Source organism: Capsicum annuum, chromosome 2 (genome assembly GCF_002878395.1).
Source record: "Capsicum annuum cultivar UCD-10X-F1 chromosome 2, UCD10Xv1.1, whole genome shotgun sequence".
Taxonomy (NCBI): domain Eukaryota; kingdom Viridiplantae; phylum Streptophyta; class Magnoliopsida; order Solanales; family Solanaceae; genus Capsicum; species Capsicum annuum.
Window position 1 is genome coordinate 147,177,983 of NC_061112.1, and position 58,106 is coordinate 147,236,088.

Here is a 58,106-nt window from a genome sequence, read left to right on the forward strand (position 1 = left end):
TCTCCATTATTATAATTAAAGATGCACTAATGAATTCTTATTTGGCGCAAAAGAAAAGAACAACTACGAAATACATAGATAACTATTAAATTTAAAAACTCACCATTCTTTGCTTTTTTGCACAAATAAACAAATAGATACCGTATCTACAAATCATGATTTTGTATTAACATAATTAATGCATTCATTCATAGTTTAAAATTGATTTAGAGGACATCTACTTTTAGATAAGTCTTTTGCAAGGGATAACATGGGTTGTGGTGCACTAGTTGAACTGCTTTGCTTTTAATTAGAAATCTCGGGTTCGAGCCTTGGATATGGAGAAAATTCTGTTGGGAGCGCTACCCTTTTAATGGCCCCTGCAACGTGCGATCCGGATTAGTCGGGGCTCAAATGTAGATACCAAACACCGGATGGAAAACAAAAAAAAAAAAGTCTTTTGCAAGAGGGAGAAGCAAATCCTTTCTCAAAGCAAATATATACTCCATTTCAAATGACACATTAATTTGTGACAAATATTTATAGATATCAAGTCAAGTAATTTGAAGACGAATACACTATAGCTGGGCCGAGTGCGGAGCTATGATCATTTTTTGGTGTTACGATATCCGTTAAATTTGAGTAGATTAGATATAATTATATAAAAATTAGTATAAGATTTAGAAAAACACCTAGTAAATCAAGAAGATTGTTAGGCGCTTTAATTTTCAAGCAGAAATTTAAAGCTTCGGACATCAATTTACATGTTCTAACTTTCAAAGCGCCCATGTCCTCTAAATCCTGGGTCTACCACTAGCTGGGCCAATGAGAATAATGGAGAAGATTCATTATAGTATATAATATTCAAACTTAAATTCTCTACATTATTAAATTGTCTGCATTATTCTCATAACTTGAGAAGAAATCATAAATATAGAATGGGCTGTCATTAAGGCCCACTCAAAATTAATCATCTCAAACAAGTACTGCTAATTCAATGGATAAGTTAATAATACAGAAAGTGTAATTTTGCCGGTTGCTGCCTTCTTTCTCCCTTTTCAGTTGGTGAATGCCAGCTTTTATTAATCTAAATTTAAATTATATACTCTCTAACAAAGGCATATACACATATATCGTTATTATTGTAGTGGAAACGCAACAACAATAACATATATTGTTATACAAGATAATCTCACTGGCGAAATCAGGAATATTGATAAAGTTGTTCAAGGATATTTTCGAAGTTTAGTATATATGTATGAAAGGTAACATTTGACTTGTCCACATAGTATAATTTTTCATCGAAAGGGTATTCGATTTACCATCCTTTGACATACCATATAAGTTAAGCCCTTGGATTCCCATGAATGAAGTCGGTGGTTAGATGCAAACCTTACTTCTATCAGATCTAGAGACGTTACGTTATTTCTCATATACTCTCAGCTTTAAATCCATAGTTGTACTATATTTCTTACTACTAAATTTGTGTTGTCAAATACTAGTAGATTCGAAGACATGCAGCTTCATCAAATCTAAAGACAAATTTAATAGACAACTCGATGAGGATCCACGTGCATTGCATCATTCAGTACTTGTCACCCAAAAAATAAAATTATATCGGCTCCGGCAAATTAAAATAATACAAGCATCACATTGACATGCAAATGATATATACTATACAGGTTGAATGTCTATGAACCAATTATACTGAGTTGATTTGGTGTCATGTTCTTAGATTTCAATCTTTAGTCTCCCTTGACAAGCTGTGTACTGTGCATGGTTTCTTTCTCAGTGGGCATCACAGTTAGGAAATAGTCCACTTGCTATCTATAAGTTGTCACTTTTTTTTAAACTCAATTAGAATTATTTTCAAGTTAGAATTGGATTAGATCAACTCAATATTTTATACTTAAAATCTGTACGAGCTCGAAAAGTACTTACCTTCCTCTATGTGCGGGGTTCGAGGAAGGGTTAAACCACGAGGATCTATTGTACTTGCAAGAGGTTGTCTTCATCACAGCTCGAACCAGTGACCTCCTAATCACGTCGCAACAATTTTACCAGTTACGTCAAGGTTTTCCTTGTACGGAAGTACCATTTTATCAACATACACAGAATGCACTGACGTGAGCATTTCACTTTCCAACGGATATATAGCTTTAACTAGAGATGATAAAATTAGTCCATAAAAATATGATCTGTCTAACCCACTCAAGTTAACACTGATTATTAACCCGGCCCGCTTATTTATTAGCTCAGGCGATTCAAAAAATGAATAACCCTTTCCTCAATAATATCTAGCCTCAACCATTACCAAAAAACAAACACTCAACTAATAATCGATCCTCAACCAGCCACTTTCCAATTGTTCCTAGTATTTGTTTTACATATTTATTTTCTTGTTGGTGACGGTGGGTTTGTGGGGGCTAGAGTTGGTGGGAGAAGAGGATTAAAAGTCTAAATATCAAAGAGGCAAAACCATGTGGAATTTGTCACTTCTACGAAATGGGGACCTAAAAAAGTGAATAGGTATTGGACTAATTATGCATAGTGTAGATGATTTTCTTCTGTATCTATGAACTGTTTTGGTGGCTGAGGTATGTGGATGGAAACTACATAGCCTTAACTTACTCTATGACACTAATTATTAGGAAATCACATTTTCAATCTTTGGGATCTCTTTGATTCAATTTTCTTTTGAGTTTATGGGGCCAAAAGAGAAATTCTCGAATCTATATTGCAATAAATTAATTAAACGTACAAAGTTAGGAAAGATGTGAATATTAATAAGTAAAGAGAAGAAGCTAAAAGCTACAAATGAAGTGTCTTTGGTCCTAATTATATGATATATTTCCTTTTATAGTTTTTTTTTTATAGTACATTGTCTAGTTTTTTTATTGTATTCTTAATGAAGCGATTTATCTACATCTACATCTATATTGTACTTAAAAAAGTGATTTAAGCTTTTATCCTTCATTAAAACAATCCGCAATAGATAAAATAATAAATTAGTTTTTTTCCTCAAATTTTTAATTATTATAATAATATTTAAGAACTTAAAATTAATAAGGACTACGAAACTAGGAAAAATACTATTAATTCCACATCAAATACTATTTATGGAAGGTACATGGAGTCCAAATCAAAGTTTGATATATTTTTTTTCGTATAAACTACAAATTTTTATGTTACTTTCTTCAAATTTTTATTAAAAATGTTGTGTAGTTCCAAAAAAATAGTAATACTTAACTGTTTGTGTGAAGTTTTTACTTTCACGTAAATTTTATTTATACATATATAAAAATAAATTAATTAACACTTCTAAATTAATTAAATTTTTATCTTATGTGAAAAAAGAATTTCTACAATCCCGTTTAAGTAATATATTGATCAAACATTACAACAAAAATATGTTTCTCTCCTTCTATTTCTGCTTTTCTTCTTCTTTTAATTTTGATTCAAGTCTCTTTTTGTATTCATTGTCTTTTTTTTTTTAAATCTTTTATTATTCTTTTTAGTTAATAAATTTAAAGATTATAATTAACGTGATGCATACGTGCAAAGTACGTGCACTAAATTAATTTTTATAAATATCTAAAGAATATTTTAAATTTACTGAAACACCGTAAAATTGTGCGACATATAAATTAAAATATAAAAAGTATTTTCGTTATCTCAATTCCTTCAATCTGTACTTTTCTTAGTCCGTCCAAGAATATTTTAGCACTTTTTTCATACCATATAACACACAAATGTTCATTTTCACTTTAACAAAATATTCTTATAAGAGTTGGCATGATCTTTCTTACCTAAATTTGATGTTAACCTTAATCCAAATGAGGCCAACCAACTTTAAAGGAGAAAAGTATTTCTTAAGCATGAAGAGGAAAGGAAAAAAGACAAACGAATCTCTTTTTAAATGTGCACTAGGAATGTGTTTCTTAAACATGAAGGACAAAGATGAAAAGTGACCCTTTTCTTTTTTATAATATTCTTGAACTTGAACAATACTACTACATGGTATTTTGGTTTTTAAATTGACCCAAGTCAACCCAAATGAAATTAGTACTGGCTTTTATTTTGTGTAAGTTTATTTTCGTCTTTACTAGCATTGGGAAAACCAATATATGAGTTCAGTTTCAGCTTGTTGTTTCCTATGTGTATATAACACATATATATGTACATATTTGTGTTTTTTAGTTGTGATAGTTTATTTTTTAATAGTAAAATATTTATAAACTTTGGCCACTATTTTAAAATTTAATTTTTTATTATATTAATATAAGAAAAATTATAATTTATAATTTTTTTATATAATTTATAAATATCTAAATTTTAATTTTAAAATATTAAATTAATCTAATTTAATTTAACATTAAAGATTAGAAAAATTAACTCTAAGAAAAATACAACTAAAAATAAGGGGAGGAAATATATATTGTAAAGTTTGGTTTTAATCAGAATTGACTGATACTCTATTTGTTCTATTTTATATGACAAAATTCAAAATACGTACGAAAGTTGATTATATATTGTCTATTAATAGATGCTGATAGCAATATACATGTTTGTAATGACTCAACCAAACTCAATATCAATATAGAAAAAATATATGTTTTTATGTAAAACTAATAGCATTTGCACTTTAAGTCCGTAAGTTCGATAATTCTATAAAAAGGTTCTATAATGTTTATGCATCCGCCTTTGGTGACCAATAGGATTTTAGATCAAATCTTCTTCCAGTGACATGCATGCCAAGTCAAGTCATAAGAACACAATAATTGGAACATAAAAAAAGAGAGAAGAAAACAGAAACTACGAGACAGAAAATTAAAATAATTAAGAAGGGTATAATATATTATATATATATATATTTCCAAGGTGCAAGGAAATAGAAGTGAAATTAAAAAAAGGGGAAGAAAACAAAGAAGAGAAATAAAGGTGATGGGAGAGTGATATTATTTTGTTTTTGTTGGAAGAAGTATTCAAACACAACAAAAGAACAGATCATTAGACGTAAGTTGTTGTCGGGTTGTTGGTTGTATTCTATATATCAAAGCCTCTCCACTCTCCAATCTTGCTTCATTTCCACGTGTATTTTTCTTCCTCCCTCTCTGTGTCTTCTTCGTCTTGCCACGTCCCCTCTTTTTTTTCTTCTTCCCTGTATTACCCTTCTCATTCTCGCGTAATTTCATCTCTGCCCCTAAGTATTTTCACGATTGAAATAAAGGGTACGGAGTGTTTGGCATGATGGAAATGTTTTTGTAACAGAAGATATTTATTTTTTACCATTTGATAAGTAAGTAAAAAAATATACTATATGCGCTGGATGGGGTTGGGAGGAAGTGGGGGGTAGGATGGTCAATAAATGGCAATTGGGGATGTTGAGTAGGTGGGAAGGAGATAATGAACTTGAATTGTCACTTATAAACTTGTTTTTTCCTACTTTTATTTGGATGGTAACTAGCCTTTTTTTTTGGTAACTTGTTTTCTTAAAGAATATATTTTTTAAATTATTTTTGACACCAAATATGAAAAGAATTAAAACTCGTACCAAACACATTCAAAGTATACATATTTTTCCTTGAGAACTTATCCGGTTAAATAAATAAATATATATATATATATATATATATATATAGTTCAAAACTTCGCGTAAAAATTGTCACCACACGGGTCATTGCTGATCATCATTCCACTTATTAATGTAGTTGAACACAATATCCAATTAAGAATAATTAATAGTAATTTACTATGAGTACGTATAGAACAAAATTATGCTGCATATATATTATTGAATAATAAAATGATAGAAATACATACCATGCATTTATTGTAGCGATGAGGATGTGAAATACATCGACTAATTAACAACGCGTATATGATAATCAGTTCAAAGATACTTTATATCGTTGTATTCTTCATTCATGGTAATCAGGATAAGCTATAGCTATCGCTATCGCGATAACCTTTAGGTGTTGGTAGTGAAAAAATTCGTTGCAAGTAACATGCATGTAGGAGTAATATAAAGTATGGCCAATTTGCCAAAAAAGTAATTAAAACGGTAAGGAAAAGGGAAAAGCGTCATGATGTGGTGTGTTTGAAATATTGCATTACAGTCCAAATATCACTATCAAGAGGCACAGGTTCCTCGTCCATTGATCGGTTTGTAATCATCCCAGTAAGAACTAAGAACCTTCCCTTGCTACTTTCTTTTTTTCTAAAAAAAATAATAATAATAATCATGATGTTCAGGTCAGCTTGCATGCATCTCAACTAATTTCACAAGGTATAAACTACTTTTCACCGGTAATAGATAGCAAGATTAGGACAAATAGAAAGAAATTACCTAGTACTTTTGTTTCTAATATTGAAATTTAAACCTGATATCTTATGATTCTCACTTATTTCATTGAAGATTTAGGCCACACTATTGATGGACCTTGCTATTTTCCATCAGCAATAGATATCAAGACTATGAAAAACAGAAAGAAATTATCTCATACTTCTATTTATTAGTACTGAAATTTAAATCTGAGACTTCATGATTCTCGCTTATTTCATTGGTGACTAGGCCACAACACTACTTCTACAGATAAGGTTTAATTTGCCTTATCAAAGCACCTGCAGATATATTATTCAATAAATTGGTGGTTGTTAGATGTTACCGTCCTGTTTTTAATTCTACTCTCTTTCGTCGTCCAAATCTTACGAAAAGTTTCTTCTCGATCCCTTTATTAATCTCTCGTGATTCCTCTCCCTAGTGTACGTATTGACCGTACCCCGTTTACTTTTCTTTTTCAATTTCTTATTTGATATTCGATATTTGAATTAATATCTGATTAGTTTAAAATTTATGTTGAAAATTTTCATATAAGAGGTGAAACATAAGTGATTTTACACTCACATTTCAAATTCTAACTCAATGTTAATTAAAATTGAAAAAATACTTCTCGCTATATGACAATTCTTTTAACTTTATCTTACTACTAGCTAGTTTGATTACTACGTCTATGCCACTTGAATCAATGTGGATAGAATACTAACACTCCAATCATGTGAATTTAGGTTTGTTTGATTGCCCAAATAAGGCAGTAAGAGAATTTCAATGCTTTTTTTTAATGTAAAATAAAATGTACAATGAAAACAAATAATGGTATCTAAAAACTTTTATTTACGGCCAAACTAATTTAAATTTGTATAATGCATATTAGTAGTATCTAGAAGAAAAGACTTTTTTTTTTGTATAACCTTCGATTAATATCTAAAACACATTAACCTAACTAATTTAAATCTATGTCACGTAAAACCGTTAATAAGGAAGTGCTCTTTATTGAAAATCATTTCATTCCAATGGCTTAATTTGAAACATCCGTCTTATCCATCTTACAAGTATAAATTTTTAAATATAAAAACAAAAGTTAAATCTGGTCTTGGAGTATAGTAAAACTAGTTTCTAAATATTTCATTTAACAGTATGATAAATGATAATACCTGCTGAAATGAGCAAGGAAAATGACACGAGGTCAAAAATAGAGAGTCCCTAATTATGTAATTTCAATGAGAGAATAGGGGTAGAATTAAAAAGGAGAAATACTCTCCCTTATACAACCTGTCAACCATAAGTTTACAGGTTGGCAATGCAGTGCCCTATGCTCCTTGCTATCATGCCAAATAACAAACTCCTAAAATATCAAAAATTCAAACTCACCTCTTTATTTTTTTTTTATTTCTCAAGCTATTTTTTAGGCCGACAACCATGAGATTAATCCTCTATTTCTATTTTCAGCGCACTAAACAACAGAAAATTGACCACAAATTTTTTTTTCATTCACCAAAGATGGAGATCGAACCTCCAACCTCTTACTTAAAGGTGAGGTGCTGAACCATCACACAACTGTTGTGATTAACTCACCTCTTTATTACTCTCTCCCTCTTAATTTGATACTCCCACAATTAACTTTTACGTTTTACTAATTTTTTAATTAAATTTTTATTTTTACTTATTATTTTTAACATATAAAAAAAAATTATTTTATTTTATTTGTTACATTAATTATTTTTTCTCTTAATTAATTTCAAGACATAATATAAACCTCATTTATAAAAGTACTATGATAAGATAGTTATATTATTAATTATTTTTTTAATAAGTGTGTCAATTCAAATAACGACAAGTAAAAGCAAATTGAAAAAAGTATGTTTTTAAAGAAAATTTTAATTTAAACTGTATTTTACTAAATCAATCTTATTAATGACATTTAAAATTCTAAATAATTTTTAATGTATATAGCTACTTAATACTAAGAGTACTAGGGATAAAAGTAATAAAACTCTCTTAAATTTTTTAAAAATTGCAATTTATTTTTGATATAAGGAAAATGTAAAATAAAAAAATTATTTTAATATAAAAATCAAGTAAATAAAATGTATTATTTTTAATATAAAGCCAATTAAAGTAAATATTTTTATTTTAAGGCAAGTAAATCTAAATATTTATTTTTGGTTAGTTACCAATTTCCTTTTTCAATAGTACTAAAAATGCTGAGGTGGCTTGGTGGTTCATTACTCGAGAGAGAGAAAGAGTGCAATTTCATTATCACCCCTTATTTATACCTTCCATTCTCCCTATTTTCTCTCCATTAAGTCTTCTCTAACAAGTTTTCTTCCCTCTCTACTCACCAACCGAGTCACAACTCACTGAGTCTAAATCCGATCTAGCAAAAAATGGGAATTTGCAGTTCATGTGAATCAACATCAATCGCTACAGCGAAATTGATTCTACAAGACGGAAGATTACAGGAGTTTCCATATCCAGTAAAAGCATCATACCTTTTACAAAAAGATCCGTCAATATTCATATGTAATTCCGACGAAATGGATTTCGGAAACGTCGTTTCCGCTATCAGTGCTGATGAAGAGCTTCAACCTGGTCAACTCTACTTTGCTTTACCATTGAGCAATTTGAAACGTAGACTTAAAGCTGAGGAAATGGCAGCATTAGCTGTTAAAGCTAGTTCTGCATTGAACAATTGTGGTACTGAGAAATACGGTTGTCGTCGTAAAACCTCTGAATTTTTGGTGGAAAAGGTGAAAGGTGGAGATGATAATAATAATAATAATGGTTCAACGGCGGCGGAGTTGAGAAGAGCAAGGAGTAGTAGTGGTGGTGGTAGTGGTAGGAGAGGGGGAAAGTTTACGGCGAGGTTAAGTTCAATACCGGAATAGAGTTAAGTTTTTTTTTTTTTTTTTTTTTCATTTGTGGGGAAAGTTGAACAGACTGTTCATTTTATTTTTTTCTATTTTTGTGAATATGGTAGAAAGTTAGTTGAGGTTAATATTCAAGATCTGCTCTATGATTAGTGGGTGGTTCAAAATTCGGCATCTATTTTTTCCCTTTTTAGAATATGGTAGGGTCTATATCGGCCATATGATCAAGTACTTTAATTCACAATTTTACCTCTAGCTCCATGAGTTTGATAAAGGAATGTTGGATTCAAATCATGATTTATCATTAATTCCTACAACTTTAACATTTTTTCTCTCAAGTAATGCTTATTAGTATAATGTTTATATTAAGACATTATTTAGATCTAAAGGTGATGAAGACAAAGGGTGGCGTCTTCAAAAATTTCTTACTTACGCCACTTATCATAGTGACGACGACGAGCATAGATTAAAATGAATAAATAACAAGTTATTGGAGTGTTTAAAATTTGCACTAACTATAGATGTTTGGAGGTGTGATTTGAGATAATGATTTTAAATCAATGTTAGGACATGCAATTTAAGACTATATTCAAATCAAAATCTCCGAAACAGATGCATGGAATTTCAAATAGTGATTTTAATTTTATTTAAATACAACACTTGGCTTGTGAGTTTATATTTGATGAAAAAAATCATCACTTTAAATTTTGAAAAAAAAAAGTCTTATGTTCGGAGTGAAGAAATTATCCATATCATATGAAATGATTAAATTAAACATCAACTAGTTACTGTTAATATTGATCAGTGAATTTTTATATAATTATGTATATCTTGTATTCGCAAACATTTATTTATAAAACAAACATGAAGATGTGTGATTATTTGATTAAGAAATTTTTGTATCTTATTTCTGAACTATAATTTGCTTATTTGGTTGGATTATATAAGACTATAAGAAATTTTGATCGTTTTCATAATATATGAAATTTTTATGCCTATGAAAAAATACTATTTAAAATATTAAAATTATATGTCCAAACAAAACTTCAGCTTCAAATCATTTTCAAATGGGACCAATGATAATAGAATTTAAATTCTTCTTATATCATCGTTTTGTAGAAAAATAACTCTATATATCTGCAATAATGAGTAGAACAAGCTAAAGTTATTTGTCAAATAAAAACAATCATAGTTTAGGGTCTGTTTTCGAAACCACAATGCAATTACTAAATTGTATATAATACTTCAATATCATATTCAGTTTCACAAATATAATTAAAGTTTGAACTTTTAAAATTTTAAGTAATTATTATTAAAATTTACATAAACTTCTTCAGATGAATATATAAGTAAGTTTTAATGTGGGGTTAATATATGTATAAGATTAAAAATGAAAAGGAACAAATTTAAAAATCATTTGATAATTATCAAACACATATATCAAATTATGTAACTAATTTAATTATATTTCATTAATTATGTAGCCTTTCAAACAGATCCTATTGTTTCTAGGCAAACCTCTTGACTGGTTTTATACGTATTTCTTATCGATGATCGATTATTCAGATACCTCGACATTATTAGCGCATATGAATTAAAAAATTTAAAATGAAAATAATAGGAGAAAAAGATCTTATTGCCAAGGACAAACCAACATTGCTAAGGTCAGATTTCGTTGTTTTGACTTCTTCAGTTCGTAGCACATGAATTCTAGACATAACAGATATTACAAGGATTATATTATAAAAATATATTACATAATTAGCTAACAAAGTAAAAATTTGAATGTTTTGAACCATGTTAAACTAATCTATATATTGTGAAGGAATAGTTGAATGTTTAAAAAAAGAAACTCCGATTAACGATTTGAATGGCAAGTCGATCAGGAACTAGCTAGCTCACTCCAGTCCTCTTGTTCTTAAATTATGTTTAATTGTTCCCTGTTCTTAAGTCTTAGCTATTGATGAGGGAATTAAAAAAAACTTAATCTAAATTAGTGGGATGAATTATTGCAACAATTTGTGGGGTCAAATAAAGAAAAATATTGTATGAAATGTGTATTTGCAAAAATTCTTGTGGGAAAAATAATACTTTACTTTCTCCATACCACTATAATTATTGTGCTTTCTCTTTTTTCATTGATTTCAACATGACTTCGTATTTTCTTAATATACTTATTAATTTTTCGATATATTTTACTTGATCAGAAATTTATGAAAAACAATCTCTATCTTTAAAACATAAAGGATCATACACACCCCTCTCCCTCCTCTTAAGACTTCATTTATGTGATTACAGTTCTATGGTATGGTTACAATTATTATGCCAAAATAATAGGTGAGAATAAATTGACATGCACTTGGTGTTTAATTAGCCTTTAGCAAGCTAGCTAATCTTAACTTTCTTACAGCTGGAACATGTCAAAGTCATTATCTACATTTAATATTTGTTTTGTTCCTTTGATCATCATGTGGAAATTTACCTCTAATTAAAAAAGACTTGTCATAAACATTATAGTAATTTCAACTTTCAAGTGAGGGACCAACAAACAATGCGACAATACACGTCTTTTTACCCATACTAGTTGGCAACTTTTTATTTTTTTTTGACTTGTATGTACTCAACGAATGGATTGTTCATATATATGCTATATATTAGACATATGTTAAAAATGAAACAAAGTGGGAAACTTTTCCCATAATAAGTAAAGCAGCTTGCAAAATGGTAGATTGGTAGTGAGGCTAATTAATATATAGGTAGGAAATTTAAATAAGCAAATGTGATTGGTTAAGACTGGACCAATTTCTGTTGATATGCTTCAACTCTATTATAATTACATCACCATCAAATCTTTGGTTAAAAGCCAGCTTGGAGAATCCGATGCTTTCACATAATTCAAGCAGATGGGGTTTCTAAAATGGGGTTGTTGAGTAAAAGTTGGGTTTTTGTTTTCACCTTGCAATTTTACTTAAGGTTTGCTCAAATTAGATTGATTTGAAGTTGTATTTGAATTTTGTATTTTGTATTTTTTTTTACATAAATATGAAAATCTCGTGAAAACTATCAAAATTTTCCTAATTCTTATACAATCTTATCAAATAAGCAAATCATAATTCAAAAATAAGATATTATTATATCCTAAGACGCCACATTAATAAATTGCATATTCATATTTCTTTTGTAAATAAATGATTGAGATTATAAACTTTCAAATAAACAATTTTAAGTAATTCATTTCACGTTGATACTGCCTACTCTTCACAGCAAGCATAGGATTTTTTTTTATTTTTTATTTTTTGTAAAATGTAAAATAATGGATCTTTTTTTTTTTATATAGTATTTTAAAAAAGAATTGAAATCACATTTTGGAATCTCAAATCCTTCTTTTTGAAAAATTTGAGATTTGGAATCGAGATTTCAAATATCGAAACAGTGATTTAAATTTATGATATCATGAAATTGCATGTTCAAACCCCTGTTAAATCTAGAGCATAGCACTTTGTATAATTTCATGGCAAGTTTTTGTTTCCATATATACAATAGGTCCATACCAATGCAGGTCTGAGCACTTCAATCCATTACAAGTGGTGCAAGTGCAACAGTGAACTTTTGAACGAACACAACATGTGAATTTCCAGTTTTCCACCATACATAACATTTTATTAGATCTCAGATTTAGTTGCTATGAATCTTACCGTCTAAACTAAATGCTTATATAATTGATCTTATAAATAGTACATAGTTTATTTTAGATGGTTCTAGAACCCATGTATAGATTATTATTTGAGTGGAAGACAAGACAGTGAATCCCTTCTGCACATGTTATTGAAGTTATGCATGCATAGTGCCATTTTGGCTTTCAGTACGTAACGCAGGTTTGTGAATTTTGATGTTTTAATTAATTTATTCTATTTGTAATACATATCGTATTGAGAACTAACTGTAAGAATGCTTTTTCTTAAAAAAAAAATTGGGGTAGGCAGTAGAAAAACTGAAAAGAGAATTACAAAGTGAAAACTGAACCTTCACCAAATAAGATGGATGTTCAAATAGTCAGACAATTAAGCTATTTACATTCTCAAAATATGAATTTCTTATGTCTTCTAAGTAATATTTTCGATTATGTACCACATGAAATTAATAAAGTAAAATCAAAGAACAACGATAAAATTACGGAGTCCGATAGTGCATTATTCGATCTATTTAATCGAAAAGCATTGATTGCGCAAAAAATGTGTGGACCGTCACAAAGTGAGGAATTCTTTAATTTCATGAAAATAGTAGTAAAGCAAGCACTTATCTTATATGTTTGACAAAAATGCCAAACTACTTTTGAACCTTTGATGGGATCGATGAATAATAAATACTAATAATGTTCCTAACGCTTATCGTGAATATATCTACTTTTATTAAATAGAGATATATATAACATCCATTCGAAAGTGGTAACCATAGAACCTGATCATAATCTCATTGACATCTTAAAATCTTTTCAAAATAATATAGTCGATCAATAATAATTAATAAGGGCCTTTTGCTATCTACCACTTAAAATAGGAGTATTAATTTGAAATGGAGATAACGGCGACAGGCAATATTATATTCTTTGGTTGGGTCCCAACTCCCAAGATTAATGCGTGCGTCTAAAGGATCAAACATCCTTTTCATTTGCCACATTTAATTATTTCACCCTTGTTTCTTCCTAAGTTGTAAGTAATTGTAATACTTTTCATGTCTTGTCGTACCCTTTGGTTTTTCTTTTTAAGGTAAATTAGTTCAATGGTTACTAACTTACTATTAATGAATTAATGAAATGACCATGTGAAGATTTGTATCAGAGTATGTTTGCTGAATTGTTGAGAAACTTATAAATTGCCATGATGTGCCTGTTAGCTTCAATAATACAAGGTGGTCCTTCCTTATCCCCACACCTAAAAAGTCCCATTTATTCAACCAATTTAATTTCTTGTTATATTAGTTGGCCATGTTTGTAAATTGTGAATAACACCAGATATGTGCAGATCCACTTTAGGTTAAGTTGTACCTACATAAAAGATTAATCAGTATGTTTTCTTCTAGTCAGGAGGTGAAGTTTATAAGCTCAGAATTGTAATTTTTTTAGAGTTACTAGGTGCTAAATTATTAATTTTACATATTCAATGGTTTTTTTAAGACATTTAGACTAAACCTATTAAATCTGATCAAACCCGTATATAAACTCTATTCTAGGTCCACTCCCGCCTCCACATAAAAATTTAAAATCTATAGTCATATAAATTTGCATCATTGTCATGAATTATAATCACTAAACATCCACTAGTGTACTGTTGTGAATCCTCCTTTATATTTAAAAATAATAGTACTGTGACTGAGCAAGGGGACCATGGGGCTTTGGTTGGACCACTGAGCAATGAACAATTTGCTAAAACCAAAACACGTACCCAGAAATGATCAATTGCAATAATATCATAACAAATCATCACAAATCCTATTGCTTGTAATAATATTATAACAAACCACCATGTCATGCATCTGTAATCCTCGACAGGACGACTGTGTGCTGGACATTACTAGCCTCGGGCAAACACTGCCGTACCGCATTACCATCCAAGGCATGGAGGGCTCGAAGGGAAGTATGTGGCTCTGATACCCTTGATACAACCTTAAGAGCAGTGGCGGAGCCACCTTTGCTTCAGGGTTCATCTAAGCCTCCTTCGATGGAAAATTATACTGTTTTTATACTATTTTTAAATGGTTAAAAATATTTTTTATGCATATATAATAGATGTTGAACCCCCTTCAACTAGTTCGTATACATATTTTTGAACCCCTTCAACGAAAATCCTGGCTCCGCCACTACTTGGGAGAACTGCACCCCTAAAACTAGCTTTTAAGATGAGAGAGCCTAAGGATATATATAAGCCCTCTATCAATTCCACAATTAACTGATATGGGATTCAAGTCTCATTCCTTGCAATAGTATCGTAACAAACAGCAAGCTGGTCTTGTCCAAGTTCAAATGTATCGTTATTTGTCTACGCCTCCCATCCCCTCACAACAACACCTCCCTTGTCATTTTCCCCTTTCTCGAGTCACCAACTTTATATTGCAACATAAAAACTGTCTTCATGATTACATTTTTAGCGTCGCCTGTTTCACTGATTAAATATTTATAAGTCATTTGTGATTTCTTCCTTGTCCAATGACGGGTTAATCTTCAGGACCATCTGAGTTTTACTCAAAGTATACAAGGATTAGCAAGGTTCTATTCTAATACTTATAATGCACTCGTACAACTAGGGCCCGTTTGGTTTCAACTTTCATACATGAAATATGATTATACCGGCATAAAGTCTAGCAATAATAATACAGTGTTTTGATTGCCAATTTGATATGTCATACATAAAATCCAACATTAGCAACGGAATTTTTGGCTGTCATTTTTCTAGCTTGCATAAATAACATCTGCATAAATTGTGCATGAACCTATATATGCATTAATTATGTAGGACATAATGCAGAATAAGAACGCGAATAGTAATACATGTATTACAATAACTAAAATAACCTAATGAGTTAAGACAGTTTTTAAAAGGAAAAAGCATAAAAAACACCCCCTCTACTTTCGTCTATTAGCTAAGTTTGTCCCAAGTAATATCATAGGATCAAATATGCCCCTATCGCTGCCAAAGAGATTTGCCTGCTGAACTTAATTAAGATGGTGCAGTTAATGGCAGCAAGGATGTTGAGCCTTTGTATGGTGCAGTTTTGCAGGTGACAGAGCAGAGCAAAGCAACCAAATTAACTAGGTACATTTCAGCCGCTGAACATGAAGGCCCCTGGATTTTGATATGCATCACTTTAAAGCTGATACGGAATTAATAAGCAGCTGAGAATTAAGTTTGGCTTGATATTTCTATGAGAGCATAATAATGATGTTAGTCGAATTTTATTTCAATTCTTTGAGAAATCAAATTAAGGACAGAGTAGTAAAGAAAGTATCACAAATCATCATCACCTTTTTTGGGAAGTCAAATTATGCCTCGACTACATAAAGGATTGAGAAAGTTACCCGACGTAGCCGTTTGGTTCGTTCCTCTTATTGCTCCTACTTTTTATAGTGGTATTTTTACAGATTTATAAACAAAGCAATATTATATATGATTTTAGCATATATACAAGATATATGTATTTGTATATCTAAAACCTCTACCACTTCTCAATAGGCACCTGAAATACACATATGACATACGCAGTGGCGGAGCCAAGATTTTCATTAAGGGGTTTGAAAGTTCACACGCGAACTAGTCGGAGGAGGTTTAACATATACTGTATATATACATAAAAAATAATTTTAACCAACTATAAATAGTGCAATTTTTTACCGAAGGAGATTCGGATGAACCCTGGGTATATGATAACTCCGCCCCTGGACATACATATAACCAGAGGCGAACCCAGGATTTGAAAAGCACGGGTGCACTATTATCTTGACATAACCGATCAAGAATCTTTCAATGACGACTCATCTTGATATAAAGGGTCAAGAATCTTCAAATGACGACTGAGGAATAGTGTCGTATATGACTGACTAGTTGGTAGAGACGTAAGTAATGACGAAAATATAAATATATAAGCTAAATATGTCTTATAGGTTCGATTCCCAGCTACCACACTTTTGTTGTTGAAATTAAAAACAAAAAAGTAGCAAAAGAATATGGTAAAGGGTGCAGTTTCTAAACAAGACATCACAGGTTCGATTCCCAGCTACCACGCTTTTGTAGTTAAAATTAAAAACAAAAAAATAGCAAAAGAATAAAGTCCATAGGACTCGATCCAGGGTTGCACATAATATATGCAATAATTTTTTAAGGTATATACATGTACAATACCTTTTTCCGAACTTAACGGGTGCACGTGCACCCCCACCTTAACACGTAGGTCTGCCCCTGCGTATAACGTATATTTTTTAGGTATTGATTTTTTCATACACTACACGTACGTTGAATCTAATTTACCACACAGTCACATACAATTGATTTCTTCACATACATCCAGTTTCTGCATTGAAACACATGCATATAGTTAAAATTGTATTGGCCCAATTGTATTTGTGCGATTTCAATAAGATTAAGATATTCTATGTACACAAATACAGTGTAATTTGCTACGTTTTAAACCTAAAATTGTGCTCTCTTTTTTTTTTTTTTTCTGAAAATAAAATCTCGCTATATATGGCAAAACCAAGCGCAAATGACGCTACTTATTAAATTGGGCCAGAAAGGGTTCTTTGCCTATTGGGCTTCAAAGGTAAATTGTCCAACGTAAGAGAAGGCCTGGGTCTGATTAAAGGGTAAGTGCATAAACATCTGATTTCCTGAGTCCAAAGGCGGATGTACCATATTAATGCACGCCTCATACGAATTCAATATTTTTTATGCACGACATAATTAAAAATAAAATAAAATCATAAAGACTGTAATAAACAATAAATATTACTCCTTCCATTCAAAATTATTTATCATTTTTTAACTTGCACCCCCATTATATATCCCTCCTATTAATTGATGTTTAGTACATGTATTGGAAAATACTCCCTCCATTTCGTATTAGTTGACCCCTATAAACTTGGCACACCATTAAGAAAAATATTTATTAGTGGTGTATTTTACCAAATTAGCTCTATTAATTATGCTTTCAGAAAATATAAATTTTACTTTATACAACTTGTTTAGTCATTTAATGATAAGGGTATTATTGAAAGAACATATTAAAATCCTCTTGATTTCATCAATGAGACTAGGGCTGTTCAAAATCGAACCGTAACCGTTAACCCAACCGCAAAATTAGTTTATTGGTTAATTGGTAATGGGTTATCGGATTAATGATTGGAGAATGGATAAAAAATTTATAATTAATGGCTTATTGGTGCAGAGACGGATTACTCAATTTTCTTATCGGGTAAAACATTAACCCATTAAGAATTATTATAATTATATTTTTATCCCTAGATATATAAGTATCTTTTTTTTCAATTCAACATATAAATCTCCTTTTATTATTCTATCCGCTTCTTACTTTAGAAAGTAACATGCCACTTTTGGTGACATCTAACCATAAAGTGCAGTTAGACTCCCTAAAATGTAAAGAAAATATGAAATTATTCTTGACAACACAAAAGACAGCAATAAAAATGAAACAACCCAAATGTGTCCTCCACAAAGTTTGATATAAAACATAAAAATTCAAATAATATTAAAGTTTTAATTTTTTTTGTCAATCCAGTAATTAAAAATGTTTCTACATACATTTTAGGTCTAGAAGAAAATTCTTATTTGATTCGATGTTTTAACCTATTAAATAACTACACGAACAAAACTCAAGAAGCCTAAAAGATTGATAAATAGATCAATCATAGTATACAAACAACTTAGTTGGTGAAGAAATGGAGGAACTACCAATAATCGTTCGATATTTCATTCTCTCTTAAATTTATCCATTACACTATCCGATAACCGTCCGTTAATTGCTAATCCGATACCGAACCAGCGGTTATCTCATTGGGTGGATAGCGGATTGGTATATTTAAAAACCGATAACCAATTGCTTACTGCTTGGTTGCTATGCCATAGTAGTATCTTTACACTGTACAACAACAATTGTTTGGTAATAAAAAGTTTCTTTTAATTGCCAAAAAAATAAAAATCGACAACCAATAAGTCGAACCGCTAAGCATAATTATCCAACCGATAAGCAGCCCTAAATGAGACACTAAATTGAAACAAATATTTTTAGAAAGAAGGTAACTAAAATAAAACGGAGGGAGTAATGATTTGGAGAATAAGTAATTAATACAAAGATAACAACAACAACAACAACAAACCCAGTGTATTCCCACTTAGTGGGGTCTGGGGGGTAAGATGTACGCAGTCCATACCTCTACCTCTGATGAAGTAGAAAGGTTGTTTCCGAAAGACCCCCGGCTCAACTCACGAGATATCACACAAACACATAGTACAGCACAGAAGCAGATGACATAACATAGATACGGCACCCATAAGGAATATAAAACAGAGTAAAGCAGGAATGCAGGAATGTAAAGCAGAGGAAAGCACACAGATTCGTAATAAAAAATTGTATTTTTTTAATATGTCAAAAGTGGCGAGTAAAAATGAAAATTTATTTACAATGTGTCTATCTATGAATTTTGCACTTCTGTATAAGTAATGAATGTTGTATTTTAAGTATTCCTCTGTGGGACTAATAGATGAAGCTGCAAATCGAAGATTTGGAGAGTGAATAGGCTGCTGCATAGGCATTAGAAAAAGGAGGGGACAACTTCTCTTCGCAATCAAATGATTTCAGGGGTGTTGTCTGGTTTAGTGTACTGAACTAGTAGTTAGTAGGAGAAGCATGTCACATGACTAAATTGATTTCACCTATCCATTAAAAGTCGAAATAGAAGCATGTCATTTCTCTTTTTGTTTGCTATTCGCAGCTCCCATAACTAGTTACTAGCACAAATGATCAGTCAACTTTATGGGCAATCCGGTGCCGGGGAAGGGCCCCTCCACAAGGATGTATTGTACGAAGCCTTACTGTATTGTTACTATTTCCAAGGCTAGAACTCGTGACAAGTGTGTCCCGGATTGGTTGAGGACATGAGTTTATCGCGTCATGAGCTAAATTTTGAGACCAATTTAGACCGTGAGACCCTTTTCACAAGGTATCCTCCCGGAAATGTAATCGGAGAGAAACCTTTGGTAGTCTAGTCTCCACTTTTATGATTTACAACTTTCTGCAAAATGTAAAACTATTGCTTTTTATTTTAACATATGCTTACTTTGTCCTTTTGACCCTAGAGGTTACATAATCACTTTAAAATGCAAAGATAGCTGAGGAATGAATATGAATTAGATTTATGTACGCGATTGAAACGCAGAATTTGCTTGTTCTAGCACACAACTAGGCTTTGCACTAGTGGAAATAGCCAAAGAATGGAGGGCACTTCCACAAAGACACAAAATTACAAGAACTTTGATCATCATCCATTCTAACCCAAACTATCATTCATTTATACAGAAGGGATGGGAAAAAAATCGAGACCCCTTTCAAAGAGAAATGACATAAACAACCAGATTTTTTAAAAAGCTTAAACATATCCTGAAAGCAATCATTTCACCAGGTCCTTCATTATAAGATACCGGAAAGCAAAATTATGTGGAACCCATTCAATGTTCTTGCGGCCCTTCCCCTGTGGAATCTTCTTTATACTCCTTCTAAGAGAATCCGGTAAAGATTGCTGGACCATCTCCATCACACCGGCAGGACAAAGGCCAGAATCTTTAGCAAAGGACTCCACCACTTTTGGCAAGACTATTTTCTGATCCTTCTTCACACCAAAGGTAGCCCTGATATAATCTTCTTTTGCGGCTTCCAGGTCCTGAAATACTCTCTTGGGCGTATAGGCTCGAACCTGAAACAAACATTTGACCCCGTTAGGCAAGCAACTTTAATCATCGATCATCAGGTGCTATCATTTAGTTCAAAAGAAAAGAATAAAACTAGTCTCCAGAGATATTTTAGTGTAGAGCTGATTCTATATATTATGCCAAGGCTGGCATCAGAACAATGACAAGATCCAAAACTTAGCCAAGACTTAATTACGGAAATTGGCCTCCACATCATAACTATTTTCAATTCTCTTTAAAATGTGGGACGCATTTGCATAGCAAGAGTAACTATCTTCACCACCAATGAGTAGATGTCGAGCATATCTTCACGAATTTTTAGATGGAATTCATGTATATTTCTAGCTTTTTGATAAACCAAAAGCAGTAGTTTAATGACTTGCTCATGGAGAAGATAGTGAGGAGAATATTATGGCCAATACCACGGGATCTGAGTGGTTGCCTGAGCTGAGTGCAAAATGCAGAAGGGGCTCTGGGTGATCAATAGCGTATGTTTGTCTGTCATCACCCGTCTTGAATTTTCCTTTAGAAGAAAGTAACAGCCGAAGCCACTGCATCCAGAATGAACTTTATCAGCATTTCTATTATCAAATCCTCAAAGACCAGTAAAACTAGAGATGTGCCAAGAACTAAAAGCACTAGGCTGAAGTACGGACATTTTGACTACAGAAGTAAATAAAGATGCTAAAGCTCTTGGCACATACTACTTCAAGGAGAAAATATGTTTTAAGGTGTAGTTGAATGATTAATTCATTGAGTTGTTGCTTAGGCAATAACGGTTGCATGTGTACGTAACCTAAAATAGACATCCAACAAGAAAATAGTTCATGAGGTATACCTGTCCTGGTCTGGACATTCGACATCCCAGGATGGAGTTCTGTATCGTATCTGCACTTACTACATGACCTCCAACATTATAGGCAGCCTGAAGTAAGCAATATGGTAAGACAACGTCTCCACCAAGTATCTGTTAGCCTAATAAAAAGGTTTTGTTTACTAACCTTCAAGAGTAGAAATATTCTCTTCACATTGTTTTGGGGGATACCATAAGCTAAATATGCCTGCACAGAAATAATAGAACTCCCCATTAGCTATAGCCGATAAGTAGATACTGACTTCATAGACTCTAAAACTACAACACCGATGCTCCAATTAACGAGGAACCTTACATGCATCACCAATGCATTATGTATGTTAATCCAGAATGCTATCTTCTCTTCATGAGTCAACTTTCGTGGATCTATTTGTTCTAGGCGAGAAATAAGTGACCTGCAATAGACATCTCAATGAGCACTGTACATTAAGAAAAGGTAAACTCATGCCACAAGTCATGAGGTGCCTGAATCTCAAATGTGCTCACCTGAAGTTCTGTAACATCGGTTCAATATCACCCAATTTCTGGGTATCTCTATATACGCACTGTACTTCAACCATAGTGCTGTAAGGTCCGCTAAAGTCCTTCAACCCTTCCACATGAAAAGGATTGTCCAACCGAACATCAAAAGATGAATCATTCCTAAATCCTGGACTCCATATGTCTTTTGGAGAAAATGCACTTATGGAAGACAAGGATGAGGTTGGCGATGAAAGACCGGGATTTGTCAGTGGAGGATCAGCAAGCTTGCAATATATGGTGCACATGCACTTTATCATATCCTCAGACAGCTTATTTGGTGTATCTGGAATGTGATCCGAGATACGGGTGCCCAGATGCTCTGCCAAACTGATTACATTTGAAGAAGCATTTTGCGCAAACTGCATAGAAGCCATAAAAGAGAGACTCGTTTTTTTAAGCTGTTAATTGCTCTATGGAGTTAACAAACCATACACACTTAAGACATTTTATATCTAGAAGCAAATATAAAATACTTGTTCCCTAAATTAGAAGGAAGTGCAGAATTCATCTTCTGATGAAAATTACCTCCATCATAGATAACGGTTGAGAATGACAAGCACGCAATGTTTTTCCTAGTGTCTCTTCTGGTGGGGAAGCTCTGCTCGATAGAGCTGAACGTTGAGATAATGATGAATGGCTTCGATGAACCCCAGATTCATTAATTTTGTCTTCTTCCATGCTATTGTTTTCTTTCCGTGGATTTAACTCTGCTTGACTATCAACTCTAGAAGACGATTTTTCCCTTTTCAACATCACATCAGAATTGGAGAAATCAAGACGCCTTCTTGGGGTACTTATAGGAGATTTTAGCTTATCATCTTTTGTGGGAGGAGACAAGGATGAGATTTGTTGGTCAAATGCTTTCCTGTATAGTGAGAGAAGATACTGTTCCAAATGCCCAACTTCCAACTCTAGTACTGCAATATCTCTAATCAGTTCTGTGGCTGGCTGGAATCAATGGACAAGTGCATAATCAACATATGACAGAGAAGGTTTGCGAGTCAATTAAGAAATAAGAAAGAACCCAACATAAGCCTAGCAGAAACTAGCGACGACAATAAACTATTTGAGCCTTGCACTATAATCAGCTTCACAAAGAGTTTTAAATGTGCGAAGTTCCCAAATTTACACACACCCAGAGAGTATATGTAAATCTAATAATATGTACATATTACATATCTAAAATCAACTTCTTCAAACTGGAAGTAACTCGAATATATAATATATCAACTAAAGTGAGGAACTTCGTTATTTGAATCAAGAGGATGCTACAGATACAAATAGTATAGTTCATTTTAAGACAACACAGAGCAAAAGGAGGTACCTTAGGCATTGAGGTCACTTCATTGAAGTCTTGAGAAGAAGATTTATAACCTAATGCCTTCTCAAGAGCACATCGAACTGCAACTTGATCATGTAATCTTCTCTCCAGCTGCATTATCTGTAGAAAGATATAGTTTTACCCATTAAAGACATTATCAATCTATCCAATCCACCAGCATGAACAGATATGTCATCTATGGTAGGCTACCTCTTGCCTCAGAGAACTTTGAATTTCGGCCGAGGATGATTGTTTCTTCTCGCTCACGTTACAGTCATTACCGTGCCTCGTATCCTAATGTAAATAAAAATTATTGTCAGATAGTTGCAAAAGCTTGGTAAGGCCTTTGTAGCAAATCGGATCACAGAGATATCAGAAAACAAGACTATAGCGAAAGCAAGCTTTGGAGATACTGCAGATAAGGAAAAGGAACATAAGAGGCTACGTAGAAGATCACCCATTCTGTTTAAATTTTTATTTTACTTTTCCAACATTTTGGTATTGCAAAATGTCAGTCACATTATAGCTTTAGAGCTACTTTTAACATCAGAAGATGGAAGCTTCCTTACCAACTTCAGTCGATTAGCGGCCTCTACAGAATGGTCCAGGATATTCTCCTCAGGTCCTGCTTTAACTGGGAAGCTGCCATTGCAGAAACCACATAACAAGCCAAGATTGAATGAAACAGAAGACAACAGTCGAGAAAATCATAAATAGGAAAGACTTAGCCACCGGATAAATTCCGGACTACACCAAAGACTTCACAAATAAACAACTTGCTTTATGCATAGGAACTAAAGAAGTAGGATTTAAGAAAAAGAAGAAAATGGCAAGAACGTTTTGTAAACTGGATGGTAGATTCAATAGTTCATGTCATACAAAAAAGCCCTTTTCCCCTTTCACCCTCTTGCTACAAAGAGTTCCCAATTTGGCAGTAATGCTGAGCTCACATTGGTACCAAGAAAATTGCCAGTTTGTCAAGCAAACACACAGTTGCGCAGATGTGATTTAGAGGTTTTTTTTTTTTTGTACCCAATAATTTCCAGTTAAGCAGAACCCCAAAAGCAATGAAGGAAAAAAGAGAGATTACAAGACAAGAAAGGCTACCTCTTAGAACGAGTGTGTTTAGAAGATGTCACTTTTTTATCAGGCAATTTACTGGTGCTAAACCCTTCAAAATCCATATCTGCAGCTCACTCAATGAGAATGAAAAGCCTACCCATTAGCCATCAAGAAGCTAATTTTCTTGGCCAATGCAGCAAAAATTGGATCAGAGGACACTTACCATTGCATACTTCAAACAGCAAACTCTCAAAGATGAGATTTTTGGAAGGTTGAAACAGACCCACTGGTCCTAAAGTCCCCAAACCGGTGTCAAAAAACTCAGCTTGAAACAACAAAAAAAAAAAACAACTTCTCCCCTTGCTTTTGCAGAGACTCAACTCAGTCCACACTCTCAAGAAGTAGCAAATGGCCAACAAAAAAGACAGCCCCTTTTGACCAAGAATTGAAAGTATAAGTAGCAGATGCTCACTTTTGCTCCAAAGTTCTGTTATTCCAACATTCCCAATATAGCTTTAGTGCAATGGAGGGGAAAGTGAAGGTGAAGGTAGCTTTTGCAACTGAAAAAAAAAGAGTGAAAGAGTGACAACAGTCTACCTACAAAGGCTCAAAAATGTCAAAGGTATCGAAAAGTAGGTATATTTACTTGACTATGAAAGAAGAGTTCACAAAAGGTCAATGTTTTCCAAGGAATAATAAAAATGGTGGCTCAAAGAGGATCAAAACGTTTAATTAAAACAAAAAAAAGATTAGTACAAACAAACTAGGATGGATTAATTTTACAAGTATTGACAACCCATTTTTCCACATTTGTTTCACTTGTTGGTGAGCTAGTGGGAGTTGTTGACCGGCCCTTTTTAACCCCTTTGTCCTACACCTTGTGTACTTAAGTATGTATACCTCTAAGCCCCAACTTCTTAAAACATAATAATAATAATAATAATAATAATCATCTCGTAGCTAGTTTCAGTTAAGTATAATAACTCGCAAACTATTCAAATAGCAGTTATTCTTAGGATGGGCATTCAAAGTGAATCTTTCACATATCATCCATGCGGAAAACTACGCAGCCAAACTTGCAAATAAAGCCTCTAGTTCAATCACTGAATTGAATTTATTGTTAAACTACTGAAATTAAACTCAAAACTCTCAACAGGTGAATAGTGACAAAAAAAACAAAAGTTTCTATTTGTGTGTGGGGGAGGGGGTTTAGCTAATTTACAAATCCAGAGATCATAATAGGTAGTACTGATTTCACACATATTCGTCATCTCAATTCAAGTTATTACCATTAAGGAAATTAATGTATACATGAATTAATATGATTAAATTATACTAGTAATACATATTCAAACATATGTCAATTGTCATTCATCAACTGATTTGGTATAAGCAATTAATGCGGACGAATTTTACTTGTATGAATATTTTGTGTGGTAGAGGGGGGATCCATAGGTCATAACATAGTATTTTCTAAGCAAGCCTTTTAATGGAAAATTGAACCTTTCATAGGTTGTTTTGAGGTCAACAAAAAAGTTGGATACTTAGACCCCATGGCACACTTAATTAGGTATTTCGTGTGAATTCAACTGCTCATGTATAATTAAAACTATATGCGCACATGTATATGCATGTACTTATTATATTGTCATTATTATTTATTTTCATTAGTATATGATTCATACCCCAGAACAACCAAATCCTTGTACATTAGGAATGAAATCTTCACTAGCTAACTAATTAAGATCATTTTAATTACTTAAGATATCCAATTTCATGAGGACATACAGAAATAAAATCAAAAAAAAAATCTACCATTATGGAATCTTTTTGGAAATTAAGCTTTTCTAAAGAAATTTAAAATTTACTTTTGCTTTTTTACTGCTCTTGTGGAAATCATAAATCTTTTCTTTTCATTTTCAACAGTGCTTTTTCTTGATGTACCAAATGCATTAACTTTTCTTGCCTTTACATGAGGAAAATCTTTAAATGTGGCCAATTAAGTTTTTTATTTTCACATATAAGGCTAAAAGAAAGAAGAAAAAAAGAAAGTAACCACACCTAAAAAGAGATGAAAGGTGAAGGGGGGGTTAAAGGGGACATTGGATACTTAAAAGGAAATGAAGTTTTGTGGGGTTCCTTTTGTCTAAATCTTCTTTTGATTAAAGGGCTACTAGTAAGAGATACCTAAATTGTCCTTGAGTAGCAAAGAACTAATTGTTTGTCAATAGAATCCTCAAAATTAAAATATGCTCAAAGGGACATGAAGGGACCTTGACACTTGAACTTTTCCAAGATGGAGACAAAACCAAAAAAAAAAAAAAAAGAAAAAAGGAGTTATACTAGTAGTCATCAGTCAGGCCTTTGGTTTTTGTCCTGATGTTCAACTACTCATTAGAAAAGCTTCTTTCTTAATAGCTACTTGTGATAGCAAGATAGGAACAGTTCTCCATAAATAAAATTGTATGGTAATGACTATGGTTCTTTACTTATTGCAGAAAGAAACCAAAAAAGTTTAAAATGGAAGCAATGAATAATGCAGTGAATTGTTACTGTTGAACTTCTTGATTTTTAGTGATCTTAAAGAAATAATTAGTGAATTGGGTTTGTCTGTGTAGATCAAAGCTTTGACTAAGATGCATAAAATATTTTTCAATTGTCCCGTATTTGATTAATCAAAACTTTTGTGAGGCATATTTTTTAGAAAAATAAGTTCGTGGCAAATTTTAGTATCCCAATTGGAGGCTACCTGAATTTTCATATTGTTGGTGAGGGTTCAGATTTTTACCTTGTAATTCCCTCTTCCCATACCCCCTAATCCTATGTAATATTAAAAAACGAATCGTTAAAACTAAAAATAAAAATAAAAATGATTTTTCTTTATAAAAAAGAAAATTCATAAATGGCATTTCACTTTTTCATATTGTCCAACCGTCTCGTCTCACCCACAACTCCCACCTCCACATAGTTTTCACTTAGAGCATCTATAAATATTTGGGATAATATGTATATATATTTTTGGGATTCACATTTTCTGTTTGCTTATTAGATATCAAAAAATACATAAGAAAATAACGTAGTTTTCATTTCGTACGAAACACACCCTAATTAAGTCCATCATTATGAGAAATTTTATTTTGTGAGTCACATAACCAATATTTTTTGTGTGAGCCTAGTTAATTCTTGAAAAGTAGACACTTACTTCTTTAAGCATAAAACCAAAAAGGGTAATCTTAAATTCAATATTTTCCTTCCTTAATAAAATTCTTAGATAGAAACAAAGAGAGTATATATATATATTTAAAACATGTCATTAGATAATGATTAAAAAAATTTAGCTTTCATTCCGATATTTCTCAAAATAATGATTAAAAAAATTTAGCTTTCATTCCGATATTTCTCAAAAAAAAAATCTTTGCTTTCACTAGTTTATTTCTAATCAAAGATTAAAATGGACTATTTTTCTAAAATTTTAATTATTTTATTAAATAAGCAATTAAAAGCATTAACGATCACAATAGAAATTTAATCTATCTATATATTTATAAACTATTGTTGGATCATGATCATGTAAATGTTCTTATTCATAACATTATTCAATTAAAATCCTATATACTTTTAACATTTAAGAAAAAAATTGGTAAAGCAATTAAAGTTTAACTTAATAATAGAAGTTTACGAATAAAATACTATGCCCCAGCGATAAAAAAAAAAGTACATAACTAATACGTCCAAGACCAAATTTTGAGAAATTAACAATAATTATTTAGAAAAGTTGGTTTCTCCTAAGGAGAGATTGATGATTACATTCAAAAAGTTGAAAAAAAAAATAATAATATCATATTAGTATCATGGTTAGCATTCTCCTATTGGAGTAGGAGAGGTGGGAATCGAACCCCCAACCTCTTGCTTAAGCGGTGAGGTACTGAACCACCACACCAACCCTTGTGATTAAAATTTCTCTTTTTTCTAAGTAAGCATTTAATTAGGAAAAAAATATATACTATAATATGACCGTTTCTATTTTATATTTAAAACAAGAAAGTGTCCACTTGTCAAGAAGTAAATAGTCTTACATAAATAGTGTTGGTTATGTGACACAAAATAAAATTTCTCCATCATTATCATACATTAGTTAAACTCTTTAAGAGCATCACAAGAAAATGAAAAACTGTGGTCCTAGTTATGAGTTTAGTTTTAAAAAAAATAAAAAAAAATAAAGAGAAGAAAAGGAAAGAAAAAATGAAACTTCTATTTTATCTTATTGTCCATTTTTATATGAACTGATTCGGATTGGGCATCTCCCAATGTGCAGAGTAGGCAGAAGATAGTTATAAAGTGTTCTATTATTACATTTTTAAAAAACACTTATAGTAAATTAGTGGAGCAAGTGAAGCATCTATATATTTTCAAATTAATCTGACAGACATCCCTTGTGATTCCATGAATAATTGAGCTGTTTATTGATATTCTGTAAATTGTAGATTACCAAAAACCAACATGCCTAGTATTATTATTCTACCAAGACATTTTTTTGAAATTTTATTTGATTTCCTATGCACTAAATTAAGTTAGATTCTCCTTGGTTTTCACTGAAATACTTGATTTTTCAAATTTATGTACTTCTCAAGAAACTCTCATCAGCACAATTCTAGTTGAAATGGTCAAACAAAGATTAAACTAAACAAAATTCTAGTGTGTTTCACTGATAATCAACAATCCTAGAAGTAATTAAACAGTTGCTGAAATTAACAGTGTGGAAAAATCAAGAACAAAAATAATAGTACTAGTTTTTTCACCAAATTCAATCTAAATGGTAGAATCAGACAAATTAGAAGTACTTGTACTTAAAGAAAGAATGTACTCATCATAACTTGATTTAATGCAGTGACTGACTCCACATTACAAATGAACATAAGCTTAATTTTCTTGTCCCCGTCCATATTATTAACCAATTCTATGTAATTAAATATGTACATGCCCAGAAGTTTAAATTAAGAAGTTGAAAATTAGTTTCCCAACTACCATACTATATAAATGAAAATTGAAATGCATGTGAAACTCTATCTCAAGTTATTCACGGGATAAATGTTAGTATATGTGGGATATAAGTTGGGGCATATAATTAAACTCTTTATTCAGTACAGTATCTCTTTTAGGTTTCCATGCAGAAGGCTGTCCGTAAAGCAATACATATGTATGACAAAAGTCATTTATGATTACAGAGAAGAGTACAATCTTTATTTTTGAAAAAATACTGGAAGGAACAGTCACAGTTTTCTTGATGTGCCCATATTGTACTCATATGGATTCAAAACTAAAATGAACCAGATACTCTTGTTTTCACTTCATTTTCTGCTACTACTTATGAATGATGATGTGCATATCTCACGAGGTGGCATAGAGTCAGTCAGCGAAAAAAGAGACATTGTAAATAAACTTGACATGAACATTGGAGAGAAAAAAATAAGGCTTTTTCTGTGGGGCTGATGAGAGAGCAGGAGCAGGGCAGCAGGCCGTGATTAGAGAAAAGGTGTTAGAATCCCTATAAAGGAAAAAAGATTATAAAAAAGGGAACTTTCCAAAGGGATTTGGACAAGGGAGTCAATGCCAATGATATAAGGGTGCAAAAGGCATCTCTTTCTCACAATATTGCTGTCCCCACAATGTCGATGTGTGCTTTTAGGGAATCCTTTGTGCCGAGAATAAGGGATAATAAATAATATCGGGATAAAATGAAGTATTATGTTATTTCATGTTTGGTTTGAAGAATTTGTTGGAGTCCACATCGGTGGGTTAAAAGGGTCTTTGGTCTCCTTATATGGTCTTGGACAATTCTCCCCTCACGAGCTATCTTTTGAAGTCGAGTTAGGCCCGAGGTCCATTTCTTTATCATGGTATCACACTCAGGCTCATCTAATTCATTGTTTCCGATGTTGGGCCCTCCGTATTATATTATTCACGCTCTAAATGTCCAGCCCTGGATGTGCGGAGTATTAGAGTCTCACATCGGTGGATTAAAAGGGTCCTTGGTCACCTTATATGGTCTTGGGCAATGCCCAAGGTCCATTTCTTTATCAAAATTAGTGGTGCGAAGTATAAGGGATAAATAGTCCCGGAATAAAATGAAGTATTATTTTATCCTATGTTTGGTTTAAAGAATTAGTTAGTACCAGGATTACTTATCCCACCATTTACACCAAAGTGATGGGATAAGTTATCCCATACACATAGTAGGATAACTAATCCCGAATTATCTCATATACATTCGTTCGATCCGGTGATCCAATTTGCATCACTATATCCTTCAAGTACTGCAGGATATTTATTATAATGCAAAACATAGTTTTGAGTGTATTTAAGATACCCCAAAACTCTTTTCATTGTCATCCAATGAGTTTTGTTGGAATTACTCATGTACCGACTCAATTTACTAATTGCACATGCTATGTCTGGTCGTGTACAGTTCATTATATACATTAAACATCCCAATACTCTTGCGTACTCCAATTATGAGTCACTTTCACCTTCATTCTTTCGAAGTGCAAAGTTTACATCCAATGGAGTCTTGGCAATACCGAATTCCATATACTTGAACTTGTCAAGTACTTTTTCGATATGATGAGACTGTGACAATGCTAACCCTTATGGAGTTCAATGGATTCTTATACCTAAGATCACATCTGTAACTCCAAGGTCTTTCATATCAAACTTGCTCTCAAGCATTCGTTTGGTTGCATTTATGTCAGAAATGTCTCTGCTGATGATCAATATATCATCCACATATAAACAAACAATGACTTGATGCTTTGGAGTGTCTTTAATACATACACATTTATCACATTCATTTATCTTGAACCCGTTTGCCAACATTGTTTGGTCAAACTTAGCATGTCATTGTTTAGGTGCTTGCTTTAGTCCATACAACGACTTAATAAGTCTACACACCTTATTTTCCTTTCCTGGAACCACAAAACCCTCAGGTTGTTCCATGTATATTTCTTCCTCCAATTCTCTATTTAGGAAAGCAGTTTTCACATCCATTTGATGGATTTGAAGATCATATACCGCCGCTAAGACAATTAACATTTGAATCGATGTTATCCTTGTTACTGGCGATTATGTATCAAAGCAATCATGACTTTCTTTTTGTTTGAAACCTTTTACTACAAGTCTTGCCTTGTATTTGTCAATAGTGTCATCCGCTTTCATTTTCCTTTTCAAGATCCATTTAGAACCTAAAGGTTTATTTCCGGGAGGAAGATCAACCAATTCCCATGTATGGTTGCTTAAGATTGAATCAATCTCACTATTGGCTGCCTCTTTCCAAAAGGATTAATCCGAAGATATCATCGCTTCCTTAAATGTTTGAGGCTCATTTTCTAAGAGAAATGTTACAAAGTCCGATCCAAATGATGTAGACGTTCTTTGACGTGTACTACGTCTTGTATTTTCTTCATTATGTTCATTCTCAATTGGTTCATCACGAGGTCGTTTAGACCCCCCACTAGACTGTTCATGTCTAGTTTTATACGGATAAATGTTTTCAAAGAACTCAGCATTGTCTGATTCAATTACCGTATTTTCATTAATATCCGAATGTTCGAATTTATGAACCAAAAATCGACATGCCTTACTGCTTTTAGCATATCCTATGAACACACAGTTCACCGTCTTAGGTCCTATCTTAACCCTTTTAGGCACAGGAACTTGGACCTTTGCTAGACACCCCCACACTTTGAAATATTTCAAGTTGCGTTTCTTTCCTTTCCATTTTTCGTAAGCAATTGATTGTGTCTTACTATGGGGAACTCTGTTGAGCATACGATTGGCCGTAAGGATAGCCTCCCCCCATAAGTTTTGTGGTAAACCAGAAATTATAAGTAAGGCATTCATCATTTGAAACAGTGTATCATTTCTGAAGCACTAGTTCGAAAACAATGCATCAGTTCACTTGAAACAGTGCAACTGTTACTCCATATATATATAAATGGAGGTCCGAAACTGCAGAAAAAAATTTACTGCATTTTTCCTTGGCATTCTTCGAAATTCAAATAAAGTTTGTCCAAAAAGATAGATCTCATCGATCATTTGCCAAATCCAAATCCTAGCTGAGCGAGCAATGACAACGACAGCACGAGGAATCTATTATTTCTTGCCTCACTTACCATGTGGAGTAAGTGTTCTTTATTATAAACACTTTCAAGTTCTCTTCTTCCACCAATGTGGGAGAAAGAGTAAACTTTCTAATTTGGGAGTACACTTTCAATTTTAGTGTCTCCTTACCCTCCACCTTTTTATTCTCCATTTTTCCATTCACACTTCTTTCATATACTATGAACTCAATACTATTTACACCAAAGTGATGGGATAAGTTATCCCATACACGTAGCTAGTGGAATAACTAATCCCGAATTATATTGGGATAACTTTTTCCCAATCAAACGACCCCTAGGGTCGTTTCGTTGGAAAAGAGCTATCTCAAGATTAGTTATCTCATCATGCATATGAGATAACTTATTTCATTACTATGATATGAATGGTGGATAAATAATTTCGGTACTAACTAATATCTCACATCAAACATGGGATAAAAATAGTGTTTCATTTTATCTTGAAACTATTTATCCCTTATATCTCACACCAAACGACTCCTTAATGATACGGCAATACTCGTTAATTCTGAGATGGATTTTTAGGTACGGATGAAAAAATAAATATGACTATTGTTAGATATATACTGCAGACTCACAATATTTAAATTCTGAATTTGTCCCTCTAGTTTCGACATACACTTTTGATTCTTGAAACATAATAGGAATTATTTGTGTGCCATATGGCATGTGAAGAAGTCTCACGTCGGTAGTTAATGAGATGTGTAACATCCTTGTATAGTTTGGACAATTTTCACGTTGTGTTAATTTTTTAAATTGAGTTAGACCCCAAGTCCACAAATACCATGAAAATCAAAATTCCGAAGTTAGTAAGCAACTGAGGCTGCTATAACTGATGCATTTTCTTCTTATCTGTAGTGATTGGCCACTAATAGCACCACTGCAGCTACACTATTCCACAGCCCAACGGACACTACACTTTTTGCCCCCCCCCCCCCGTGCCATACACCACCTCCTTAAAATTTTTGGCTTGTTCCTTTGGATTATATTGTTCCTAAGGTATAAAGATAGTTTATTTTTCACGCATTCGTGGGTTGTTTCAATCTTTGGTTTCATTTCATATACTAGGATTTAGCTAGGTTTGGGGCTGTTCTATTTTTATCTATGGAGTACTTCCTATAACGACTTTGAAACTGATCATTACAGAGTCATATATCAAGTTACGAATTAACCTGCTTATATTATAGTATTAAAGTACTGCACTGATATGCAAATGGTATAATATGGTCATCCGCGTTGTTGAGGGAAAAAACTTATTCAGCCCCGATGTTTACACCGAGCCAATAAGTTGTGTATGTTAATATTGTTGCTAATATTATATTGATATTATCTTCATAACACGAAACTGTAATATTATATTCCTGAAATGTAATTAATAAACTAGTAAGCCAAATCTAAGATGCAACTCCGTGATTAGTGCAGCTTGTTTTGCCAGGCCATACACAGTCCAATAATAAAAAATTAAAAACACCTATTCAACTTTAATTAGCTTCTTACTTTAATATATTATCCAATTTATGATTTCAGATTGGTGGAAAAGCAGACTGTTTGCCCACCATAATATGGTTATTGTGGTTTCCTTGGCAACTACTAACAATGAATTTAATGGGAAGATTTCATTACTAATTGCTCTATGCTGTAAAATTCCCTTTATATGAGGGGCAGAAGATTCCAATTAAGGAAAGTAGGGTAGTAGAAGATGCTTAAGAAGGAAAATAGACCATTTATATTGTACACTGCCACTGCTTATAAATTTAGTTCTTCAGTAAATAGTTTCTTCTTTTCTCATCAGTAAATATATTTCAATTTCATGGTTGATAAGAAATAGAGAGGTGCATGCATCCCAATTGTTTAGGGATAGAGGTTTCAGCTTATTTATAACATAAAAAGGCTACTACTTTTATTTGCATTCACTCTCTCAATCATCATTAGGCATTAGTAATATAATGTCAATGGTTTTGGTTCTCTGTTGTGGATCGATTCCCTTAAAAGTTTATTGCCTGCTGCCAGAATAATTCGAGGAGCCTAATAACGGAGTAACAATTTTCAAGACGGACTTTCAAAATTCGTGTTGGGTGATCAATAAGTATCTCTTCATCCTTGATTGGAGATCTTAGGCTCAAATTCTAAGCACCACCACAGATTTTAAGGTCGAATTTTGAGCATGTAATTGTTTTTGATAAGGAGCTACATCCTCAATAAAATTTTTCGGTTTGAATTTGAAGTAATCATGACCAAAAACAAATATCAAAACACTAAGTTGAAATTTGAAAACCAAAAGCTTCAATAATATTTACTACATAACTATTTTCATCAAAAGTTACAAGTAAGAGAATGGTGGCAGTAACTCCAAAGGTCAAACTAGGTCATGACATGAAAATTTTAAGAAAGTTCATATATTTTGCAGCAATTGTCACTGCTACTTCTTTTCTTTTTCTGTTTTCTCAGACTTCAGATCAATGTGTTCTGGAGTTCAAATTTTCAGCAATAATTCATCTCAAAATTCAACTTTTCAGTTCAAAACTTTAGACACTATGCATGTTCTTTTAAGTTAAAAAAACTCTGTTCAAAACACTAGGACATTGTGTCCTTAAGTTCAATTTTTTAAATGTTTGCTAAGTAAATAATTTGCAAACGTTGACCAAAACTTAAATAATAGCACAAACATTGGCTATCCTCGTGAACTTCGCCTTGTGACGGGTAAGATGTGTATAAATGGCCAATTTGAGTATTCCCGCTTAAGAAATAGTCAAAATTTCTAAATTTTTGCAAATTTAACCATTATAAATCAATTTTAGCTTCGTGAGTCCAAACATATATCTTTGAAGATTGAAGATTGATTTGTCAAAATCTAACTCAGTAAATTTTCTAGTTTTTTCAAGATCACATATTGAATTTTTGAGTAACTCGACAACCTAACGAAAATTAACCTCTTGTCCTTAGCATCACAAATCAAATTGGCGCACATGTTCTCAAGGTTCTTAACATTTTTGAAATAAAATTGATTCTAAATCTCGTGAATCTGCTCCTGATCCTCCTCTAGCACTACTTTTAAGTTTGTCTATAATGATTATCAATTAAATAATTCATAAACATTGATATAATTTAAATAACAAGGTGAAAACTAAGTAAATGCACGAAAAAACGATATTAGAGCCGTTATTTAGGCTAGGCTATTTAGCTTAACAATTTTTATGAGTCTTCTACTTCGGAATAACTTCAAGTATATGACATATTACGTCTAAAAAGAGGCTTGACAAAGAATAACTTCAAATAAACTGTCTTAGCTTTAAACTTCAATCACACATGAAAGTCATTATTACATTAAGGGTGTGTTTGGTATGGTGGAAAATATTTTCATAGAAAATAAGTTGGTGTTTTACTTATTTTCTTATGTTTGGTTGCTGAGTGAAAAATATTTTTCAAAAACTATTTTATGGTGTTTGACTGGTGAATAGAAAATAAATTTTTTTCTACCTAAATTTTAACTTTACATGAGCGTGTGACCCTCTAATTAAAATTACAATATATTTTCGAAAACATAGGAGTAATATTTAACTACATATTTTTAATCATTCGATCAGTTTGTATGAGACATGACATCAACAATTATACATTCATCTGACCAAATTTAAAAAATAATGTAATTTTTTATGACGTATTAATAAAATAAATTTATAATTACGTATTTTTTATTTTTTTATTTATTAAGAAGTAACTTCTTAATTTAATTTATGAAAGAAAAAAGTCAAAAAGAGTGAGTTAGGTGGTACTTGATTTAATAAAACGAAGCAATAATTTAAAAAAAAAAATAGTAAGAAATATAATAAAAAGTTATAATTTATAAATTGTAATAAAAAGTTTTAATTTATAAAAGTTATAAAGTTTTAATTTATAATTTTTTTTAAAAAACTCAGTGTACTATCATATCATTTCTTTATGTCAAATCATGTAAACGTAATAAATTACGTATTACGTTTTACAAAAAAAATTGTAAAACATAATAAATTATTACGTTTTATAAAAAAGTTTTGTAAAACGTAATAATTTATTACTAAGTTTTACTAAAACTTTTTTACTGTACACATCCTCTATCGAATAGTTAAAAAAAGGGTATAATTATTACGTTTACCCTATTTTGGTAACTTATTAAATATGTGACTTATTTTGATCACTTTATTCATATTTTGGTTTCAAGTTCTCATAAGTCACTTCTCAAAATTTTCTAGAAATGACTTCCCTTTGTCCATGAGGAAAGTCATTTTTTTTCAAATAAAGAAAAATGAGTTCCTTTAAAAAATATTTTCCCAAAGTTATATAACAACCAAACAAAGAAAAATAGGAAAATATTTTCCAGACTACCAAACACACCCTTAAATTCAGAAATATGTAGCTAAAGTTTTGCCATTATGCTTCAAGTTCAGGTGATTAATTCCTTTTACCCAAAATAATTTGTTATTCGAATCTCAATAATTCAACTTACGATTCAACTCTTAAATCTACTCGGAAAAAGCTCAAATGTGGAACATAAATTTTAAGTGTCATAAAATAAAATGGAAAATTATTAATTTGTCAAAACATCAATAAAACTAATATCTTCATCTTGCAATAATAGTGATTTACCAATATTTTAAGCTTTTAAAATAAAACTTACTTTTCATAAATCATAAATAGCACTACTCAAATACGTTTCCCTTTGAAATTTACAGTGAAAATTGGGTATAGATGCAATTAATTCGATCGGAAAACAACTGGTTTTATTTCACCGAGGATTGCACAAAGGGTCGATTTACACAAATGTCTATTGTTGAGGTTACACTTTAGATTTTATCCCATTTTAAATAATTTATAATTACAACATTTAAAATCTACTTTTTAGGTAATATATGTATATTTCTCGATTTTGGAGGCAAATATATTAGGCCGTCATTTAACGTTTGAATAACTTACAAACTTTTGAGTCATCACCTAATATGTTCTTATATGATCATCATTTTTTATCAAAAAGAAAAAAAAAAATTATGTGATCATAGTCTAAAAGATCAATAAATTAAAAAGTTAGGGAAAAGACTAAAACATGTCATCAAATTATTAGAAATGACTCATCTATGTCATTCATTATAAGCTTAGCTCATCTATGCCACTGTCTTTAAAAGTTTGGCTCATCTATATTACTGTCGTTACAGAAAGGTTCATTTGTGTCATTATTTTATAATGGTGATTTTGTAAAATCATTTTGCCATGTGGCCTCTTATCGGAGGTCCACGTAATGAAATTCAAATCAATTAATATTATGTATAATCAAAATTAAAAACCGGACACATTAAAGTAAAAGTTGGTCCAAATTGTTAAATTATGTGATTGAATAAATCCTCCAGCGGTCAAGGGCTCCTTCTCCATCCCCTTCTTCACACTCCGATTGATATTTTTCATAGAGAAATCTCTGATCAAGGATAGATCAAGAGTCCTTTTGCACCATATCTAAGGGCTTCCTCGGTTTGGGCCGAAGAAGCAACTTATCTTGAATTCAATTAAATGTTGATGAAAAAAACGATAACTATGTAACCTTATTCCTTATAAATTGACCACCCCAAAATAACATATTCAAATTATAAAAAAGTCTATAAACACTATAATTGCAGAATTTGCACCCCGTACATTTCTACAAATTGGACTCATTAAAAATAAAAATCAGACTCATTAATTATATCAAATTTTATTTTAATAAGTCCTATTTTTTTTTATTTTTGATTCAAGTAACATTGTTTGAATTAGATTTGGTGAAGTAAACTTCTAATAAAAGTCCACGTAGTAAAAATAGTTTTGCAAAACTACTGCTGCAATTAATGACACGAAATGAACCTTTTTGTAACGACAGTGCCATAGATGAGATAAATTTTTAAAGGCGGCGGCTTAAATATGTCAAACTTATAATGAACGACATAAATGAATCATTTCTAACACTTTGATGATATATTTAAGTTTTTTCCAAACAAATTATAATACGAAATGTAGATGGACCGTCTACAAAAATTACCCATACATATAAAATTAAATTCATAATTACGAAATATAGCAAGAGTGTTCGGTTGACAAATCATAACAAGAGTTGCATTATAAAACATATGCAAATTTTCACTCTTAAGGCTTGAAAACTTGCTCAAATTTTCTTCTACGAAAATTATATGAAATTGGAATAAGATATGTATATCCCACTCAAAACTTAAAATTTTGCTCATCTTTTTATGTATGAAAATTATGTAAAATTGATATAAAATGTGTGTATCTCGCTAAAGGCTTAAAGTTTGTTTACAATTTTTATGAATTCAGACATAACATCATCAATTCTTTTTAAATAAATTTATATATTTGAAAACTATATATAAAATACTATATATCATAAATTAATAACAAGATATATTTCAAAAGGCATGTAAAAAGTTCGGACAAAAACCATTTAATTAACTTTTAAAATTATAACTATGCAACATTAATTAAAATGGAAACAATAATACTCCAAAGATCCATACTTAATTATGAGGTGTAAATTTTCCTTTACTAAATAACTGTCCAAAAAAGGGGCAATCGTTGAAAATGAAAATTTCTCTAAGCACTTAGCGGTCCATCAAACGGCCCATTAAAGTACCTGTCTTCCAAAATTTCGTGATTCGAAATTCCCATTTTAACCTTCTTCAAAAGTAATTAATAATAGGCTCGGCTGTACTTTATTGCACAACATCCAATCAGTCCCTCAACGCATCTCGATGTCTCATTCTTAAAATTCCATAATTACCCCTAATTTACCCAATTATTTCCAAATCGACACCCACTTCACGTTACGAATTCCTCATTTTCTCATGCCTTAGAGCCCCTTCACCTACCCCCCCCCCCCCCCCCCCCACCCCCAAAAAAAAAAAAAAAAAAAAAAACTCCATTATTAATCTACTTCGATTTTTTCCCCTCTTTCGTTATTTTTCTTTTTTAATCTAAAGTTTCGTATTCAACTTTATCATCATCTTGCCCCCTGTTTTCTTTCATCCCTATTAAACCACTAGTATAATATTTTTGGACCCTGGTACGTGCCCATTCAACCATGATTTCTAAGCTTAAAAATCTGGTCACCACGCATTTATTATAATATCATCTACTATCTTCCTTTTTTTTTTTTCCCCCTAACACTGCAACAATTCCTTAGTCAAAAATAAAATAAAATTGACACCCCCACGACAATTTCTAATCCCCCCTCTCCCAAATCTGCACCTACTGGAAAAATATATCCTTAAAATTTCTTGATCTATACTGTAAAGGTACATTACCTGTCATCTCTTTCATGCCTGTATTTTAGCTTAGACAATATTAGTGTTGTTCATATTATACATATATAATATATGTTACATATTTATTTTTATGTGGGTTGCCATGTCTACACCTAGGTCTTCATACCCAAATACGTCAAACAAATATGAAAACCCTTAGCACCAAAGCATAAAACCCACTTCCTTTTGATTTAATTTTTTTATTTCTATCTCATTAATTTTCCCTTTTTAGGGCATGCACGATTGATACATACATTTGGGGGTAGGTCAATTGAATTTGGTACTTTTTTTTGATTTGGACCTACCTTTTTGAATTTTATTTGTTCGCTAGGGCTTATCGTGGTACATTCTTGATCTGTTACAAATTCAATTTGGATACAGTTAGAGTTCTTATTCTATTGCTGCTAATTGGTAATTAAATAATGTAGCTGCTTGTAATTGTGTTTGATTTGTTAATTTAACAATTTCATATACAGGTGTGTGAAGCGGTATCTTCGATTGTATCGAATGTCTTGTTTAAAGCTAATTATTAGTAACAGTTATCGTATACAGCTTATTGTGCACAATTGACATGAAATCTGCTAGTGATTCAGTGAATGTCGTTAGTTACAGTTGAAATTGGATTGAATTATAGTCGAACTTAAATTGTTTAGCAGTCCATTGAAGCTGGACTGCGAAGCAGATGCTGAGATGGACCGACAACTGAAGCTTGTCGGTTGACACTGTTGAGTCACAACAGTTATCGTATACAGCTTATCGTGCATAACTGGCATGAAATCTGCTAGTGATTCAGTGAATGTCATTAGTTACAGTTGAGATTTTGGATTGAATTATAGTCGAACTTAAATTGTTGAGCAGTCCATTGAAGCCGGACTGTGAAGCAGATGCGGAGATGGACCGACAACTGAAGCTTGTCGGTTGAAACGGTTGAATTATTTGTTTCCAGAGAGGGATTTCTAAATCGATTAGAACTTGAATCACAGCGATAATTTACTGATTTGATTGATATCGATTGGGGATTATTTACTTGTAGTTTTTCTGCACGTTAATATTTTCTAGTTTTGGTTTTAGAAATTATCTTCTTCTTGGTAGTATCGCTATTACTGTTGTTCTTTTACATCATCTAATAACATACGCCATTGTTTGTTACTCTTTTGGGGAGGTGATTAGTCTAACTTACTAGAAAGTAAAACAGATTGTCCCTCCGTTCATTTTTACTTGTCCAGAATTGATCTCTCACAGCTCTCAAGGAGCAATAAATAGGATGACAATTTTATTATATCACCCTTTGAATTATTAAATTCAATATTTTGGGAAATGACTATAGTTTATATAAAATATAATAAGGGTAATTAGGAACTAAGTGATAAATTATCTCTTGTTTTCTAAATCGGACATGTAAAAGTGAACATCTATTTTTAATATAGTGGTGAAATAAAAGTGGACAGAGGGAGAATTAAGAAGGAAACTATGAATTTCTGTAAGATAAACTATGCTGCATTTTTCCTCGCAAATTTTCGGATATAAAAGATAATTCTCAGTTTTTCATCCGGATGCGCTCTTGGAATCTGTTATTTGGAAATAAGCAAGGATAATATTTAAGAACATTATTCTTACTATTTTATGAAAAACTTTGAATTTAGAATTTGCTCATATTATGTTCCTTTTTATTATACGCCCATTAGACATAACTCATGTCCTTTTCTTGAAGAAAATTATATATATGCACCTCTGTCTGTTTGTGCATAATTTCTTCCCCCTTCTAATGATAGCTTTGCCTTTTGAATTTGAAAAACCTAAAATAAGTCGAGTGACCAGATTGTCTAAATGAAGTACAATTATAGTGCTAATCGTTCCTTACAGAGTTTTGAGTATATGCTCAAGTTTCCTCTCAAATGCTTTGCAATTTTAGAAGTGCTTTTTTTCTTAAATGTTATTTGATCAGTAGGATAAACGTATGAATTATATGATGGAGCCATAATTAGTTGAAGATTTTGAAAGACATTCAGCTACAGTACTAAATATTAGAGGCAATATGATAAAGATATACATGTTTGGAGGTGATAAAATTCTACATTCGATCTAAAAGAAAGTGATTTTTAACACTAGTCACTAGCAAATACTCTGGTGAAAGTTACCTTCTTATATATTATTTCACCAAGACAGGATCCATAGGAAGAAGCCCTAATAAGCCCTTTTTGAAAGTTAAAAAAGGGCAGCCCGGTGCACTAAAGCTGCCGCTATGCGCAGGGTCCGGGGAAGGGCCCACCACAAGAGTGTCTTGTATGCATCCTTACCTTGCCTTGCATTTCTGCCAGAGGCTGTTTCCAAGGCTTGAACCCTTTTTGAAAGTTGACTGGCATAATTGCCGGAGCAGATTCAGCTGGCCTAGACACCACATTTATGATAAAAAAAGATTCAGCTGGTTTCTTATTTGCTATTGTTTTTTAAGTGCAAGCTAAATGGATTTGTAAGAGTTTAATTGAATAGTTGAAAAAGGTGCATGTTTTGGTGTATCATAACTTTTTGTATTTGGCGCTGGAAAAAGTAACTTCTTTTTATACTGCTTATTGATAAGAACATAAACTGTATGTGTGTAGTTTGCTTTGGAGGTTTTGTATATTTGTTTATTCTTAGTATTTTCAGATTATTTGTTCAACCAGGGATACTAGTCAGTTTAGCATATAATATAGAGGTTGAACTCGTTCAGTCATCGTATGGCAGTGAAGATTTTTTTCTGCAATCATGGAAGTGCTCTCATGTTCCAATATACATTATGTCACGGAGTCTGATTGCCCTCAACAGGGCCCTGGAGCTACTCTTATGTATGGTGGAAAACCAGACCAACTTGAACATGCAGAACAAGTTCAAGCCAGTGATTTGAAAGTTGATGATGTAGTTCTTAATTCGGAGTGTCAGGAAGAGAAAGCAGATGGACGTCAATTCGCTGTCGAGGGATTACCAACTGCAGATGGGCTTCATACTAAAGATGCATATTATGATTTTGGGGGAGATGGACAAATGCAGTGCAGTGATTTCCCAGATTCTGGAGATGACAATGTTGAGGAACATGACCATGTTACAAGACCTGGTCTGGTGCCAGAGACCATTGAAATTGGAGTCCCTAATAGTAGCCAGGTGGTGGGATCCTCTCCCTGCGATTCCAAGTGGCTGGAAGAAGATGGACCTCTAGCAGTATGGGTCAAGGTATTTATTAGTATTTGGTCATTTTATCTCTGTATATATTTCTATAACCTACTTGCTTAATTTTCCTATTTTGATGAAGACCTTTTTGGAGTGAAAGATCCTTTAATTTTTGTGTTTACTAGAATCACCTTTAAAAGGGGATAGCAAAATAACATGTTCCTGTTTGCCAAAGCAAGTGGTTCTCGGTGAGATCACGAAACTGATTAATGGGGCATCGGAGGTCTTAAACATAAGGCAGCGCCATTAAGCCATTTTGTTGCATGGAATAAACTTTTTCTTAAATTAAAGTTCTGCATATCGATTACCCAAGTTTAGCGAGTCTAGGACATATTCTTTTTTCCAATTCAACAGATTGAAATGTTGCATTAAGGGTCTTTGAATTGGTGGGATCATGAAAATACTTACTTCTCCTGATACATATAGATTTTGGCTGATTACACAGATTCTCTTTCATTCCCTTTTTTCATGTATTGAGAGGGATCTGGCAGTTTCTCATTTTGTATTAATAATTGAATCGCTGGAATTACTGAGGAAGGACATTTGACACTGCTTCCTTTTCTTTCGTTATAGTCAAGTACACCAAGATGTTGTCAAAAATATGTAGATGTATGTCTCAAGACTCTCAACCACAATAATTTACCAAACTATCCTAAATATCTCTACAAAAGGGATCCTCTCTTTAGTACAAGATATAAATGAATAAAAAATAGAAGCAAGTTGTTATATCAAGGAATGGATGAGATGGGGCGAAGTCGACTTGTCAAACTGATGTTGTACATAAATGGCTGGTAGTTATCTGTCCATCTTGAGTAGCAAATTTGTGTTGACTTTCTATGCTCAAAAATATTGAGGAATAGCTTAATTGTACAATCTGATGTTCTTTTGTAAATTATAATTTTATGGAAGCACATTGCATTACCCAACTTCAATATCCTCCTCGACCCCCCCCCCCCCCCCCCCCCCCCCCCCCCAAAACCCCCCGAATAAAGAAAATTAAAAAAAAAAAAAAAACTGAAACAAAAATGGTTAGTGATGATTCTCTGTTTGTTTTGAATATTCTGCAGTGGAGGGGGTCATGGCAAGCAGGAATTAGGTGTGCAAGAGCTGATTGGCCACTATCGACTCTCAAAGCTAAGCCTACACATGAGAGGAAAAAATATCTTGTGATATTCTTTCCTCGCACCAGAATTTATTCTTGGGCCGATGTGCTTCTCGTTCGCCCAATTAGTGAATCTCCGCGTCCCATCCCATATAGAACCCATGAAGCTGGGTTGAAATTGGTGAAAGACTTGACTCTTCCTCACCGCACTGTCCTGCATAGACTTGCTATCAGCATACTGAATATAATTGATCAATTACGTGCTGAGGTTTGCTTTTGAAGCTCATATTATATATAGAGACAGACATTCACATTTGACTCATGCTTGTTTTTCACTTTGTTATAATATTTTTATTTGAGATGTTACTTGACTCATGTAGGCTCTAGAAGAGACTGCTCGCAATGTGATGGTATGGAAGGAATTTGCAATGGAGGTTTCCCGCTGCAAGGGTTATCCTGATCTTGGAAGGATGCTTCTGAAATTTAATGATGTAAAATCTCCCGTCTTTGAAGCTACAAAAGATGCATACTCTCCCCCTCTTTTGTGTTTCATTTCTCGAGCACTCTTCTTGATGTGGTTCATTACACTAAAATCTGGTTCCTGATCTTCATTGTTGTTTTTGACTCTGTAGTGCCATTCTTTTGCTTCTATCTTTAAATAAAAATGGTAACGTATGTTATGTGGATTCTTCTTCTTTGGATGTTAAAGAGCCATTGATCTTAAAGTGTCCATTTCTTTGGATGTTAAAGAGCCATTGATCTTAAAGTGTCCATTGTGTTTAACCCTCTGCTCTTCTTTAAGCTAATTAGAACAACCACTACCCAAAGGTTGATGTGTCCAGGTAGGCTAGGCTATGTTACTGGGAAAACATCTATACTTTGGAATCTTGAAACTAGCCAAATGTTGACAAACTCTAATGTTGACAATTGACTATTGGACGAGTGAGTCAACACATGTCCTTAGCATGTCTCTAGCATGGGTAGAATGGGAATGTGTTTTAATGTGACTTATCATGAAGATTTTTCCAAATGGATCACTTGAGTTAATACTTTCTTTGATAGATATAATAATGAATGCAACAATGTATATTTGTCCATGCTACACTATGTATATGTTTTTCAAGTGGAGGGTAAAATGAGTTCAATTTACAAAACATCATCGCTAAACCCCTTCCCTTCCGAACAAAGAGAGAGAGAAAAAGGAAGAAAGACAACAACAACAACAACAAACCCAGTGTATTCCCACATAGTGAGGTCTGGGGAGGGTAAGATGTACGCAGTCCATACCTCTACCTCTAAAGAAGTAGAAAGGCTGTTTCCGATAGACCCCCGGCTCGAGACACGGAATACTAAACAAATTCATAGTAAAGCATGGAACAAGATGGCATAACATAAATACGACACCCACAAGTAATAGTAAACAGAGAAAAGTAAACAGATTCGTAATAAAGCAAGAAACAAGATATCATAACAAGAATAATACCCCCTCCAAGTAATTCCCTACACTAGCGACCCAAACTGACCCTAGCCTTCTGCCCTAATTCGCGTCTTCCAGATCTTCCTATCTAGGGTCATGTCCTTAGTGAGCTGTAACTGCTCCATGTCCCGCCTAATCACCTCTCCCCAGTACTTCTTCGGCCTACCCCTACCCCGCCCAAAACCATCCAAAGCTAGCCTCTCACACCTACGAACCGGGGCATCCATGCCCCTCCTCATCACGTGTCCGAACCATCTCAATCGGACTTCCCGCATCTTATTCTCCACTGGAGTCACACCAACCTTCTCCCTGATAGTCTCATTCCGAACTCTATCCCCCCTAGTCAGCCCACACATCCAATGCAACATCCGCATTTCTGCCACCTTCATTTTTTGAATGTGGGAGTTCTTAACTGGCCAACACTCCGCTCCATACAACATGGCCGGACGGACTGCCACCTTGTAGAATTTGCCTTTAAGCTTGGGCGGCACCTTCTTATCACACAACACCCCCGAAGCGAGCTTCCACTTCATCCATCCCGCCCCAATACGGTGCGAGACATCCAGAAAAAAAAAAAAAAAAAAAAAAAAAGGGACAAAAATGTATACAGGTAAAAAGCCAAAACAAATAACTGGGATTCGGAATCAAGGTTTGACTCCTCATACCTTGCACTGTACTTATTCTTGCTTGTGCCTGGATAACACAATTACTTTCTTCTGCAGATGATACTGCCGTCGTATAAAAAATCATCTTTGACGGTGTCTTGGATTCAGAGCTGTCAGAATGCCGATAGTGCCGAGACAATTGAAATGCTGAAGGAGGTAAATCCCTAAATGATGCTCATATATGAACCACCCATTCTGCTGTATGTCTATGGTCGTAAAAAGTTTATTGTTTGTTTTGCCATTCTTTCGTTGTATTTTGCTGGAGTGAAAATGTCATTACTTCTAATAGAAATAATGAGTAATTAACTATTATATATGTGTACCTGACTTCTTAAGATCGAGTTTCTGTTTCGACACATCTGAAACTATAGAGTTCTTACAGCAGCACTGAGGCAGTTTTATAGGATAGGTGTCGCTCTTTGGAGAGCTAATTGCTGCCATTGGAAGTGAAGTTTTGCAAGGACTGAAGTATGATTGTTGTTGACGCATAAAAACATGCTTCATTGCCCTTGCTTGCTCACACACATACCCACACCGAAAAAAAAAAGAGGAGCAAGGACCTAAACTACCATATGGTCCATATCATCAAGAAGCAGAATCCAACTTCCTCTTCTTACTCTCGAGATGGGGGAAAGGAAGTGTGTGTGTTAGTATGCTTTTTTTACTTTTTCCTTTAGTCATGTGAAGTCATCAAAGCTTGATTATGTCTGCAGTCGTTTCATTGATAGTACTTGCTACCTTCTCAATAACATTTTACCTTAATAGTAAACCCATTTGATTGAATAGGTGGTGAACTGGTCTTTTGAAATTCGTGATATTAATATCTTTGTGGCATGCGCTGACTAAAGCTAATATCTTGTAATTCAGGAATTGGCTGATTCTATACTTTTGAATGAGTTGAACTCACTTTCAAATGAAGGATTAGATTTTGATCTGAACTCTCAGTGGAAGAATTGCAAATCTGAGGTTATGAAATGGTTTTCACTTTCACATCCCCTATCTGATAGTGGAGATATTGAACAGCCGAATAATGATAGCCCGTTAACGATGGAGCTTCAGCAGAGCAGAAAGAGGCCCAAGCTTGAAGTTCGTCGTGCTGAGACACATGCTTTGCCCGTTGAATTTCAGGTGTCACATCAGGCTGTCCCTGCTGGATTTGATGCTGGTATTCTTGGTGGCCATAATAATTCCAAAAATGTATTGTTAGATTCTGAACCTACAAAGGATGATATATCTCTTGGAGAGGTTCCTCCAAGTGGTTCCCCTGGTAGTGTGGCAGATAGATGGGGAGAGATTATTGTTCAAGCAGACAATTCCAACATCATTCAGGTGAAAGATGTGGAACTGATTCCTATAAATGGAGTTGTTACTAGTAATTCCTTTGATCATGGAAGTAAGAATCGCCAGTGTATGGCCTTTATTGAAACCAAAGGAAGACAATGTGTCAGATGGGCTAATGATGGTGATGTTTATTGTTGTGTGCACTTGGCCTCTCGCTTTGCCAGTAGCTCCATTAAGGCAGAAGCATCGCCGTATGTTGATTCACCTATGTGTGGAGGGACCACTGTTCTTGGGACTAAATGCAAGCATCGCGCCTTAAGCAGCTCTCCTTTCTGTAAGAAACACAGGCCCCGAGATGAGAAAGGGTCAGACTCCATTTTGTCAGAGAGTAAACATAAGCGAAAGCATAAGGACAGTGTACCTAGATTAGATACCTCAAGTTGCAAAGATATTGTTCTCGCTGGAGCATTTGATCCTCCGCTTCAAGTTGATCCTATCTCAGTTCGACGTGGAGAATCTTGCATTAGGAACAACTTAATTGAGGCACCTCAGTATTTGCAGAACAAGTCTAGTGGTTCTGAGATGCATTGCATTGGTTTGTGGCCACATGGAAGTGAGCTTTGCCTAGAAAGTCCAAAACGACATTCATTATACTGTGATAAGCATTTACCAAGCTGGCTTAAACGTGCGAGGAATGGCAGGAGTAGGATAATTTCGAAGGAAGTATTCATAGAACTTTTGAAGGATTGCCACTCCAGGGATCAAAGATTGCATTTACATCAAGCTTGTGAGCTTTTCCACACACTTCTCAAAAGTATACTTTCTTTGAGAAACCCAGTTCCAAAAGAAGTGCAATTCCAGTGGGTCATATCTGAAGCTTCTAAAGACCCAAAGGTTGGTGAATTCTTAATGAAATTAGTTTGTACTGAAAAAGAGAGGCTGAAAAACATTTGGGGCTTTAGCTTAAGTGAAGATGCACAAGCTTCCGCTTACGTCGAAGAACCCACTCCATTATTAAGGATTACGGATAATGACCGGGATCATTGTGATGTCATAAAGTGCAAAGTGTGCTCAGAAATGTTTCCAGATGAGCAAGTGCTTGGCACACACTGGATGGACAATCACAAAAAGGAAGCACAATGGCTGTTCAGGGGTTATGCATGTGCTATCTGCCTGGACTCTTTTACTAATAAGAAAGTTTTGGAAACCCATGTGCAGGAAAGGCATCATTCACAGTTTGTTGAAAATTGCATGCTTTTCCAGTGTATTCCTTGTACTAGCAATTTTGGGAACTCAGAGGAGTTATGGTCCCACGTGCTCACCACACATCCTGCCAGTTTCAGATTGTCTCATACTGCTCAAGAGCATCATTTTCCCGCAGGTCAGGTGTCGTCAGAGAAGCCTGATATAGGCAAGTCCTTGTTGACGGAGAATGTCAATTCAGAGAACCAGTCTGGTTTCCGAAAATTCATCTGCAGATTTTGTGGCCTGAAATTTGACTTGCTACCTGATCTAGGCCGTCATCATCAGGCTGCTCACATGGGTCCTAACCCGGTTGGCTCTCATATCTCCAAGAAGGGGATCCGTTATTATGCTTATAAATTGAAGTCAGGAAGACTTAGCCGTCCGAAATTCAAGAAGGGTCTCGGATCTGTAGCATATAGGATTAGGAACAGAAATGCTCAGAATATGAAGAGACGCATCCTGTCATCAAACTCTATTATTAGTGGAAAATCTACCATTCAACCTAGTGCAACCGAGGTAGCTGGTCTAGGTAGACTGGCAGATCCCCACTGTTTAGATATTGCAAAGATATTGTTTGCTGATATTAAGAGAACAAAGCCACGGCCAAGTAACTCAGACATCTTATCAATAGCTCGCATTACTTGCTGCAAAGTAAGCCTCCAAGCATCACTTGAAGCAACATATGGCATTTTGCCGGAGCGCATGTATCTCAAAGCAGCAAAATTGTGTAGTGAGCAAAATATCCTAGTAAGCTGGCACCAAGATGGTTTCATTTGCCCCAAAGGGTGTAGACCTGTCCGTGATCCTTGCATAGTATCTTCTTTACCTCCCCTTCCTGATCAAGCGAATAGAACTGGAAGTATTCCACTAGATTCTGCTATAAGTGAGTGGACAATGGATGAGTGTCACTATGTCATTGATTCTCAACAGTTCAAGCATGAACCGACGGACAAAACTATCCTCTTGTGTGATGACATAAGCTTTGGACAGGAGTCAGTTCCGATAACTTGTGTTGTAGAAGAAAATTTATTTGCCTCCCTCCACATTCTTGCTGATGGCTCTGATGGCCAAATTACGACTAGTTCTCTACCTTGGGAGAGCTTTACTTATGCGACAAAATCGTTGATCGATCAATCCGTGGGTCTTGCAATAGGGGTAACTTACTTTGACTTCTAATGTTCCGTGCAACTTCCATTTCATCTGGCGAAGCACTGGAACAGGTGGTTTTCATAATGTTGCCTCACCACTCTCTCCCCTCCTCTCTAAATCAGTTTTTTCTCTTTTATGCAGGGTTCCCAATTGGGTTGTGCTTGTCCAAATTCAGCATGCTCTTCTCAAACTTGTGACCATGTTTACCTTTTTGATAATGACTACGAGGATGCAAAAGATATTTATGGGAAGCCTATGCGTGGAAGGTTCCCATATGATGAGAGAGGTCGGATAATATTGGAGGTAAAAGCTACATTCTTATAATTATTCTTTCATATTTTTGTGACTTGTAGTCCGTAGTGTTTTTTTTTGCTGATAATTACATACTCAAGGATGCCTTGTGTACTAGTGTTATATATAAAAAAAAAAGGATGCCTTGTGTACTAATCCAACTCAATAATCTGGATTTGTGTGATAATTGTGTTGGCTGACAGAGCTTTACAGTATGATCACCATACATGATGCTAGAAATTTTGTAGGGTGTGCTTGATTCGATTAGCATTTTGTGCCTGATTGTCTAACTTGATTGTCAGGAGGGCTACCTAGTCTATGAATGCAATCAATGGTGCTCTTGCGATAAATCTTGTCAGAATAGGGTTTTACAAAGTGGAGTGCGTGTGAAGCTAGAAATATATAAAACCGAGACAAAGGTAATGATTTGATCTGAAATTATTAGTAGTTTTGTTGCTCTAGCTATTTAATATTAGTTTCTCTAGCTATTTACTATTTTGTCTTACAGGGATGGGCAGTCAGGGCAAGAGAAGCAATCCTTCGTGGTACATTTGTGTGTGAATATGTCGGAGAGGTACTTGATGAGCAGGAAGCAAATAAAAGACGCAATAGGTTATAACACATTCTACTTGGTAGCCGAAGTTGCTTTGTTGTATGTCAATGCACCTTATTTATATCTGGATCCTACCTATTGAGTAGGTATGGCGTAGAAGGTTGCAGGTACTTCTTGGAGATAGATGCTCACATTGATGATATGAGCAGACTGATTGAAGGGCAATCTCCACATGTAATCGATGCTACTAACTATGGAAACGTTTCCCGTTATATCAACCACAGGTACTGTTACAGCTCTCTTGATTTGATTTAATCTCAATGTGGTCAATTTGCATTATATTTGGACGATCAGCTCCAATTTAAGTTTATTTAAGTGTAAAAGTAAGGCAATGTGGAATATTGTCTCGAAGTTCTTTTATAATGCCAAACAACACTTAAAATGGTCAGTTCATTAACTGAAGATTGACAACCAGTAAATCTATTATTACAACGCGAGCATCAAATTCCAGTCTAAAAGTTCTATCCCCTCCGTTCCATATTAGTTGTCTACTTTCTCCTTTACACGCCCCTTAAGAAATCATAAATAAGATAAAGTAATTTTACTAAGAGTTAATACATAAAAATGACCCTAAACTTGACATCGAATTATAACTTTGACCTTAAACTTTGATAGTGCACAAATAGGATCTTTAACTATTCAAAACCTGAACAAATATGACCTCCGATTTTGCAACCCCATGCGTGAGTCTCACTCGCGCCTATGTGGAAAGGTAATCCAATCACACGGTGCCACGTCGTTAAAAGGGCTGACTTGGAGAGGTCATATTTGTGCAGTTTTAAATAGATAAAGGTCATATTTGTGCACTGTCAAAGTTTTGCTTTTTGTGTTAAAACGACGTCGTTTTTATTATTACTATTATTATTATTATTATTATTGTTATTATTATTCTAATAATAATTTTATTATTTATTTCTATAGTAGCGCAGCACCTAACTTTTTTTAATTTAAAAAAAAATTATTATTATTATTTTATTTATTTATATAGTAGCAATACCTAGCTTTTTTTTTAATTATTATTGTTATTATTATTATTATGATAATTTTTTTATTTATTTCTATAGTAGCAGCACCTAAATTTTTTTTAATTTTAAAAAATTATTATTATTATTATTATTTTTATTTATTTCTATAGCAGCAGCACCTAGCTTTTTTTAATTAAAAAAAAAAACAGCTACTAGCAGGGATCGAACCCGCACAGTAGGCTGAAGGAAGCACCCAAGAAGAGCAAATAACACCACTGGGCTATCTAAGTGCCTTGTTTCATGTGGTTCAACATTAATATACGTACATAAATATACATTTTCTATCTTATATATATACAACGTAATTTCTTTACCGAGGGGGTTCGGGTGAACCCCATGACAATCATGTAGGTCGGCCCCTCGTTAATTTAATAACGTTTTAATAACGTTAATTTAATAACATTTTAATTACGTTAATTGGATAACGTTAATTTAATATACTACTACTACTATCCTTAATAACATTAATTTAATAATGTTTTATTAAAACTATAATTTTTTGATTATTAGTATAGTTTCATCTTTAATTTAATACTTAAATAAATAATATTTAGATATATTATATTACTTAAATTCGTCCTCTGCTTTATTATATATATACATCCCCGCTCGATTTTTTCATATGAGGCTGACCCGCCTAATTAATAAATCTTCAATATTGCTCTTTTTCCGCAATGACAAGAAATTAGATGCCATTTTCATCTTTGAGCCGAAAATAATGAAAAAATAATAGTGAAGAGTCATTTAAAGGTCATATTTGTGCAGTTTTAAATAGTTAAAGGTCATATTTGTGCACTGTCAAAGTTTAAGGTCATATTTATGTATTATTCCCTTCGATTTTAAGCTGGACATGCCCAGTTTTGTGTGTTGAATACGCGTTTTGTCACGTAGGATTGGAGGTCATATTTGTGCAGTTTTGAATAGTTAAAGGTTATATTTGTGCACTGTCAAAGTTTAAGGTCAAAGTTATAATTTGGTGTCAAGTTTAGGGTCATTTTTATGTATTAACTCTTTTACTAATTTATTCTTTATCCATTTCTTTGAAAAAGAAACTGTTGGTACTTATCAACTTGTTTAGGCTTTCAAAAGATATTAATTGTAGGGGTTAATTTTAAGTAATTTTTTCTTGATTTAGTAAATGGAAAAGTAATTTAGGACAAGTATTTATAGTAAGGTGGACAACTAATATTGGAAGGAAGGAGTACTGAATTTTTCTCCAACTTGCTATAAAGAGAGTCCTCTTTTACGCAAAAAGCACTGTTATGTAGTCTGCAAGGATACCATCACAATTTGTTTTTATGGGATGGAAGGAGTACTGTGTTTTACTCCAACTTGCTATAAAGAGAGTCCTCTTTTACGTAAAAAGCACTGATTTACTATCTTTTTATGTTTTTATTATTTGCTTGGCCAGTACTCTCTAGTGCTCAATTTGTTTTACTCAACTGTGTACAATGCATAATATCTGTTTTCAACCCCACCAAATTTGTTCTAAAATATGTCGGTTATTGAGTGATTCTTCAACTTGTTCTCACTTCTGCCTTTCTGTGCTTCTACCTCTCTGTGCTTCTACCTCATCTATCTCGGTATTGCTGAGATTTAATTTTAAATAGATTCAACTATGTGGGATTACATTGGGTATGCTGTTGTTGTATAGCTATGTGAAAGTGTGGTTTTGTGCAGTGTCTTACATCTTTTATTTTTTTGATGATTGTTGGCGTTTCCGCATACAATTTGCACCTTGGTTTCCTATAAAGTAGTTTGCTGTAGGGAATTAGTACTGATTTAAGGCTTCTCCATAAACACTGGTAGAAAACTCTTGCCTTTTGTTTTTGTAGAGCTAGATGGCTTATAGGGTCCCTCATAGAATGTAGAACAATTCTACTTGTTTAGTACTAATTGCATAGGACGTACTGAGTACTATAACCATGCTGTGCCTACATGAAAATCTTAATAGATGAAATATTCTTATTTAGAATGCATATGAAATTTGAAGGGGAGCCTTGGAGTAACTGGTAAAGTTGTTGCCATGTAACCAGGAGGTCACGGGTTCAAACCTTGAAAACAGCCTCTGGCAAAAATGCAAGGTAAGGTTGCGTACCCTGTGCATAACGGAAACTTTAGTGCACCGGACTGCCTTTTTTCTTAGAATGCATATTGCTGCTTGTCAGTGAAATGATCTTTCACTTAACAAATGTCGTATTTGTAACTTTAAGTTCTCTTCTGCCGTAAATGTAGCATACCCTACAAACTCAAAAAAGAAACAATTTGAAAAGTGAAATATCAACTGGGATCTTTGGATTTCCTGCTGCTGATCATGAGTTGATGTGTAATTTCATTTCACATTGCTTTCAGTTAAAGTTCTTACGAAAATGTTTTGCTTTCCTTTTTGTTGCAATTTTAGTTGCTCGCCAAATCTCGTGAATTACCAAGTTCTCGTGGAAAGCATGGATAATCAGCTTGCACACATTGGTTTTTATGCAAGTCGAGATGTATGTTCTCTCTCCTCCTTTTTAAATATTGATCAAGTGTCGTGCACAATTATGTCGGGCAGATCTTGGGAAAAAATCAAGATTTTTGCTTGTTCTTACTTTCTTCTTTGTACTGGAAATTTTGGGGCGACTTGATTTCACCTCAGCTAAAACCAGTTAATCCCATCACGTCTTTAAGTTTTGGTCTGATACATTGTGCTATGTTTCATCGCCTTTCATGACACTTAACATATTGTGCCCCATCGACTTTCTTGAGCAGATACTTGCAGGTGAAGAACTGACTTTTAATTATAGATACAAACTATTGCCTGGAGAAGGGTCTCCATGCCTGTGTGGATCCTCCAATTGCAAGGGACGTCTTTACTAAATCCTCTACTTAATATGTTGTGCATTCAGAGCTGTAGAGATTTGGAATCCCGAAGCCTGGTGTGCTTGAAGGAAGGAAAAAGGTTTGTAATCGTCCTTAGGTTATGGTTTGTGTGACCTAGTTTGTCACACCCTGGCTGTGATGTAATGAAATTTACTATCACAGGTTTTAGCTTTTTCTGATTCCCGTTTTCATCCTCTCTAGTTTCTGGGGTTACCCAATCTCCATTTTTAATCAGAAATGCATGGTTAAATTTCCACTCTCATAGTTGTGGCAGGTTTGCTAATTTGCTATCTCTCTCTGGAGTTATGCCATAGGCCAGGAACATTTGTTTCGTCCTTGTTGAACGTATAAATGATTGGTTTCGTATAAAGCAAGAATTTGAGTCTAGAAACTGCAGCTAGCAATATTCTTTTTTTCTTTCGTGCAAAAAAAGTTAGTACATCGGGGAAGGGTAACATTGAGAACTAAACTTGCACCCACGAGACTATAAAATGTTGTAAGATTACAACTTCATTTCTGGCTTTGAGGAAAAAAAGAAAGCAAAGGACATGCCGTAGCTTATTGCAACCAAGATCGACTGCCCTGCAAACAGAAAACAGATGGCATGACCTTAGTGGACAAGCAATAAAACAAAAATCGAACAACATTGAATACCCATATGAGAACCAAACCAGAGGTGGGGTTGAAAAATTACCAAATTCAACATGGTTTGAAAATGTTGTATTATTAGGGTTTCCTTTTCGCAGCAGTAAAGACATGGAGAGGATAACAAGTCCACTTCCAATCTTTTCCCTAACTACTCTCTCCCCCATATCAAATGACCAAATCCCAGATATTCCTTGATGAAAGACAACATCTTCAATGACAACTTTGAGGAATAAGATGGTCCCCATCAAGAGTGTAATTTTGGCTATTTTTGTGTACTCATTAACGATGTTGACGAGGCAAGCCAGTGCATACAGGGGAATCCAGAAGTACCAATCTGAAACCCAAAAACAGAAAGAGATCTACTGATGAGACACTTAGGAATCACAATTCTCAATAGCTATATGAAGAAAATAGAAAGGGTAATTACCAGGGTCATTGAATTGGAAAGACGCAGAGAGAGCAAAAAGAAAGGCCATTAATAGTGAAGAACAGCTAGGAACTGAAAATCTTGATGATGTCATGTGCATCTGAGGTTTTTGAGAAGATGATTCTGCTTCCATGTTGTATCTACTGGTCTTATTCATGTTGAGATTTGACTCCTCCTTTGCACTTGTGTCAGGAGGAAAGATTATCAAAGCCCATCATTGATAAACAAGGTTATTTTATTGTGAAATGAAGTTGACTAGGACTTTTAATTTGCATCACTTTCACAACTACGACTGACGACCACTATCGCTGTCAACCACTACTATCAGTCGCACCTATCACCTCCATTATTATAATTATATCCACTGCATCACGTTGCCACCTCCATCAACCATTACTACCTACAGCCAATCTCTACTTACCAACGCACAATTAACCATCATATAATTCTTCAGTTACTGTCAACTACTAAAGTCAACCAACTTCACCGCCACCACATCAGTCGCCGCAATCATGACTATCACCGCAATTATTACTCACCGCTAACACCTATCATTATCACTACCATCACTACAAACCATCTCCACCATCGCTAGCAAATATAAATACTTCGTTTTCTAATATTTAATTGTCTTGTTTTTATTTAGATATATTTATAAATAAATAAATCACACACGGTTAAATATTAAAAACAATTACTCTTAATTATTCATTGTTCAAAGAACATCTCAATTATTCAATCGTGCATTTAGATTCAACCGTTTTAATGTTAATTAGAGAAAACAAATGAGAATATAGCTATGGACAGTGCCCTCTTTATTTACTACACGAGCTTTGAATACTTGAGAGTTGAGATAGATAGTGGAAGAATAATGAGCCAAACTCTCAACATGAATCTTCCTCTTTTAATTCATGGGTAGTAGTTGAGTATAGCGGGAGCTTTATTGCATATATTCAATTAGAAGAACAATACCATAATATTGTGGTATATTTAGGCTTTTTCTGTATAAATAATTAATTTGGCAATTAAACAAGATTCTTAAATAAAGTCCAATTCCTACGATGAAGAGATTGAGGCTGTATTGAATTAGAGGGGCACATAGATTTTGTAAGATACCTCATCCCCACCCCACCCCCACCCCCACCCCCACCCCACATGGAACATATAGGAATTAGAATGACAGGAAATGCCAATAAATGGGGTCAATATTATAAGTAGCAAAGAGAGATATGATATATGCTAGTAGCTTAAAGAAAGTGGACTTCTTTTTGTACACTACTACTCATGACGAGAACGTGCTGCTTTTTCTCTTTATAATTATTCACAGTCATCATCACTTTGCACATCCTATAATTGCACGTCACTAGCAACAATGAGCCATGGTCCATGTTCCTATAAAGATAACTTTGGTCCCCATTTCCCCTATTCTATTTTGAATTTTCCTCAAAGTTCTATTGTATTGCACCAGGAGTGTCAAACGGGCCGGTCCAGAACCGGCCCTTCTATTTTAACCGGGTTGAGGGTCGGTTTTGACGCTAGATGGGCCGGGCCGGGTCCAACCGTAAAAAAATTAAAATTCATCCTAATCCGCCCACTTAATTCAACCCGGTCAAACCCACCAAAACTCGGTTAAAAACCGGTTAAACCCGTTTAAAAAATAAATAAAAAATTCAATATACACTACAATTATATACACTCTATGCACTCCAATATACACTATATACACTCCAATATACAATATATATTTTTAAAAGAATATATAAACAATTACACATATATACGTACCATTCAATATATAATTATATATGACTATACGTACTACTTTAAATAAAACATATACTATAATAGTATAATATATATATACACTACAATATATATATATATATACTTATATACTAATTTATAAAATATATACACATTTATACGTTAAATATATATGCTTATAGAAGATATAGACACATATATACGCACCATTCAATATTTATGTACTACTTGTCTACTTTAAATAAAACATATACTACAATATATATATATATATATATATACATAGTTACATACTGTTTTATAAAACATATACGCATGTATACGTTAAATATATACTACTTTAGAAGATATATACACATATATATGCACCATTCAATATATATGTACTACTTTAAATAAAATATATACTACAATATACATATATATA

At 33.4% G+C, this 58,106-nt stretch overlaps 4 protein-coding genes across 16 annotated transcripts; 2 read left to right on the forward strand and 2 right to left on the reverse strand.

Moving 5' to 3' along the window:
- Window positions 1–8,607: 8,607 nt before the first annotated feature.
- LOC107861408 lies at window positions 8,608–9,514 on the forward strand. Its single transcript, XM_016706745.2, has one exon. It carries the CDS (start codon window positions 8,707–8,709, stop codon window positions 9,205–9,207), a length of 501 nt encoding a protein of 166 aa, XP_016562231.1. The 5' UTR covers window positions 8,608–8,706; the 3' UTR covers window positions 9,208–9,514.
- Window positions 9,515–20,085: 10,571 nt separating this feature from the next.
- Window positions 20,086–25,287, reverse strand: LOC107860365. The gene is made up of 12 exons (XM_016705693.2): window positions 24,663–25,287; window positions 24,485–24,563; window positions 23,947–24,019; window positions 23,588–23,671; window positions 23,381–23,497; window positions 22,582–23,004; window positions 22,021–22,415; window positions 21,830–21,929; window positions 21,662–21,721; window positions 21,499–21,585; window positions 21,083–21,211; window positions 20,086–20,665 (listed from the first exon to the last, which is right to left on the reverse strand). The coding sequence occupies exons 2-12, from the start codon at window positions 24,559–24,561 to the stop codon at window positions 20,363–20,365; spliced, it is 1,848 nt and encodes a 615-aa protein (XP_016561179.1). The 5' UTR covers window positions 24,562–24,563; window positions 24,663–25,287; the 3' UTR covers window positions 20,086–20,362.
- Window positions 25,288–39,540: 14,253 nt separating this feature from the next.
- Window positions 39,541–55,225, forward strand: LOC107860366 (histone-lysine N-methyltransferase SUVR5). Of its 13 annotated transcripts, none has more exons than XM_016705695.2 (13): window positions 39,541–39,920; window positions 42,576–43,136; window positions 44,201–44,503; window positions 44,616–44,726; window positions 46,435–46,533; window positions 47,245–50,058; window positions 50,194–50,355; window positions 50,646–50,762; window positions 50,852–50,955; window positions 51,043–51,180; window positions 54,018–54,065; window positions 54,383–54,470; window positions 54,730–55,225. In XM_016705695.2, exons 2-13 carry the CDS (start codon window positions 42,675–42,677, stop codon window positions 54,835–54,837), a joined length of 4,554 nt encoding a protein of 1,517 aa, XP_016561181.2. In that variant the 5' UTR covers window positions 39,541–39,920; window positions 42,576–42,674; the 3' UTR covers window positions 54,838–55,225. The 13 variants fall into 13 exon arrangements, with proteins under 13 accessions (XP_016561181.2, XP_016561180.2, XP_016561184.2 ...); XM_016705694.2 differs by having other exon boundaries at window positions 42,593–43,136; XM_016705698.2 differs by having other exon boundaries at window positions 42,654–43,136.
- On the reverse strand, window positions 55,218–56,217 carry LOC107860367. The gene is made up of 3 exons (XM_016705702.2): window positions 55,916–56,217; window positions 55,535–55,822; window positions 55,218–55,422 (listed from the first exon to the last, which is right to left on the reverse strand). The coding sequence occupies exons 1-3, from the start codon at window positions 56,070–56,072 to the stop codon at window positions 55,343–55,345; spliced, it is 525 nt and encodes a 174-aa protein (XP_016561188.1). The 5' UTR covers window positions 56,073–56,217; the 3' UTR covers window positions 55,218–55,342.
- Window positions 56,218–58,106: the final 1,889 nt, after the last annotated feature.

Excerpts from the sequence above, each read along its gene's own strand:
- LOC107861408 (XM_016706745.2), top strand. The coding sequence starts at position 8,707 with ATGGGAATTTGCAGTTCATGTGAATCAACATCAATCGCTACAGCGAAA.
- LOC107860366 (XM_016705695.2), top strand. The coding sequence starts at position 42,675 with ATGGAAGTGCTCTCATGTTCCAATATACATTATGTCACGGAGTCTGAT. Across the intron at positions 50,059-50,193 it reads CCGTGGGTCTTGCAATAGGG|GGTTCCCAATTGGGTTGTGC; the intron begins GTAACTTACTTT and ends TCTTTTATGCAG. Across the intron at positions 50,763-50,851 it reads TATATAAAACCGAGACAAAG|GGATGGGCAGTCAGGGCAAG; the intron begins GTAATGATTTGA and ends TTTGTCTTACAG.
- LOC107860367 (XM_016705702.2), bottom strand. The coding sequence starts at position 56,072 with ATGAATAAGACCAGTAGATACAACATGGAAGCAGAATCATCTTCTCAA. Across the intron at positions 55,823-55,915 it reads TTTCCAATTCAATGACCCTG|ATTGGTACTTCTGGATTCCC; the intron begins GTAATTACCCTT and ends TTTGGGTTTCAG. Across the intron at positions 55,423-55,534 it reads TTCAAACCATGTTGAATTTG|GGCAGTCGATCTTGGTTGCA; the intron begins GTAATTTTTCAA and ends TTCTGTTTGCAG.
- LOC107860365 (XM_016705693.2), bottom strand. The coding sequence starts at position 24,561 with ATGGATTTTGAAGGGTTTAGCACCAGTAAATTGCCTGATAAAAAAGTG. Across the intron at positions 21,930-22,020 it reads CCGATGTTACAGAACTTCAG|GTCACTTATTTCTCGCCTAG; the intron begins GTGAGCACATTT and ends TGTCTATTGCAG. Across the intron at positions 21,586-21,661 it reads GAATATTTCTACTCTTGAAG|GCTGCCTATAATGTTGGAGG; the intron begins GTTAGTAAACAA and ends TGCTTACTTCAG.